A 72,089-nucleotide genomic window follows, 5' to 3' on the forward strand; every position below is an offset into this window, starting at 1 on the left:
CCTTACAGTAATAAAAACAGTTCAATTCAATCAGTATTTCAGTTGTTCAGTACCGTAAACAGTCATATGTGGTACATCCATTAGCATAACAGTAACAGTAGGTCTTAAAAGACCGAACAGTAATGATGGCCATCAGTCAGTAAACAGTAGTGGTTCCACGAGGGAACCGACAGAGAATTCTGTCGCAGTAACAGTAACGGTAAACAGTAAGTACTAAGGATGCCACAGTACAGTTCAGAAATAAAGGACATACATTCATTCAGCAATACTAGTTCAGTAAACAGTTCCGTTCAGTATTCAGAAAATAATCATTTGAACATATCTTTACACAATTGTTACTCACAGAGTTCTGGGCTACAGTATGCTAGAGCGTGTCTCCCCAGTTGCCAACCCTACACAGTTAACAGATTGAACACACACTAAGCTACACAGTTGGGAAATATCATAACTTAATCCCTAATTTGCCTTGGTGTGTTCTACAACGATATCCTCATCTAAATGTCTTAAACTAGGCCTAAGAATGCCTAGGATGGGATGAGGATGCAACAATACACTTAGAAAACATTTTGCAAAGTTTGCTGAAAATAGGAGCTTCGCTCGAGCGAGACTTTATACGCTCGAGCGTAAGTCCAAAATCAAAGGCTTCGCTCGAGCGAGGAATCCTTCGCTCGAGCGGTCTGCAAAACAGTAAAAATACTGGATGCTGTGATTTTACGCGCGATGGTCGCTCGATGGTCGCTCGAGCGGAGCCCTGGACAAAGGTGCTCGCTCGAGCGGGGAATCCTTCGGTCGAGCGAGGAAGCCAAATCTGGAATTTCCAGATCTGCCTCCCAAGCCCAAACCAAGCATTCTACCACTCCAAACTCGACCTCTTGGGCCCAAATTCTGGAAAACATCACTAAATTCAATGTATAACAAGTTTCAAAGCTTAATTTATGAATTCAAGCCCCAAAGGTGAGTCAATTAAAACCACATTCAAACCCATTTTCAAGAATATGAAGAACATGCAAACATGCATGAATTCAAATCAATTCAAAGCTTCAATTTGATGCTCTAAGGAGCCAAATCTTTCAAAACATGATGAGTTCATGGTCTCTTGTAAAAATATGAGCATGCATGTAACATTTTTGCCATGAAAACAACTCAAAACTCAACCAAGAACACATGCAAGCATGGAATGAGCTTCAATTCAACATGTATGCACCAAAACATGGCTTAACTCTACAATTAAAGCATGAATTGTGCAAGAATGGATTCTAAGACAACAACAAGAAGATGAATGTCCTACCTTAGTCTTGTGTTCAAGGTCTAGGAGCTCAAAGTAGCATTCAACACTTCAATTCCAAGCAAGATCAAGCAAATCTCTCAAGAACAACTCAACTCTCTCTCACTCTCTAACTTGGGTCGGTTGAGGCAAGAAGAGGAGAAGAAAATGTTTGTTTGATCAATACGTGGAGTGTATACAAGGTTCAAGAGATAGTGGTCCACTAAGTGGCGGAACGGTAATTAAATCAACTATGCGATTAATCGATATTTAATCTAATTTAATCATACCTAATCAATTTTCAGATAATTATACTATAAAATCGCATTAATTCTAAGGATCATAGAACACTAATCGGTTTCGAATTCGGCCGCCGATAAGGCCTTCAGTTAGCAGTTTAAACATATAAGCATGAACAGATAATCATACAGTCAAACAGATAAAATGCAATTTAACTAACATATACTTAATCAATTCGGTTTCCAATTTCAGTCAGTCAGTTCAGTACTTTTAATCAGTTCAATCATCAGTCAGTTATCAGTCATTATCCGTTTCGTTTAGCAGTAATCGGTGATTATCGGTAATCAATCAGTCATGAATCAGTAAACGGTATGGGGGTTGTTACAGTAGTCGCTTTTAGCCTTCTCCGCATGAGACGCAGTGAGAATTGTATGATTTTCTTACATCCTTTCTGCATGAGATGTGGTTTGGCTCGTGTTTACTTGCTTTGCATAACATTCGCTTAAACTGTTGTATTTATTGTATATATTTGCTTCATTGCAGCGTGCTTTGCATGATCATAAGTTATGTTCGGCTTTGTGCATACCCCTTTGCATTTTGCCCCTGCCTGCGGGCACATCTCTTTGTTTATCTCGCTTGTTTGTCTAAGTCTTCGGCCTTGTCAAAAATGGGTCGTCTCTAGGCTTTGACATTCACTCCCGTCACTTGTGACTTTCGAGTTTTGTCAAAGAGGGGCAACTGTAGACACCCCATTTTTGACCGACCTTAAGACTCAGACGTCATCGATTGAGCGCTCGGTGTTGGTGCTTGTTCTAAGGTTTCGGAGTTTCAGCTGAGAGCATTACCCCCGGACCTCGGGACCCTTTTATGCTTTGCCTCGATTTGCAGACCACGTCTTGCTTTCTCTTCTCGAAGGGAGGGAGAGGTCTTGTAGACCATCTCTCAGTGGCCGTAGGCTACTTTTCGTGGTCGCAGACCACTGTTCCCGTTTGGAGACCAGTTTTTGGTTTTCGGAGTCGTCGACCGCACGGCTCGGTTCGGGACCGCTTAACATTCTCCGTTTGGAATGGTTTTTGGAACACACCTCGTTTCCTCTGTCTAGTGGGACACTGTGGCCCAGGAGACCACCTTTGTGGTCGCACGCCACTTTCAATGCTTAACAGCCTGTTTTCGGGGCACCCGGCTGCACGTTTTGACCCCCGAACCCTCGTTTTGCATCTGTCTTGGTTCATTTTTGGCATGGACCTTGTTTTCATTATTTGGGAGGTGGTACAAGGGTGGGACACCACCTTCTCTCCTTGGAGACCACTTTTCTCCCGCCAGCCAGTTTTCTTGTCAGGAAGCTGGTCTCTTTGGTCTTTGAGCCACATTTACTGGTCTCCCACCATACCACTAGCTTGCATTCAGTTGGGAGACCATCAAATGGGCTGGCCGACCAACTTTTTTTTGGGTTGAACCTTTTGAACTGGTCGGTCGACCAGGGGAAGTGGTCGGCCGACCACCTGAACTGGTCGGTCTGCCTCCCTCAGTCTTGTCTCTGTGAGTGTGTGCCAGCTGGAAGGCACAGACTGCATCCTCCATACACGTGTATGGAGGATCTTGAGCCTTGGTTTTTAGCTTCTTGAAGAAGCTTTGGCCTTGTATCTCTATAAGAGAGGCCCTTCTCTTCCTTGGCACAAGTTCAGAACTTCTTGGAAGGAAAAATATATATCTCCCTCTATATCTCTCTATTTTGACTCCTAAAGGGCATTGTTCTTGCACCTTTGCACACCACCTCATAGCCTAACCCTTCCACCATTGCTTGGAGCTTCTGGGAGGCCATTTTCACAGGTTAAGGAGTTGGGTTTTGGGTCCAGAAGTTGTTGTCTTGCTGAGCTTCAAGGGTAACACACTTTTTCCCTCTTTTAAGCTTTATTTTGATCCATCTCTTAGCCTTATTTTCATGCATATTTGAGCTTGTTGTCAACTGGAAAAAGTCTTTTTTTGAGGTCCTTTTGATGTTTGTTTAAGGTCATTTTGTTGTTGGGGGTCATCTACCCCCTTGCATGCTTCATTTTGCCTTGTTTTGAGCCATGCCCTAAGGCCTTTGTGTTGACCTTTGCTTGGCCTTTTAACCACTGAAATCCAGCGGATTTTCAGTGGTTAACATGTGTTTTTGAGAGCCAAAATCAGAGAAGGGCGACCCTCTCCCTCCTTGTCTTGTTCACTAGCATTTTTGGCCTTACAAAGGAGCCTTCATTTGCATACCTCCAAGCCTTGTTTCAGGCCCTTTTCAGTGACTTTTAGGGCCTCCCTAGGCTCTATCTAGAGTTGGTTTTTTCACCTTGGGTGTGTCTCTTGCATGTGTAGAATAACCCCTCTTATAGCCTATCAAAGGAGCATGACATTCTTGCATGCATTGATCATGTTTCAGTGGGTTTTGGGGCTCTATTTGGCATGTCATGTCTCTAAATTTTTCTGGTTTAGTGGCCTCTTGAATGCTTCATATGCTTGTAGTGTAATCCATGCTCACTAGCTCACATTGCATGTTGTTTTGGCCCTTGATTCTAGCATATTTTGGCCATGTTCTAAACTGATTTTATTCATGATTTGGGCTACCTTAGCTCTGTTTTGAGGTCCCATGGTTGAATGATGCTTGCCATGCATACTTGTAGCGTAATACCCTTGCCTAGCTTCGAGTATTGAAGCCTCTTGCATGCTTAACTTGAGTTGTTTTCATGTTTTGGCATCATTGAACATGTTATTTCAGAGCTTGTACTTGTGCCATATTCTCATGTTCTTCACTCTTTAAATGCGTTTGAGAATTGTGCTTGTATGCCTCATTTTTGGGCTATTGCATGAGCTTCATTTTTGTGCATTACAAGCCAGCATTTTAGTCCATTTTGCCACTATTTTGGGTCTGCATAGGGACTCTTTGGGGTTGGTTTGGTCATTTGGGCATCGCTGTTCATACCTCTAGTGTAATGCACTTCACTAGTTTCGGTAATTGTGCTATCCAATATGCATCGGGTGAGTTGTTTGCATGAGTCGGGACAATCTTATATGTCATTTTAGAGCTGGAACATGTGTCATTGTATGCCATATTTCATCCTTGTCATGCTTTGGTAGAGTTGCACTTTGTTCCTTAGGTTTGGTCTCTTGTATTTGTGCATGTTTGCATGTACCTTGTTGCCTCATTCTCATCATATTGGCCACTAATTTGGGTGCGGCAGAGGTTCATCCATCTTGGTTTAAGCCCATCTTGCATTGTGTATGCCATATAATCCATGTTATCGCATGTTCGATCATTGCATTGCGTATGCCTCGTTCATAACATTGCGTATGTTAGTACATTGTGTATGCATGCCATATAATCCACGTGCATTGAGTATGCCCTTGATTAGTCCATAGCATTGTGTATGCTAGTTGCATGCTTGCATGTCATCCTTTGCATGTTTGCATCACTTAGTCGCATTACATTTAGGATTGCATACTATAGTTGCATTTGTACATGCCATGCCATTCTACTTGTTGCATTGTGTTTGGAATAGGAGTTAGTCCAAACACGGGAAACGAGGGACGTTTCATACTCCAAGTGATGAAACATGCCTCGATTCCCAGTCGCCGACACTCTTGATCACCCATGATGGAGTTGTTGGTTTTAGTTGCTTATATGCGCATTCATGTCCCATTGAGTCATGCAATTCGACTCCTCGGCCATCATGCATCGGGATGCGTTATTGGTGGCCCAGTGATCGAGGACTACACTCCGTAGAGCTTATGCAATGGGAGAATGATCGGGCACACATATGTTGAAAATACCTTGCCTTCTCTCTCTTGCCTTTGTTGCAGAAAAACCAGAAACCAAAGGCAGAAACTGATCGGCCGACCAGCTTTTCTGGCAGGCCGACCACCCCTTTGGTTTCTCCCATCAAGGGTGGTCGGTAGGTGGTCTCCAATGCCATAAGCTGGTCGGCAGCCTTCCCACAGCTTCCCTGGGTGGAGTTTCATCTCTTTGGAGCCTCGTGCAACTTTCTGAAATCAATTGCAAACAAAGGCGAGTTAAGACATCGTGATGATTTCCTGACAAGGCGACTTAAGCATGCATGCATCCTTTATCATTTGGAACAGAGCTGAGGCAGTCCATTTCATGTAGCTTGCATGCTAATTTATTTGCTTCCTTAGTTTAATTTGTTAATTAATTAATGTTGTGTAATATTTAGCTGTAATTCGTTATTCATTTCGGTTGTGTAATAACTAGTTTAATTAGCTTAGATTAGCTAGTTAGTTCTGTACTATTTATTCGGACCCTCCGCGAGAGGGCGAACTTTGTAATAAGTGTGCGTGTGTGTGATGCATGTCTTCCAACCCCACGTCTTTCTCCCTTTTATTTACCAGCTTATGATGGTTAGTTTTAGGGCATGTTTCAATTAGCATCTATATGTTCGCATGTTTGCATTCATTCATCTGTATTGCATGCACCAGACTCGGCACATCATGCTAACTGCATTGTATTTCAATTCCAGTTTGAATACATGTATCGGTTGTTGTATCTCATATGCCATCTCAGAATAGCCGTGCCTATTGTAGTTGCATTTTTGCATGTGTTGCATTAGGCATTCTTAGCATAGTTAGGATTCATGCATGATTTCTAATTAGCTTCTCTCTTTGGCTCGGAGTAGTTAGTAAGTGTTTATGCTTTAGCATCCTTGCATGCGTGTGAGTGACTGCCATGATAGCATGCTTACCATGAGGCTATGTGCTTATGTGATATAACTGCTTGAATGCCTGTGGGTGAAGGTTGGGTTGCTTGAGTTGGAATAATTCGTCGAAACCCGTGTTTTAGCTTACTTGCGAGTAGCAAACTTCAATCCATTTTCAAAACAAACGGATATGCGATGCTTTGTTCCAACTTAGGCAATCCAGTCTATACTTGTATGCTGTGCGCATCACATAGTAATTCTAGGCTAATAAACTGGAATAAAAGCACATGTGTTTTCAAAACTCGATATCATGCTTAGTAGTGGCCGATCTTCGATCGGGCGAGCGGGGATGCTCATGAAATGACCTTCCCCAATCGTACCCAAGTTCCCGAGCCGAGGCAACTTTGGTGATGACGGACACATGGCCTTAGGCACGAGTTAGGGTTTCCTATATTCCCCCAAAACAAAATATTTAGGTGGCGACTCTATATCTGGCAAAGCAGTCCATGTTTGGCACTTCTTTCTAAAAACCTATTTTTCAAAACGATTTTCCAGATTTGGACTCTTTAGTGATTTATCGGACTCGCATTACACTTTGCGGGATTAGATTCAAAACCGTGACATTTGAGTCCGAACTGTAGTGGGCCCAATGAACAAAACGGGATTTTTCCTGGGACGTTCGGGCGCGTCTACAGGCACCCAAAAACATTTTCGACTCTCTGCGCGGGTACCAACTACAACACAACTCAACCCAACTCAACACAATTCAACATAACACAACTCAATTCAACATCATTCAATACAATTCGGCATAATTCAATACAAACTCTTAAACCTTTACTTCATCATTTCATCACAAAGCTCATATCATCCATGCCATTAGTAATTCCTTCCTCCAAGTTTGGTTTCATATTATAACATAATTTAAAATATCAATATTGAGAGTTCAATCGCAACTTTTACATAAATTTTCAAACTCTATAAAATTTCAATTAAACTTATATATGTGTAATTTAACACCTCAATTTCATGATACTACTTTCAATTTAAGCAAAACCATCAACCACCTTCATGAGCCAAACTAGGGTTTTAAGAGAAATTAAAGCTTTTCACAAAAACACTTTTTATTCTAACCCTTGTATTGCTTATACACCTAAATTCATAACCCAAAATCATAACCCAACAATTAAACCCCAACTCTTCAAATGCTAAATCCCCAATCTCATGATTTATCACAATATGCTTAAAAATATAAATTTTGTGTTTGTATAAGGAAAATATCACAAATCTATCTATAAATGAGAGTAAGGAGAACTAGAAATCCCTACCTCAAGGATCAGGCAAGAAAGCAAGGCTCCAAGAGATTCCTTCATAAAACCAAAAATTCAATCAGTAGAAAAATGAGATCTTCATGTATTCTTCACTTTTTGGTAAGATATCTTGGCCAAATCTTTGAGAAATTGAAGGTATTTGGGTAAAAAATTTAGGGTTTTTTGGACTTAGGATGAGAGGAAGGAAGAGATAAAAGAAAAGTGGAGAGCATGATCAAGAAAGGCATTTTTTTAAATGTTGAATTCACGCAGTCCGCTAGTGCGCAACTTCCTAAGCTCGAGCGCACTTACTTCCAGCACAAATACAAAAACTTCAAACAGGCATAACTCTCTCGTCCGAACTCCGTTTTAGGTCGTTCTTGTGTCTAAATCGAAGCCCCGAAAACAAGATTTACAATGGTTTAGCCTCACATCCAAATTCAAAGTGTGGAAAGAGAAAAGGGCAAAAGAGTGATGGCTGTTCATTTGAAAATTATCAGAATCAAAGTTTTTTGTCCAATCTTACTTTGCCATTATGTTACCACTTCGATCAATATCCCAAAATAAAACAAGGAAGCTCCAAACACAATAATAAGAATGTGAAAAGGAATCACACTAGTCCCAAAAGTACAAAGTGTCCTACTACGCTCAAGCGAATAGACATGGACAAGATAGACTGCTCGAGCGGCAACTCTTACGCTCGAGCGTAAATCACCAACTCTCAAAATCTCGGACATACATGCAAAAGTATTTGGTGCCTTACAAGACTGTTTGAACATCAACTCTTACGCTCGAGCGGAGAAAAATAATTTTGGAGTGCTACATATCTACTGTTCATCGTTGGATGGTTTATTTACTTGAGCTGGACCATGTAAATCTGGGGCATGACATCAACCGAAACAGTACTTCTAGTGTTGCTGCGTGACAAGGTGGCAATGTGACAATGTATTGTTTTTATGGCAGGTATGGTAATATAGTGGCTTGTATTATGTTTTGCGTGAATGGTGTGGCAATGTGGAAATGTGTGTGGTATTCTACAAACGTTTGCTCTTATGTAGTGTAATGTGCTGCTATATGACGTGTCAATATGTCTGTGTAGGTGAATGGTGAGGGCTAATCTTAGTTGTTTTTTGTGTGGTCAGGTTGGTCATTGAGTGGAAATGTGTGCATACCCGTCCATTGTGTGGCACAAAAGATTAGCCCCCTCCATTGTCCTTTCCATATTGGAAACGTAGTCACCGGGAGCATACTTGCCAAAAACATTATCCACAGTAACAAGGGTAAAAAAGTCACAGAATCCACCACCAAACACACACAAACGGGATCTTGCGGTGAACATTACCAAAAAAATGGGACTTTCAAGAGTATTAAAAATAAAGAAGGATTCCTCAGTCCAAAACTCTCTTAAATGAGATTTTTTAAATAATTTTCTATTTTTATTTTTTATTTTTTTGGTCTTTTCAACTGAGACCACACAAAAAAAAAAAAAAAATGTCAATCCCAAAACAATTGTTCCAATTTAAACGTTGCCGAAAAATGGTTGCTGGCCCACAAATATATATAATATAATTAAAAAAAATTCTAAGATGTGCACCCTTTTAGGGGTGCATATGATATGTGCCTTATTACAAAAATATATAATTTTATCACAAAATTTCATAATATTAATTACAAAATTCATAATTTTTTCATAAATTGGCGTTACAAAATATCTAAAATTTCATAGTTGATGTTGTAAAAGTTTGTAACTTAATTATAATATTTTTTGTTATGTTAATTTATAGTGAATTTATACATTTTATAATTGATATTATAAAATTTTATAATATAAAGACGCATTTTTATTGTAAAGTGCATATGGATGCACCCCTATATGGGACCCGCCCATGGATCAAGCCTTTAACCTTGTGAATACCCTACATTCTTTCCTGTCGGTTATATTTATTTTTGTTGTTATGATAATAATTGCATATTATAACTTTAATTTATGGCTCACCAAGTATTAGAGTCATAAATATAATTTCAATATCCTTTGAGTTGGTTAAAAACTAGGTTATTGACCAAAAAAAAAAAAAAAAAAGAAAAAATTAGTGAAGCATTCTTTTTAATTTTGTGTAGTAGAAGAGATCAAAGACTCTTTTTTTTTTTTTATTAGCTAAGGTCCTCAACATTTTCACTGAGAAAATTCTAGTCAGAGAAATTTCGCCCGATTTAGAGAAATTTCAATTTTTTCTCTGTGAAAAAAATTGAAATTTCGTTAAGTCGGAATTGAAATTTCTCTGAATCAGGTGAAATTTCTCTTATTCGAATTTTTCTGTGAAAATGTTGAGAGATCTTAACTATTATGAAAATATTATATGATATTTATCTTATAAAGTCTTAATATCAAGAATCTCAAAAAAAAATTCCAAATAATAATAATAATGATAATGCTAAAAAATATTATTTATTTGATGCATTTTTAATTTTCAACTTTTTTAGTGATTCGACCACTTCACTTTTTTGGCTGAAAATATAAGGATTGTTTGGGTTGATGTAAATAAAAGTATTTTCAGACTAAAAAAAAAAAAAAAAAAGTGTATAAAAGTAAAAGGATGATGTTATAATTAAAAAAAAAAAAAAAAGAAAAAAAAAAAAAAAAAAGAGTACTTATATAGTATATCCCAAATAGTGCCAAGTTTAGCAAATGAACTAAAACTTTGGGAGATGTTTGGAGTGACTGTTAAAATAGATTATAAATTATAGTTTAACGGATTATAAATTATAATTTTAATCAGAAGTTGTTAATTTATTTAGTGTAATTGTTGGATTATCGATTTCAGTTACTGAATAGTGTTTGGTAAATAAGTTATGAAATAACTTTTTGATGTGTAAATGTCATTTTTACCCTTGTTAATCGTAAATTGAATTAATTTTTATTTTTTATTATTCACTACTAGTCCACATTTCTCATAAATAAAAAAAATAAAAAATAATCCATGGTCCGTTTGGGTCTTTTTCTATTTTTTTTATAAAAATAAAATAAATCTAAGGGTATAATTGTAAATTAATATGCCCACAACAGAAGTTAATAATTAGAAGTAGGGATGCACAGTTTCTCAGAATCAAATTTTTTGAATTAGAATAAGTTGATAGGATCAGAAACTTTTTAAAATAAATTTAACTAAATAGTTCAAAATAACTTCTGTAAAGCTAGAATCTATAAATTGACAAAAATAAGTCACACCAAATACCCTTTTTAGAGAAAAAAAAATTCTCTACAATTTCAAGATCCAAATACAGTCCAAATACTTATTGCATAAGGTAATGTTAAGCTTATGAAGTATCCATTCAAATCTTAATAATTAAAGCAGGTTCAACTTAGAGTTATGGGATTGATAACATAATTTAGGATTCCCCTCTGCGTGTCCCCTTTAAGGGTGCATACATATGTACTACTATCATAAAATATATAATTTTATTACAAAATTTTATAATATCAATTATAAAATATGTAATATCATCACAAATTTACATAATAAAAAATGTTATAATTAAGTTACAAACTTTTGTAACATTAATCATAAAATTTTAGACATTTTGTTACGTCAATTTGTGACGAAATTATACATTTTGTGATTATTATTATAAAATTTTATGATAAAATTGCATATTTTTTAGTAAGGTGGATACATATACACCCCTAAAAAGATGCACACCATAACATTTTTCCATAATTTAATACAAGACAATTCTAAAAGTCATTCCAGCCAACCACAACAAACACCAAGGATCCTCTAGAGTGAAATTTTCCTAAAATTTCCTAGAGTGCTACATTGTGTGGTTGAGATTTACTGGCAAGTCACATCAGAAAAATTGATGTGACTTGCCAGTAAATCTTAACCACACAATGTAGCACTCTAGGAAACTTGCCAGTAAATCTTAACCACACAGTGTAGCACTCTAGGAAACTTTAGGAAAAAATCACTCTAGAGGATCCTTGCTCCACAACAAAGTATTGCTCACCCCCATTTTTTTAAAAATCATTCACAAAATTATCATGACAAGACATTTTTCAAAAAAAAAAATTATTGGGAAAGTGAAAATATTATTAAAACATGAAATTAAAAACACATGAAAATAAGATACATTAAGAGAGATTCAGAGAGTGCAAACTCCCCTCCCACTGCTACTCACATGACAAACATAAATAAAATCATAAAAGCCAACGCACCAACATTTAATTTTTATTTTATTGTTTCTTTTATTTTAGTTCTATTGACAAGCAAAAATGCCAACACTCTATGGCTCACCATCACATGTTTTTCCAAACAGCAATGCTAGGTATCATGAAAATTTTGTCATGAAAAAAATCATGAAAGTTTTGTGACCCTTGAATTACACTTAGAATAAAGCACCACACACTAATCAAGGTAATCCAAGGATCATAAATTTTCATGATCATTTTCATGACAAAATTTTCATGATCCCTAACTTTTCCCTTTTCCAAAATCTTCCATATAGCTACAATGGATCACATCCCCAAAAATTTCTTCTCTATTAAGCTTTCAACGATTTCCTTGAGGCCCTCCTCGAGGGAAATGAAGTCGGTGCCCAATGTTTTTGCTTTTTCCTTGGATACTTGGTGTAATAGAATATATGGTTTGTCATCCGCAACCCTGTAAAATATATCGACAAAAGGTAAGAAAACAATGATATAACTAATTAGAAATATAATTCATAACAAAAGCCAATTCTAACAGAAAAAAAAATTGGCCAAATTGAAGTTTCATGTGTGAAACTAATCTTTAGAGACACATTCATCAATCGGAAGTATAAATATAAGGGAAAAATGACATTTAGAAGGAATATCAGCAATTATTGTAGAAATACATCAATGAAACATGACAATAATAAAAGAAAAAAAAATCTAATTATAATAATAAATAATAAAAAAAAATAATGGTAAAGAATGACAATAACCTTATGATTTGGAACAATTACCTCCAAAAAAACACTACATGCCACATTTTAAAATTCCTAATTTAAATGAAGTGACAGAAAGCTCTACAAAGTTTTGGCTAGTCTTGCTAAAACAAACCCATTAGACCTGATAAATGAGTTGACTAAGAACCTTAATTTTACCATTATTCAGTAAACTTGATTCAACAAATGAAAAGGACAAGTCTTCTAAAAGCAGAAAGAATTAAGCACTTGTTTGAATGTAGTAGTTATAACCAAAGAAGAGAATAACGGCTAATATTAATCAAGTCTTATCACCGCTCATCATGTCTTAAAAATCATTGAGAGCACCAAAGCATCTTCGGCTTGAATGTCCTCACTGAAAATGATAGAAACCCACAATAACTCTGCTCTCGAGGATTACTTGCTCATTGAAGCTTCACCACATCTACTATATTATTATATTTGTCCCATGAAATGTAAATCACATCATAGTCAAAAAAGAAACAGGAATTATGTGAAAACACATTAAAGACTTTAGTAGATGTAGATGGAACTGCATCTACTAGTATAAAAACAATTGCAACCAGACAAGATGCCAACATAAAATGCTGGCAAAAGACAAAAGAATAGATATGTCGATTGAGGATGTCCTAATACTCCCGTATTTTATGACATGATAAATAGTCTGACTTTAATTGGTAAAAATATAAAGAACATGGATAACATTTCTAGAAGAAGATTTAGCAATGCTTTTTTTCTTTTTCTTTTTTGTGAAATAGAGCTTCAATTCCAAAGGCAATTATTGCTTTACAAAGGTACAATTAAAGTCAACAACAAATCACAGAATGCTTACTTTTTTGGAAGTTGAAAAGAAGGATAAAGCTCATGTAGAATTTTCACAACTTCAGAGAAGTGTGCGACTCTCTCAACCAAACAATATCTTCCGCTGGCTGAAGGAATCTCATATGCTTGAATGTGTGCATTTGCAACATCTTTAACATTAATCCATCCATAGGAAACATTTGGATATGTTTGTGAACCTGCACAACAGAAAAGCAAAGTGAATGGGAAAAAACATTTCAAAGAACGTAGGATGGTAAGCATTTAAAACATTTAAAAAATACTCACCATTTATTAATTCCAAGATAGCAGCAGAACTTGCATTAAGCGTTGGTTGTAACAGAGGACCAATAACCATTGATGGGTTTATTACAACCATGTCAATACATTTCTCTTTTGCGAACTTCCAGGCAGCATCCTCTGCTAGAGTTTTTGAAAGCTGATACCAAAGCTGGTAGCAAATACAGAAAAAGCGCAACGCAAATTATGAACAGCCATAACCGGGATTACTATTATTATTATTTAAAATATGGTGAAAAATTCTGGCTAGGTTTAGTACAAGTTACAACATCTATTAACAAGACTGCAAAAACTGACATGTTTAATGAGTAAAATTATATAGAAACAAAGGTTAGAGGATTTCTTCAATTTCATTGGCGTAGGTCACATGGCCAAGCAAGATATCAAATACAAGGACTATTTAAATTCTTGACAGAAGTGATCTCAATGTTCAAATTTCCAGGTGCAACTACGAGCAATGGACCATACAATCAAAAGATAAGCCGAGGATTTAGCATTCTGTATAGTGTCTTAAGTTTTCAATCCCTCTTCTTTAAGTTTGCCCATCTGTAAGAAGCCAGTTTGGGCTGTACAGACCATTTACAAATCTTATAAATCCAATTGACTATTTAAGAGTTTTTTTACTTTTATTTTTATTTTTTTATTTCCAACTCTAAGTCATATGAGGTGTTATTCCCTAATTAGCCGAACACAGATTAAAATGCTCCAAATTGAGAGATTAAGGCTTTCATAATTGGCCCTACATAATAGAAGATCAGCAATCACCTTATGTACTTCATCCATGACTTTCACTAGGCTATCCTTGCATTTTTTATGGTAAACTGATGAAGTGAACTACATCAATCCCAGGCTAAAATCCACTGTATGTCTATCCTTACAGAACTCTGGTAAGACTAAGACAACTTTGCTTATCAATGTGAGTCTTTTTCTTAAGCTTCCATAACAAGAAGCAAGATTCTTAGATCACAATGACTCCAATTTATATGAATCAATTTCACTTTCCCTCCATATTTCCCTTCAAATCAATATCTTATAAACCAAGGTTGTACGCAATGCATACATTAATGGCTAGAAGTGGTGACAAATAATCGATGAAGTTACTGTAAGGACTGGACAAATTTAAAATTTTAATTACTGTAATAGAGACCCAAAACATCTTAAATAATTATAATAAAGGTCCATATGAAGTTCTTTTACTTCAATTAGAACCTTACTTGGTAAATGCATCTAAGCAATTGATCATTCAAATTTGTGTGCACCAGTACCCAACCCAATCTAAGATTTGAGAGAGAGATTCTCTGGCCCCAATAGATGATATTTCTATGTTTATATTATGGCTCCATTTGGGAACTTGGCTTTTTTTATGAGGTGAAAAAAGTTATTGTGTTCAGGAATAGGTTTTTTAGTTGAAAAGATAATTGTGAGGTGAAAAAAGTGATTAATTGATATGTACAATATGACCCTTTTCTATTGGGATTGAACTTTCGACTTTTTGGTTGATTTTGTGACTTTTTGACTTTTTTACCCCAAACAGAGCTAATTGCAATTTGCACATTACACTAGAAACTGTATTATTCAAAATTGGGAAGGCTTTTGGGGGAAAACATGAATTGCTTTTAGAAGGCTATTTGGGCAACCAAACACTTTTTATTTGGTTCCAGCCAACAGATTTAGAGTAACAAGTAACATTATTATTGAGAGTAACAAGTAACTAATTATGCAAGTAATACTCATTCATTTGTCGATGACAACATTACACTAACATAGTAACTTAAGCATTCATACAAATAAAATAAAACGTAAAGAAAAGGAAAAAGAAAATGGTCATCATCCATTGTTGGTTCTACTGATTGGGGAGCAAGTAGCCTAGGTTTTACTAGTCAAAGATTGAGCCTTCATATGCATGTAAAAGCTAAATAGAAAAAGAACATGATTAACAATTGCACAAATACGTACCTTCTTTTCCTTGCAGAACTCTGGGTCGGAAAACCAAGTCTCATCAGTTATCTCATTAGGAGTTCGAGGCCTACCAATGCATTCAACGGCAGCCATAGACGATGTCAAAACCACTCTTTTGACAGTTGGGCTTTTGGTGCATGATCCAAGAACATTTAGTGTTCCTTTTAATGCTGGATCAATCAATTCTTTCTAAAATGGTGACGAAACAATATGAAAATCAATTGAAATAATAATTACATGATATCAACCATCAGTGTTATGAAGCAAATATAATAAAGCTTTTAATCTGCTATCAGCAAATAGACAAAAGAATACTACCAATGTACATCAATGTTATGAAGATGGCTCTTATAGATCATATACTTGAGATTTGTTTCTGTCACCAAGTGAATGAGTCCACTAGCAAAGAGGACTCTAGATAAATTTGAAATAAAAAGACCACACTCCCTCAAAGATATTTATAAAGCCAAAGTAGATAATGATGTAAACTTCACTTGAAAAATCAAGACCATCACAATTGAGAATGTCTACAAACCAAATAGGAGATGGACAACCTACACGGGTAGCCTACCAGCAAAGGGGTTGGACCCTGGAATGAACTGTAAACCTAGACATCATTGGTTCGACTCTCGCTAGGGTCTCCTTGGCTTAACCAATACTTGGGGTTTGTAGGTGATTGCAGGAATCCAGATTTACTCTGCAAATGTGAGTCCAATGTGGCCCTACCTTGGGGACATTCCTTGTCATAAAAATTAATAAATAAAGAAAAAGTAGGAGATGACTGAAATGACCCATCACTATTTATGACCAAATAAACAAGTATATTAGGGACTATGGTTGCTAAGGCATGCAAATGTGTTGTTGCATCAACCTAAGAAAAATTTATGTGACCGGTGTAATGAATGAATTTTTTTATTTATTTTATTTTTTAATTTTGTATATAACCATGTTTTGAAGAATCTGCCGTCACTTGTGCATGGTCGTATCCCACCTGATGGTAAAGCCACCATACTCTGTGTTAGGACTGATATCTAAATTGAGTCAATTACTTACCAATTTTTTGAACTATTCTTAGTTGGGGCGATAGGTACTCGAGTTGATTTAGCAATGGGAACCAAAAGTTAGTGTCCAAAAATAAATATATTTGACTTATTCTCCCAACTTTATTTACGTCATAGAGCAATGTTTGAGATAAATTTAGCCATTTTTGCTAGTCTGAAGTTTAAAAATAGACTGCATTGCTTTCTAGTAAAGATCCAAATTCATCATGTTTAACATATAAAAAAGCAGAAGTGATTTTATTTTATATTTTTGTTACCCCAATTGGTCAATGGATTAGAGGAGCGTAGGTTTTGATATTCCCTGTTGGCAACAGTAATTTTTTTTTTCTCTTTTTCCGTTTTTCCTTTTTCATCTTTCATTTTTTTGTGGAGAAAACCAATTAGTGTGTTTGGTTTCAGTTTTTTAAATTCAGTTTTTTAAAAATTAAGTTTTTTGTTTTTCGTGTTTTTTTATTTTTAGTGAATATTTTTTAAATTTTAAGTAATTTTTTTTACTTTTTTAGATGCACTTTACTTAGATGTATCTAAATAGTAAAATATTTGTGAAAAAATATTTTAAAAAATTAATAAATACACAAAAATACGAAAATGTACTAAATTTTTGTATTTTTTTATTATATTTTTTTGTATTGAACGTATTTTTTAAAGATTTTTTTCACAAATATTATACTTTTTAAGTGTGTTTATGTTAAGTGTGTCTAAAAATTAAAAAAAAAAATACTTTAAATATTAAAAAATTCATTAAAAACATTAAAATTTGAAAAATACAAAAATAGAATTTCTAAAAACTATTTTCTGAAAACTGGAACCAAACAAGCTGCTAGATTGGTTAGTTGAACAGGTTGAATGAGTTCAGGTTTTGATTTGTCCCACAACATTTTGTAGTCTATCACTGTATCGTGTTGATGTATGGCAGTTTAACAAAAAATAAATAAAATAAAAGAGGAAAAAACACAATATGAAATGAACCTGTGGATCAGAAGTCGTAACAAAACATGGAGATGCTGTATGAAAAACACCGTCGCACCCATTAACCATAGAATCAAAGGAACCTTCTTCCAGTAGATTTCCTTTAAACAAGTGAAGTCTCTCCTTAGCTCCATCAAGTGCAAGTAAGTGTTCCGTCTTCTTTGGATCAGCTGCATTTTATTACCAAGTATTAAATAAATGTGGAAAAACTGGTAATTCAACTAGAATCCATTAAAAGGTGCATTTTCAGGTAGTACAAGACCGAATGGCCAACACATGAGATTAAATTGCAAGTCTCGATTCAATCCTCTAAATTCTACTCGAACAAATTTATATCAATTCATAGATTTTCATGGGAAATTATAGTTTTATAAGCTTCAAAAGGATCACAAATAGTATACTAATTTTGCATATGGTCATAAATAGTTCCAAAAGTATACTATCTATTTCATTATTGGTTCTCAATCTTTAATTTCTTTCAATTACATCCCTAAACTTTACACATTGATTACAATGTAGTCCTTTCCTATAAATGCAGAATGTTGATATCATGCTTAAATCAAGCTTTGAATGCACTATATATGCCAAGTAACATTGATCGAATAATGGATAGAAGATTATGGTTTCATGTAGTATAGAAAAATTGAGGTTTTAGGGAGATTTTCAGGATTAACTCGGCAAATTAAAAGTGCAATAGTCAGAAGATTTTAGGAATTAACTCAACAAATATGAAATTCAATGGACAAAAAATTAACTTATTGTCGCGACATATGAGAGGACTACGTTCCTCATTATGTATGCATTTTAGTTCTTAAAAGTAACTTTGTTATCTTTTTTTATATTCATGTGTCTATTATTCATTTAGACAAAAAAATGAAATAAATTCCTCAGTGTCTTTTAAGTGCTTAATATAAGGCTAATATAAGCATGATCCCAAAATTTTTGGTCCGAAGTTTATGGCATTTACAAGAAGGGACCACATTGAATCAGCGTGTGAAGTGCAGGATGTAATTAAAACAAATTAAAGGTTAGAGACCAAAATGAAATATATAGTATACTTTGGAGATTATTTATGTAATTTACCCTTTGCATATAAGTCCCTATCATTTTTTTTAATTTTTTATTTTCCAAACAGAAGGAAGAACAACTGAAAAGTTCCAACTACAAAACATGGACTTGCGTATGTGTATATAGTGCATGTGTGTGTCTGGGAATTCACATCTCCCTAAGCCCCATACTTATCTAATAGAGTCTGCCTCCTAGTAAAGTCATCCAAGTCGTTGACGTCAAAAGAGTAATAGAGTTTTCAGTTTCAGACGCAATTCAATTAGGGATAATGTTGGTGCAAAACCCTTGTAACGTCCTGGGTTTAGAATGGTCGTTGCTCCTTCCAAATCACGAGATCAAGACAACAGCAACAAAAATCCTTAGGCGATTTAAGTAAGAATTCTGACTTCTAAATTTTAAATTTTAATTTCAGAAAAAGAGTCCGATTTCACTTCATCAGTACTTTATAAAGACGATTTATTTGAAATCAAGTATGAAAGATTTTTACTACAATCAATCTATCAATTAGGATACAATTGTTAAAACAACCAACTCAAAACTAATTAGCATGAGTGGAGTGACCTTTACATTATATTAACCAATCTTCAATGACTTAGATTGGCAATGTGGGATTAAGTAACACTCCCCCTCATGTGCAACACTGGTAGCACATAGACGTGATTGAGAGGTCCGATTGAAAGATGGATCGAATGAGAGAAATAGACTTGGGCAGAGACTTGAAGCACAAAAGATGAGAGACTACTCAAATCCCAACTCTGATACCATATTAAAACATCCAATTCAAAATCAATTAGCAATGAGTGGAGAGGCCCATTAACACAATCTATGGTGGGTTCTGAAGCTTGATTGGTGATGACGCATTTAACATTTAAAATTATTAGAACAATAAAATTATTTAGAACAATAAAATTATTAGATAGTATTGGAGTATCATTTAACATTGCTTATGTGGCAGTCCTAGCCAATGGAAAACCACACCGTACACTAAGTGTGTCATCCTATGTCTCTCAATTACCTAACAAAGGTGAGTCATCGTAAGATTTTTTGCTATGCTGTTGATTTAGATCATAACCAAGGTCTAAAATATTGAAAAAAATCAATGATTCACAACCATTGATGAATGACTATCATGTAAGCAATGTCACACAGTAGTCTTCGCAAATATCCATTATTTACTTGTGTAGGGATTTATCATTACAACTGAAAGTAAAGAATCAATGTGAAATTTTAGTGAAAGTACAAGATAGAGATATTAAGTAGAATTTACAAAAAGTTATATAATGCAGCAGCCAAAAATTCCAGTACCAATAAACTGGTATAATCGAAATGAAAGATTGAGGTGCATAGAAAGTGTTAGAATGATCTATTTTCAACAAAATGGAGATAACTAAAAGTGACCACTACAAGAACTAAAGATGATAACCCAATATTGAAAATAACAGAGAGAGAGAGAGAGAGAGAGAGAGAGAGAGAGAGAACTGACAAGGGTCGCGAACAGAGGCACGGACAGTGTAGCCACGTTGGAGCAACAACTTAACCAGCCATGAAGCTATGAACCCTGACCCTCCTGTCACGCACACTGTCTTCCCTTGCCCGCTCATTCTCTCTCTCTCTAGTTCTCTCTCCGTGTCTCTGTCAGAAAGTGACAATTGAATTTGGTTAATGGCTCCACTGCTTCCTCTCTCAGATATTACTTGTGCGCCATTTATATATACATTTTTATTTATTGATACTATTACTTGTGTTGTATTGTATGTCATTGATTGCGTTGCGTTTTGTGGTGTTATTGACTCTTTTTGTTTTCTATCATTATTACTTGGGTTGTATTGTATGTCATTGATTGCGTTGCGTTTGATTGTGTTATTGACTCTTTTTGTTTTCTATCTTTTTTTTTTTTTTTTTTTATTTGTTTCATTTCAAGTCAAAAACGGCGGGGTGGCGGGGTGGTTTTGTGGTTTGTTCAAAAAAATAAAATTAAATAAGGGTTTATTATACTTTTACCTCTTTAAATAATTGTCAAATTATTTATTTCGTATTTGAACTATCAATTGAATTTATTCTATCCTTAAAATATATAAATTAAAATATTTTTAATTTCTACATATATTAAAATTTTAAAATATTTAATTCAAACTTATTTAGTCATTAAAAAAATTACAAAAAATAAAATATAAACCCATAAGTATCATAAATTAATAAAAGACACTACCTAATAAAATTTTATTACAAAAAAATCTTACTTTTTTATTTATTTGTTTTTTAAAATGTGTTTTATATCGTTGTATATTTAGGGTTCGTTTGGGAAGAACTTTTTCAGGCTTTTTTGGCTATTTTAGCCACAAAAAACAAAATAGGCTATTTTAGCCACAAAAAACAAAACATCACATCCAACCCATAATCATTATATTCTTCTCTCACAAAAAAAGTCAAAAAACCAAAAAGTCAAAAAGCCCTTCCCAAACCAAGCTTTTTAGCCCAGGCTAAAATAACCAAAAAAGCTAAAAAGCTAAAAAGTCAACCCACTTCCCAAACGAAGGCTTAAATTAGTATTAGAGTTTGATTTCTTAATCTTGCCAATAAAATTATAATAATTATTCGATATATTGAATAAGTGGAATTAGATAATTTAAATAATAACACTTTGCTACAAGTAATAATAAAACAAAATAATATATTAATTAAATTACGAAAAGAACTTAAAAATAATAAATTATAAATGAAATCTGACATATTATAAAGGCAAGTAGTAGAAGATAAGTAAAAAACATACTTTGAATTACCATTATGCCTCTAAAGGAAATTCACTATAATAACTGACGTTCACTTTTTAAAGACAATAAAAATTTAAAAATTTTTTAAAATAAAATTTTAAATAGGTAGGATCTTTCATTAATCTATAATACTTATGAGTTTGTAATTTATTTTTGTAATCCTTATTAGGACTAAATAGATTTGAATCAATTACTTTGGAAATTTAATAGATTCAATTGATAGTTTAGAAACTAAATTGATTTTGATTCATATACTACAGAAGCTTAATAAATTCAATCAATAGTTTATAAACTAAATAGATAATTTAACAATAATTTAAGGATATTACTATAATAATAGTAATTATTGAGACCCCCACCTTCACAAAATTTTCACAAATCTAAACCATTTAAAAGTGTGGACATTATCCCCAACGGGGTCCAAACATTTTTGCTATAATAAACCCATAGAGCAATTCTAAGGACACAAGGAAATGACTTAAGGAATGACATAAAATAATTCTACGGACACAAGGAAATGACACAAGGAATGACAAGGGAAAGCACTCACTTTTTATTATTATAATATTCTTATGAAAGAAATTATAATTATATTATTTTAAATTAAGATTTTAAATACTAATTATTTATAAAATTATTATTCTCTCTGTTCTAAAATATTAATCCTTAATTTTATTTTTTATTGTTCCAAAATATTAATTTTTTTAAAAAATTAAAGAATAAAACAATATAAATTTATTATTTCGTTTATCATGGTATTAATTTTAAAGCTTTTCTTTTACATGTTCACCTTATTTTTTGTTCGCTGTACATATTTTTCAAATATTTTAATGAGTAGATAGAAAGCGTAGTCTCTCACTCTTAGGCTGCATTTGGTTCATGAATTTGGAAAAAGATTTAGAAAGGAGAAGCAAAAAGTATGTAAAATATGAATTAGACATAAATGCATTTCACTTACGTTTCATACAACTTTTCCATTTTTCTTTTCAAATTCATCGTCAAATCTATGAACCAAATACAATCTTAATAAATATTACTTTGTTTATATCACTATTCTCAAACATTTAAAAAATTAAAATCAAGAGATAAAGTATTTATGAAAATGCGAAACAAATTTTTATTAAGTACTTTGAGATTATATTCAAGTAAAGGGTTGTTTTCACAGCATAATATTGTGACAACATTGTCCCCAATTCCAGTAAGTAAAAGCCTTTTTAGTACAATTTTTAACAAGTTAGAAGTTAACAATTAGAAAACAGCCGTTGGACATATTTCTTGTTTTTAACAAGTAGTTTTTTTTTCCCCTTCAATTTATTCAAATTATTTTTTCCTTATAAATTAAAATATAGGTATTTTTTTTTTTTGGAAGATGGAAATCAAATCATAGGCTGTGATGATGGATCTGATCAAGGATAAAAATATAAGTTATACCAAATACTTTTACGCATTTTCAAAATAAAAAGAAAAACAAAAAAAAAATTATAAATAATTTTATATGCTGTACTAAATGAACCTATAAATTTTGTTTTCAAGAAAGAAAAATCTTTAGAAAAAATAAAAATAAAAATAAAAATCAGAGTTTGACTCTTATAACAAAATAAATCTTGAGCTTTTAATTTGATCAACTTAAACTCTAATTGTTTGATTTATTTTTAATCTAAACCATCATCTCATTTCTATTAAGTAAAACCAATGCGAAAATGACATCTCAGTCATAAAATTCAATATAAGTTCATATAAAATGTCTAAAATATCATTTTTTATTGAGTTTAATGGCTAAAATATTCATTTTTTTTGTTAATTTTACTTAACAGAAATGAATTGATGGTTTAAATTAAAAACAAACAAAAAATTTAGAATTTAAATTAACAAAATTAAAAGCTCATAATTTATTTTGTTAAGAAAGTCTATGAGATTTTTTTTTTTTTTTTTTTTTTTTTACAATTTTCCAAAAAATCTAACCACATCTCTTCCTCTACCCAATTCTAAAAAATACTTTTCTTGACCATGCTCAAGAAAAAAAGAATGAAAAATCTAACTACTAACTCTTCCTCTATCCAATACAAAACAACACTTTTCTTGATCATGCTAGTTCCTCTACGCGTCTATTTCATTAGTTTTCTTTTTTTTTTTTGGTCAGCAAAACAAATCTTTATTGATGAAAAAACATAGTGCATGCAAAATTACATCACCAAAGAAGGGAAGTGCAAAAAGTATCATAACAAACCTTAACAATTCCAACTAGGTTGACACTGCAAAGAAAGCATCATTAGTTTTGTTAAGGTTGTTTGGTTGGAAAATTTGATAAAAAAAATAATAATAAAAAGAGAAAAAGAAATGCAATCTCATTTTTTGTTTGATTATAATAGAAAACACAAGGGAAAAGGAAGTGAGGGAAAAATGGAATCTTGCTTTTTGTTTTTCGAGTTCACTTAGGCCATCTCTTTCTCTATTTTCGAACTCAATCAAACAGAACTTGAAATTCCAATCCTATCAAATTTTGCTCATTTTCTTTTGTATTCATTCTCTTTTTTATCATGTTCATTGAGACTGTTAGGTTTTTTTCTTGGCAATCCCGTTTGACAAAACTCCTTTAAGTTGTATTTGTTTTCACACTTTTTATTTCAGTGAGGCTATGAGTGTTTAGATGCGAATCCAACCCGAATTGTGCCTTGCAGAGAAGTTTGTGATGTTAATGCTTTCAAGATTGCCACATTGCTGATTATGACAGGGGTCGAGTTGTCCGGTCAACTCGCGCCCGAAGCAAAATGCAAAATTGCATTCAAAGTTGGCTGTTCGCCCTTGCTCACTCGAGCGAAGAAGTCCTCGCTCGACCAAAGGATTGCGTCTATACAAAAACCTGAAAGAGCTCATTGTTCGCTTGAGCGAAGGGTTCGTGGCTCGAGCGAAGGCACTAGTGGAAATCACGCGAGTTAAGATTCTCGCTCGAGTGAGAGAAGCTTCGCTCGAGCGAGCTTCAAAATCTGGATTTCTATAAGGAATTGGTTTTCTTGCAAAACTAGGATTACTTTGGATTTCTGTAAGTAGTTGGTTTTCTCCCAAAACTTTACTTACTTCTCCAGATCTTCTTTTTGGGTTCTAGGGTTTATATTTGGAGATATTTTGCTAGTTTTCTTTGATGTTTTGATTGAGTATTCAACTCATGGTTTAAAGAGTATACATCAAAGGATTGTTTGTTTGTTCTACACAAAAGAGAGAGTTGTTCTTTGGTGGATTCTGAAGAATTCGAGCCTGAAGCTTTGGTGGATTCCGGAGTGGTTCATTGTCAAGACAATTCTAAGGTGAAGATGGGGTTGGAAGAGGCACATAAAGGTTGGTTTTCAGGCGTGGATTCGCTAGGTAATTGAGAGTATACCTGTGTAATTCCTTTATATCTTCTTAGTGGATTGTTTTGTGGTTGTTGCCCGTGGTTTTTTATCATAACTGGAGGTGCTCCAATTGTGGTTTTTCCATGTTAAAATCGTTGTGTCAATTTGTCTTGATTGTTTGATTGAGATTGTTATATACTGCTTAAAATTGTTACATAATCATAAATCAACATCTAGGGGATTTCTAGATTTTTCAATTGGTATCAGAGCAGGTCGTTCTATTTTTTTAAAAAAATATATCTTTTAGAACGAGATCTTGTTTGATTTATGATAATGGATTCAATTCGTGAGGAAAATTCTATGGTTCGACCACCCCTACTTGACGGATCCAATTATTCTTTTTGAAAAGCTCGGATGAGATCGTTTTTGAAATCTATAGATGAAAAAGTTTGGCAATCTGTCATGAATGGGTGGACCGAATCAACAATTACCATTGATGGAGTAACTTTCCCAAAACCAATTGAAAGGTGGGACACAATTGATTACCAAAATAGTAGCTGAAATAGTAAAGCTATCAATTCTCTCTTTTGCGCTGTCACACCTGAAGAGTTTAGTCGAATTTGCAATTGTGAGGTTGTAAAAGAGGCTTGGGATATCTTACAAACTATTCATGAGGGCACTCATTCTGTTAAACGCTCAAAACTTCAAAGGCTCACGTCTAGTTTCGAAAACCTTTCAATGAAAGATAATGAGACATTTGATGAATTTTATGCGAAGTTGAGTGACATTGTAAATTTTAGCTTCAATTTAGGTGAAAAAATACCAGAATCCAAAGTTGTGGGAAAAATTTTGAGATCCTTGCCCGATTGGTTCCAACCAAAAGTTATGGTTATTGAAGAGGCTCAAGATGTTGACAACCTTAAGTTGGATCAATTGGTTGGAAATCTCCAAACTTATGAGGCACATAGGAATTTCAAAAGAAACAAAAAGATATTGCTTTTAGTAGTGCTCATAGAGTTGGAGAGGATTCTGATGAGGATTGTGAGATAGATTCCAAGATTACTGCTGCTTTTGTTAAACGATTTAAAAAATCTTTTTTAAAAAAGAATCCTAATCTTTTGGAATCTACTCATACCCATAAATCTAAAGGCAAAGATAAACTTAAAATTAATTCTATAGCCAAGAAGGAGAAAGAAAGATCCAAGGGAACTTTGAAAGAGTCCAATGCTATGAATGCCAAGGATTTGGCCACTTTGCTCAAGAATGCCCTACTTGGTTGAGGAAGAAGAAAGCCCTTGCTACCATTTGGGATGATGAATCAAAATCTGATAAAGATGAAAGTGACAATGAAGATCAAGGTGAAAAGGGACATAAACAATTCCTTGCTTTCATGGCGGCTTCTGAAACTGAAGGACGAACAGAGTATCCGAAGAGGCCGGTTGAGAATGTCACTGATGATGAATCCTCAGGAAGTGATGATGAAAAGCTTGAGCAAGCTTATGAAAAATTGTTTAAGGAATCTCTTAACTTATCCAAATTGAATGACAAACTCACTATGAAACTCAAAGCATGTGAAAGTGAGAATGTCAAATTAAAGAAAAAGATTTCTGAGGCTAGGAATGATGCCCTTAAGATTTCTAATGATTGACAAGCTCTTTGAGCAAAACTCTTGACTTGTGAGACAGAGAGGAATGAGCCATAGCAAATCTATGCAACATATGAAGAAAAGATTGAAACTCTCGAGATGTCTCAACTTGCCTTGGAAGAACTAATCATCAAGAAAGAGGAAGAACTCAAGTGTGCTATGGCTACCATTGGTCTTTGGAACAAAGGATCAAAGACTTTGGACAATATCATTGGGTCTCAACAAATTTATTCTGACAAGAGTGGCATTGGGTTTGGTGGTAAGAAAGAGCAAAAACAGAGTGCTTCCTCATCTCATGATACAAGAACTCAAGGAAAGGGGGAACAAAAAATTCAACATAAGGATGAACTTTTCAAACTTCCTAGAGTGGGTAAGGTAAAAGAAAAGAAGGTACACCCTGTACACCCTGTTTTTATTTGTCATCATTGTGGTATGCATGGTCATATTCACCCTTATTATTATAAGTTGCATGGGAGAGTGTATTTGCCTAGACCTAAAAATAGGATGTTGGAAACCAAGTCGAGACGGGTTCCCATTGAAAGAAAAGGGAACCATAATGTCAAGACACCACCCAAGAACCGCAATTCTCACAACTTTGTTCGTACTAAAGCAGTTTGGGTGAGAAAACTTGACTTGTGTTAATTTGTTTTGTCGTTTTAGTTTTTGGATTTTTGTGTGTGTGTGTGTGTGTGTGTGTGTTTTTTCATTACATGTGTGCTTGTTCATTTTTTTGTCTTGCTTTATTTTTGAAAATAAAAAAATTCCAAAAAGATTTTCTTAGTATGGTTTTGCAAGCTTGAAATTTTTGAGTAGTCCTTGGTGCATATTGGAATTGATGAGAATATCCATTACATGTTAATATATGTGTGCTTTCTGTGGTCATTACTCGTTTTGGAGTGTGTGTTTTTTGATTAGTATGTCTCATTCTATACACACTCTTGGATTAGCAAATTTTGGAGTCTTCCGCCTTAGTGATTATTTTTTCTCTATGGACTTCTATCATTGATCTTTTGCATTTCTAGAGGAACTGACCTATACTAGCATATCATGGGTGATGTTGGGTCTCTTAACCATCTTCCATCTTTTTGCATCTCCACGGCTTTTCTCTCTATTCTTTGTAGTCCAGCCATGAGGAAAAGGCTACCTCAGAGTCACCAACCAGGTCATCCTTATTATATCCATGCTTCTCTAGTTCGGTTTCCATACTCTTGAGCATGTCAGCCGCCAATGAGTGTGCAAAAGATAGGAAAAAATGTGCAAAAGAAAGAAACAAACAAAAAAAAGGATATGCAAAAGAAAGAAAAGAAAAAGATGTAAAAAAAAAAAAAAGAGAGGAAAAAATAAAGGATTTATTGATTGAGAGGGAGCCTCCGCCTTTACTCACCAAATACCCCTTGATTCCTAGTGGCTTGACTTTCTTTTGTTGTGCTTAGATTCTCTTATCGGAGGTCCAACTTTCAGATCACTACTGGGATTGAATCTAGTGTTGGTCGAACTCCAAGAGTCACACACACACTTTTCTCATGGGATCTATGTTTTTCACATAATGCATCACTTTCTTTTATGAGGAATCTTCTATAGACTGTGCATATTGTGTTTTCAAGTAATTGTGTTTCTTGGATAATCTTGTGTGTTCTAAGGTACAAATCTGAGACTTCTTGCTTGCGCCATATTTTTTTTGTCATTTTCTTCTTGATTCGTTGTTTTCAGTGTTTGTGGTTGTTTTTAGTGAGGAGGAGTTTGGTTTTTCATTGCAAGAGTTTGTTAGCATAAACACTTTGATTTGTTTAGTAAGGGAGATTGGCTATAGTTGTTTTGCATGTTGCTATGCACTGTTTGCTAATTATTTCCTTCTTGCATGTTCCTGGTATTTACATCGTCATATCATTGTTTGTGTGGTTTATGATCTTGCTTTTGTTGTTTGAGAGTTGTTTTTCATGAGTCTTAGTTTTCATCTATTCATGTTTTTCATCTCATGCTTCAAAATAATCTTGTCATATGTTTATTGCTTTTTCATATACTCTTGTGGGACTAATAGTTGTTTTGGAGATTGTGGCACTAATAGTTGTTTTGCAGATCATGACCTTGAGAAAGAAGTTTGTTTTTATTGACTTTAAGGGTTGGGGTGTTTAGGATTTTATTTGTTAGGTGTGTTTTGTCACGGCATTGCCAAAGGGAGAGATTGTTAGGTTTTTATTCTTGGTAACCCTGTTTGACAAAATTCCTTTAAGTTACATTTGTTTTCACACTTTTTATTTCAGTGAGGCTATGAGTGTTTAGATGCGAATCCAACCCGAATTGTGCCTTGCAGAGAAGTTTGTGATGTTAATGCTTTCAAGATTACCACTTCGCTGATTATGACGGGGGTCGAGCTGCCCGGTCAGCTCGCGCCCGAAGCAAAATGTAAAATTGCATTCAAAGTTGGCTGTCTGCCCTTGCTCGCTTGAGCGAAGAAGTCCTCGCTCGAGCAAAGGATTGCGTCTATACAAAAACCTGAAAGAGCTCATTGTTCGCTCGAGCGAAGGCACTAGTGGAAATCACACGAGTTAAGGTTCTCGCTCGAGTGAGAGAAGCTTCGCTCGAGCGAGCTTCAAAATCCGGATTTCTATAAGGAATTAGTTTTCTTGCAAAACTAGGATTACTTTGGATTTCTATAAGTAGTTGGTTTTCTCCCAAAACTTTACTTACTTCTCCAGATCTTCTTTTTGGGTTCTAGGGTTTATATCTGGAGATATTTTGCTAGTTTTCTTTGATGTTTTGATTGAGTATTCAACTCATGGTTTAAAGAGTATACATCAAAGGATTGTTTGTTTGTTCTACACAAACGAGAGAGTTGTTCTTCGGTGGATTCTGAAGAATTCGAGCCTGAAGCTTTGGTGGATTCCGGAGTGGCTCATCATCACGACAATTTCGAGGTGAAGACGGGGTTGGAAGAGGCACATAGAGGTTGGTTCAATTCGGGCGTGGATTCGCTAGGTAATTGAGAGTATTCTTGTGTAATTCCTTTATATCTTCTTAGTGGATTGTTTTGTGGCTGTTGCTCGTGATTTTTTTATCATAACTGGAGGTGCTCCAATTGTGATTTTTTCACGTTAAAATCGTTGTGTCGATTTGTCTTGATTGTTTGATTGGGATTGTTATATACTGCTTAAAATTGAGACATAATCACAAATCAACATCTAGGGGATTTCTAGATTTTTCAGAGACATTGTTGGCCCTTCTGTGTGCAAGTTTATTGTGATTTGTTTTTCTAATAAAAGTGTTCCTGATAATGTCAAGTACATCCTGATTACCCTTATTCCTAAATTGGACAACCCTGAATCCATTCAACAAATTAGGCCCATTAGCTTTTGTAATGTTCTTTTTAAACCAATTTAGGCCCATTCACCAAGCTTAACCGCAATTTTCTTTGGGATGACACTAAAAATAGAAAGAAAGTCCACCTTGTGAACTGGGAGATTGTATGCAAAAGTAAGAAAATGGGAGGGCTTGGCCTAAGAAAAGCCAAAGCCCTATGCACTCGTTTGGGAAGAAGGGTTGGGTTGGGTTGGGTTGGGTTGGGTTGGATTTAAGGTTATTTTAGCCACAAAAAGACAAAATAAGCTTTTTAGCCCAATAAGACAAAACATTACATCCAACCCATAATCATTTCATTTTTTATTTCACAAAAGTCAAAAAAGCCAAAAAGCCTATCACAAATGAGGTTAGCCCCAGGCTAAAATAACAAAAAATTCAAAAAGCCAATCCACTTCCCAAACAAACTCTAAGATATGGCTCTTTTGTCGAAGTTTGGTTAGAAAATCATGAACAATGAGGATTGCCTTTGGGTTAAAGTCCTGAAGGAAAAGTACCTTTCTAAAAGTGATTTACTTAATTATTCCTCTAAAAGAAAGCCCTCACATTTGGAGGGGCATTCTCAAAATTGGAGATATTCCGAGAAAGGTATTAAATGGTGTGTTGGTGTTGGTGATGGTTCTAGCATTTCTATTTGGCATGATTGGTGGTGTGGTGAAGAGGCCTTAGCTTCATCATACCCTAATCACCACCTTATGAATTCTGATATAGTGGATAAACTTACGGATGATGAGGTCAATTGGGATATGAACTATTTAAGTTCTCAAATCCCCAGTGCTGCCCTTGGTTGTGTGCTTAAAGTCATGTTACCTTGCTTTGTTACCTTCCCTGACACCCCTCATTGGAAGGCGTCCATAGGGGGATGTTTTTCTATTGTGGCTGCTAATAGGTCATTTCCATACCAAAAATAAATCCTTACTAAGACCTTAATTCAACAGAATAGTGGTTTAGTTTGGGTATCGATCCACATAGACTAAAAGACTAAGTTGTTTAAATATTATAAAAATCAATTCTTAATTAATTCAAATCAGATGAATATTTTGATTTTATTATAAAATTAATTGAAAATAATTATTAAACAATAAGAAGATTTAGGTGGAATTGAAGTAGAAAATAGTTTGGGGTTTCGTTCCACCTCTAATCTCATAGCAACTAATTAGTATATTGAATTCTAGTAAATCAATGATTCGGATAATAGTGATGTATCATGGGTACAAGCCCTTATATCATCGTCAAGAGAATGAGCATAATCAAATCACAAGCACAAACTCGTCTTCCTTAAGTATGACTCGTCTCACGCTTTGTATATACAAACGAATAAAACACTTGTATAACAATATATTCTTAATTACAGAAATTGAATACATTCATTAGATGAAAACTTTACTTGAATAAAAAATCTTTGAAAGTTATACAATGATTATCCAAAGCAAATCAAAACCAAAGTCACAATACAATTATACAAATTACTTGAATAGTGCTTCATCTCAATCCCGAATAAAAAGATTAGCTGCTCATGATTGAGATGGAAAACCTCTTCTCTTTACGTCTCTCCACTTTTCTCTAGAATCCTCAATTACCCTAATGATCAATAGGCTTTTGTATTTATAGACATAGGACGCATTTAAATAATACCAAAGAGGCTAGAATTCTCCAAAATAAAGGAAAATTAGGATAGAATTATTCCCAGATTTTTTTACTCATCTTGCAGACCCATTTTGACCTAGTAAATGTCAGAATTGGGGAATTCCTATTTCACAAAAAATTGTAACCCTTTAAGTTAGCTTTCCAATGCCTCTTGATTCACTATTAAATGAGAGAGATATGCCCAAAATATTGAATATTGTACATAGTGACTATTCTAGCGAGATTGCATCAAATCTACCTTTTATTTCTTCAAACTTCATGGGTTGGGCTTTTCTTGCTTGATTAAAATTATTTAGATTCTTCTAGGTCTTCAGAGTTGAGTTGGAGGTTGGTCTTGGGTTTCAAATATGAAATTAAGTCCAATTTCTACTCATAAGCTTGAGTGACCTGCACAAGCACTAACATATTAAAATTATCAAGTAACGATGATTAAATGTGTACATTTCGACAACTATTAGTTGCTTGTAAAATTGCCTCCAATCAGGTGGTTGGTAGTATGGGCTTGGAGTGGGTTTAGAAACTAAAACTCCCACAAAAAACTCAAAAATTTCCTTCAGCTGATCTTTCTAAGAAAGCTTTTAACCAATGATCTGAGAGTGAAAAGGGGGTTGATGGCCAATGTTTCTTGTCCTAGGTGTGGTATTCACACCAAAGACATGAAGCACTTCGTGGATGTGATATCACCAAAGCTGTTTGGGTCAATGTGGGCTATCATTGGTATTCGAAGGACAATCAGTTGCACCTCAATACTCGGCTTAAAAAGAATTTGAAACCTCATTCACAAAATGATCCACTCTGTAATATTGTTTTTGTTGTCTCTCTCTAGCAAATTTGAAAGGATAAGAATAAAAAAGTTTTTGAAAATTCTGATCCTATTTTGCAAAAAAAAAAAAAACCTTATCCTTCATACATAATTATGCTAGTGAGATCCAACAGGCTTTTCTCATGTCTGTTACCTCGACCAATCACTCATCTAAACTAATTAAATGGCTTCCTTCTTCTGCAGGGGAAATCAAACTCAACACGGACGGATGTGCATGAGGAGACCCAGGGGAAGGAGGCTTTAAAGGGGTCTTTAGAGATGAAAAATATGGTTTCTTTGGAAAGCTAGAGAAGTGCTATAGCCTTGAAGCTAAAATGTGGGGCATTTACCGAGGCCTCACAATTTGAGATAGATTCTACAATGGCTGAAGAATTGCTCACTGAGGGTCCAACAATTGTTGGCAACATTTGTCTACCATTGATAGGACTCAACATGTTCTCATAAATTGTCAAGTAAGTTTCCTCTTTATAGTACTGATGCACATACTTTTCTGGTTTTTCACCCATATAGTTTGCAGCAGCAACAACATGAGCACAAGGAATGCCTGACAGATCCCATTTCCTACATCCACAATTCTATTTTTTACATCCACCTTATATTGCTCACCATATGGGCTAACAACTTCAAATAGGAAACCCCTATTCCATCTAGGAATCCAGCTAGTTGCGTTCAGCTTTACCTTCTCCAAAATATGTTGAATCTTAGGACATATGGGGCCTTTGTTGTACCTTTTCATTGTTTCCTTTCTTTTTCAAACTATTTCCATCAACAAAACTCTTAACTTCTCCAACATGCTGACCATAGGTTTATCCTTAGCTTGCAATATGCTTGAATTGAAACATTAACATAGATTATTCAACAAAATGTCACACTTTAGGAAACTGTTGAAGTGACTCATACTTCAATGGATTGGTGGTCTTTCAGCCAACCAATTGTATGTTACACAATCAACACCTTTGATTTCTTCCATAACTTTGGTGAATACAACAACAGTGCTTGCCCTAGTAGCCTTCATAACAAATCTTTCAAGACCTTGCCCTTATGTTTACCCTTGAAATTTTTACACAAATCACTACAACAAATTATACTTTTGCCGATTAAATTTTTAGTCCCTAAAAGTCATATTTTTGTCGCCAAAACGTTTTGCCAACTGAACTTTTTGGTCCCCAGCTTTGTCATTGGACGATTGTCGGGAAACGTATTGACGACTAAAAAATATTTGGTCGCTGAAAGTCTTCAATGGGCGACTAATTTTTTAGTTGCCAAAAGTTTTCAACTATTGACTAAAAATTGTTTAGTCACTGAAAGTCTTCAATTGGCGACTAATATTTTATTCGCCAAAAGTTCATAATAAATTTAACATTATGTTTTCAGTAAGGGCGACCAAACTTTTAGTCGCTATTTTTTTTTAATTTTTTTTTCATCTTATTTCTTTTAACTACTAAATGGTTTAGTCGCCTAAAGTCTAGTTTTTTTGTTTAGCTACTAAAATTTTAGTCGCCTATCATATAACTTTTTTGTTTTGGCCAATAAATATTTTGTCACCAAAAGTGTTTTTTCTTTCTTTTGTTTGTTTGTTTGTTTGTCTTCTTTTTTTTTTTTTTTTTTTTGCTACTAAATCATTAGTCGCCTAAAGTTTTTTTTTTTTTTTTTTTTTTTTTTTTTTTTTTTTTATGTCTACTAAATATTTAGTCGTCAAAAGATTTGTTTCCATTTAATTCATTTTTTAGCTACTAGCTATTTAGTTGCAAAAAATATTTACTCCATTTTTGGCGACCAATTGTTTAGTCACCAAAAACATCATTTTATGTTTTATTTATTTATTTATAATTAATTTGTCCACTACTGGTATGTATACCATGCATCCTGTAATAGGTATATAAACAAAACAATACATATATATTATCACCCTTTCCACAATCTATATCTATTTCACTTACAACCATCCAAACAAAAGAATAACTTTTAATGCCAACACTGCATATAAACTAAGTATATTTCAACTTGAAATAATAATTTTATACAAAATAAATAATCATACGAGCTACCGGTGACATCTATACACCAGCTATATATAAAATCAGAAGACTTCAAAAATTCACTAGAATAAATCAACCTCAACAAGAGCAATCATAGTTGTAGCCATCATTATAAAATCATCCGTAGCGTTTATAGTGGGAGTCCCCCATTGCCATAGATATGGAAACCTTATCCTGCATGTTGAGAAGTAACAGAAGCCCTTATAACAAGTGAAGCATAAAACCAAAGTTGGTAGAGGAAAATCATTTGCAGTACTTAAATCATGTTCATGTACCTCAAGCGCATGATATGAAATAGATAATTCATCTTTTGACGTTAGAATTATGCAAATAAAACCTTGACCAAATGCAAAATGAAGAAAAATAGTGGAATTTAAATAAACGGGCACTTACCTTCTAAATAATTCGGAGTTTTACTCGAAAGATAAACCAAATTGAATTATCACTAACCTCAAGTCCATTGGCATTTTGTTAATATGTTTCACTTTCCTTCTAACAATTGATTAATCAAACTTCCTTTGTAAAGTGAAAAGGTCAAAATAAAAACTTCCATGGTGTGCTTGGTCCAAGGCCCCTGTTCATGCAGCGTTGCTTTCTGGACACAAATTTCAATCGAGTAGGAAAGCAAATATATTCGGCCAGTGAAGCTTCTATGACATACATAACACCACGTCCAGTTGCAGCCTCCCTCCCCCGGGGACCCACCATGATCCTAAAATGCGAAGTTAAAATTTGTAAGGTTCTTGTGAAAGTTTGATAGAAATTACTTTCTATTTAAAGAATAAATATTATTTCGAAGCATTCTTCCACCAGAATCAGACGAAAACAGTAGCTGATTTTGCATACTTTTAACCTCCTGTGGTCCAAAACTTAGCAACCATAAACAGTTAATAAAATTGACATTCCAAAAGCAAGTAGATGTATGATCTATACCTTTGAAAACTCCATCCCCACGATGTTACCAACAAAACTAATGGAATGAAAATAAGTAATTGCCTGTTTGAAGTGGTTTAAAAAAATAGAGTCAGGTAACAACATTTAGATAATTCCAAAATAACCTGAGTTAAAACTGGTTCTTTTTTAACTCAAGTTTGTTGAAAAGTTTCCAGTAACAACAAACCTAACCTGAGTTAAAACTGGTTCTTTTTTTAAAACAACTCCAACAAACATACCCAGAATTTTGATTCACATGGCCATTTGGTTTCAAAAAAAGAACTCAAAGGTCAAATAATCGAACGATTACAATTATGTAGATGTTCTTGTTTTTCCTAAATGCAAATTTTTTTAACGGATACATTGTCTTCTCATTACCAGGCAGAGTATCATTTTCCACACGAAAAGCACAAAATTGCTTCCTTCTCACTTTGTCACAAAGAATAATGGACAACCACATATATATATAAAGAGAACCTCAATTCAACTAAAGATAAATATTTGCAGTAGAATTAATTTAAGTGGAAACCCAAATTCAAAATCCTAACTTTTTCTTTCATACAGTTTTTCAGCCACCAAAAATAGCCTTTAAATCAAAGTTCACATCCAACAACTAAATGGTTTTCACTTTGCCAGCCAAAAAAAACACCACTGATTGATGCACAAATTTCCATAACACAGAAAGTTGAATTGTGAATGTTAATTTCCAACCCACTATGTTCCAAAGTCAACTTTGTTCTGTGCCCCAACTTAGTTAAATCACAGCAATGACTACAACAAAAATTTCAAACAAGATATCAAGCAATTTAACATATGTGAAATTACCTGAAACAGAGGAATTTTGTTTAGATTGTCGATTGGATCGACGCTTCTTCTTCTTATCCTTGTCAACATCCTCAGGTCTTCTCAACTTGAGATTGATCAACAATTGCCCCTCTCATAATTTAGCTGATAATCCAAAATTGTTAATAATCAAATTGCCCCAACAAAAACAAAGAGAACTGCAAGATTCAGAAAAGTTGAGTCTGTGCCCCAACTCTATTTACTATTACTAAATGCATGTGTTACACACAAACCCATAAAGAAATCGGAAATGCATGAGACCCCCAGTGGGGGTGCTGGGGGTCATGCCTGATTGGTTAAAAAAAAACAGTTTTTCTTTTTTTTTTTTTTTTTTTTTGTTTTCATCCATTGTCAGCCCCCCACGTGGAGGTGGGGGTGCTAGGGGTGCATTCCTGCTGGGGGTCTCCAGCAGGACTCTAAAGAAATATATCTTCTTCCTTTCAACTATCCCTCCATTAATGTAATCAGCAAAGCTTTAGGCAGGACTTAATCATCATGCGTAGAAGAAACAACCAAGATAACCTCATTTAGAAATTTTCCCCAAACAGGCTTAACTGGTTTATTAGATTGTACAACTTAACCCTGATGAAGTACGGGTACGGGTACAAGTACTGGTACTAGTACGATATGGGTACATCGATATGGTAAAATTCAAAAAAAGTATCCAAAAAAAGTAGAGTACGGGTACAGCTTGGTACGCTTGTAAAAAAATATTTATTTTTAATTTAGAGTGATGTAAAAATTAATTAAATGGTTTAATTTGCTAAGATCCAACCTATAATTAATATTTAATGCCAATAGTAAAGGTATAAATCAAAATTAAATGTCAATAAATTAAATAACTTACAAACCATAGTTTAATTTTAAAATCATGCTAAGCATAAAACTAAAAATAAAAAAGAAATCTAGTGAAATGAGTTTTATCTCTGTAGTAGAAAAAAAAATTATTTCAATTAAGGTACAGTACAACTTGGGTATATACTAGGTACGCCTGGGTACGCCAAAAAAGAAGAAGAAAAAATTTAGGTACGTGTTTCGTGTACCCGGTACATATGCATAAGTACCATACGCCGGTAAGTACCCGGTACGAGTACGACATGTTTTTCGAAGTACTCATGTTTCATAGTTTAACCCCCAAAAAATATATATATAAAAAAACGGCAAAAGAATCAATACCAACCTTTTTAGTTAAAATACTTGAAAATAGATTTGAAGCAAAGAGACCCATTTACTCGATAATCAGTTCAAAAAACCCTAAATCTAGAATAAAAATCAAAACCCATTTACCCGAAACACAGAAATCAAAATTCTACAGCATAAAAAAAAAAATTAAAGCTAAAATGAAATGGGGAAATAGAGGAAGGAAGAGAGAGAAACAGAGAAGGACAGAGAATAACTTGAATATCGATGGGAGGCGAGACAATGGTGAGCTACGGTGACGATGTTCGACTTTGGAAAATTGACGAACACTGTGGTTGTGTGCAACGGTGAGATAAGGGTGGTGGTGATTGATTCTTTGTGTGTGTGTGTGTGTGTGTGAGAGAGAGAGAGAGAGAGGGGAGAGAGAGCAAGAGAGAGGAAGAACCGTGTGACGACTAAGAGATTTGGGCAAAAAATTGGGCGAAAATATGAAATGTTTCCCACTAAAATTTTATACAAATTCAGCAACTAAATTTTAGTCGGAAAATATTAACATATGACGACTAAAATTATTTTAGTAGCGAAAACATGAACTATCACAGACAAAAAAAATTTGGTCGCTAGTAGTGTAATACCATTGCAGACTAAATATTTTTGGTCACTAAAAATACATATTTAGTGACCAATTTTTTGGTTGCCGAAGACTAAATTAAACTTGCACGAAATTATATTAAATATTTGGTGACTAAATTATTATTTGGTCGGAAAAAATTAATATATCTCGACTAAAAAAATATTTAGTAGCCTAAACCCTAAACTAATGCTGACCAATAGTTTTTTTTGTGGCCTATTATTATACTTTTGGCGACTAAATTTTTTCAGTCAGCAAAAATTAATATACTAGGACTAAAAAAATTTAGTAACCTAAAACCTAAGTTAAGGCTGGCCAATCATTTTTTTTAGTTGCCTATTGTTACACTTTTGGCAACTAAATTTGTTTTAGTCACCAAATTTGGTCTCCAAAAGTATAAATTGTTGTGGTGTATTAATGCCTTACACAAAATCTATGTGAGGCATTTGGAAATAGCTCAGCCATTGCATCAATTAGGCCTTTTTCCTTGTCACTTATAAAAGTATAACAATGGGAAGTCACAATGTTGAGATCTTGTTCTAACAAATTCAGAAACCACAACTATTTTTTTTTTCTTCTTCTTCTAAAAAAATGGCATAGGCAAATGGAAATATACAATTATTTGCATCTATCTCCACTACAGTCAACAACACTCGACCATGTGGCCCCTTCAAATGGCAACCATCCACTCCAATGACTGGCCTACATGCATTCTAAAAACTCTTATTCAATGGACCCCAACACAAATACAATCCCTTAAACTTTGACACTTGCTCATCTCCTTCATCAACTTCTGGAACTTCTTTTACGTTCATGCATACTGTTGTTCCAGGATTAGTATTTCTAATCTCTTCTACATAACCCCAAAGCATTGCAAATTGTTCAATAAGAGTACCCTCGATCATTGTCCAAGCCTTTCTTTTTTCCCTTCTCACTTTCTTCATGTCAACCTGCACATTGTACTCTATTGCAATGGTGCCTGTCAATGACTTAATTGGCTAGGTAAGGTTTAACCTTATCCTTTCCCAATACCTCTTAACAATCCATTTACTACTCACATGCGGTACATCAAATGTTCTATTGCATGTGTGTTCATCTACAAAAATTTTGATCCTATACACCCCTTCACTTTTCACAAAAGGAGCGTAGCAAACCCAAGGACAACCACTTTTGCATTTTCCCCTAACCTTCGGTTTGTCACTCTTAGTAAATGTGATTTGTTTGCCCCACTTAATAGCATATTCCTTTATAGAATCCCTAAATAAAGCACATGTCTTGAACTCTATACCAAATTGGAATGTAGGATTCTACATGTCAGTCTCACTAAAAATAAGGTATTTAATCCTCTTGGAATTACTATCTTCATCAGAGGAGCTGTCAATGTTTCTTAGCTCATCAAATGAGTTGTCCATGTTTTGTAAGTCATCATTGTCATCTACATCACCCATATCATCCTTACTACTTCCTAAACCACCAAATTCTACATCTTTATCAACATTTTGATCATATAAAGTATTATCATCACCTTGCTCATACTAACTGTCATTATATTTTTGAAACTCATCAGAAGAAGAGTTTGACTGATTAGGATCATAGGCATCACTATCTTTCTCTTCTTCCACCTAAACATCAACAACTACCCCCTTACCCTTACTTCTTTCTACACTTGACCCTACTTGACTCATTTGTGTATTTACTGTGGGAAAATAATAGTTTTTTGACAACTTTAATGTGAAATTAAAGTGGGACCTAACTGCCAGTTGAGGTGGGTCTAATTGGTTTTGTATTCTCTTAAGTGAGAAGGTTGCAATATAAAAATAATGAATTGTGAATGAGAATTGTCTCATAAAGTAGACATCAATAAAAGTTGGGTTTAGATTTGGATTTAAATTTGGGTTGGACTCAGCTAGGCTTGTGCTTGTGCATGTGTTGGGTTCGGTCTTGGACTTGGACATAGTCTTAAGCTTGGGCTGAGTTGTGCTGTGTTCGGTTTAACTTGTGCATGTGTTTGAGATTGGGCTTGGATCGAGCTGTGACCCAACATCTGTATCCATTTTGTGGCCCATCTAGTTGGATTATTCAAATAACATTTGTTAGGTCCCTTAGTTTTGTCAATCCCACGAACAAACATTATTTAGCGAGCTGTAAGTTTGCTGCTTGTTTTGCCTTACTCGCTCGAGTGAAGAAGTTGTGCCCCCAGAAGTTTTCTATGTCTACAAATATTCTGGGAAGAAAGATTGAACGCTCGAGCGAAGGAAGCTTGGCTCGAGCGACGCCACTTAAGGAATGCATGCGTAATTGGTTCCTCGCTCAAGCGAGAGAGTCTTCGCTCGAGCGACCTTCACTACCCCTGTATTCTATAAGTATTTGTTTCAATCAGCTTTAGGGTTAAGTTTTCCAGATCTGTTTTAAGGGCTCTAGGGTTTTCCTGTGGGGCTATTTTACTAGTTTTCTTTTGATGTTTGCTTGAGTATTAAACTCACATAGTTTGAAAATTCACATCAAAGGATTGTTTGAGTGATCATCTTCAAGAGTGTTATTCTTTGATGGAATCCAGAGATTCAAGCATGGAGTGTTCGAAGGTGTTCGAAGTTGTGCGCAGTCGTTGAGTCGACGTAGATGTTGTGGAATCAACATCAATCTAATTAATTCTGAGATGAAGGTTGCGATGGAAGAGACACAAATCGTTGAAGACAAATTAACAGAGTTTGGGTAATTTGTTTGGTTGTTTTGTATTCTTTCTTTCCTTCATAGTGGATTAATTTGTGGTGTTTTGCCCGTGATTTTTTAATCATAATTGGAGGTGTTCCAATTGTGGTTTTTCCACATAAAAATCGTTTCTGTCAATTTATTATTTTTTGAAACAAAAATCTAAATCACTTCCGTACGTGCTTGATGATTTAGATTGTTAGTTTAATTGTTTGGGAACTGGTACAATTAATCTTGAGCCGAATCACGAATCACTTAGGTTTTCAATTAGTATCAGAGCAAGTCACTCTTTGTTTTTATCAAAACTATAGGAGTGTGATTTTGTGTGATTGGTGATATGGATTCAATTCGTGAAGGTAACTTGACCCACAGACCTTCGTTACTTGATGGTACAAACTATTCTTATTAGAAAGCTCGTATGAGAGCGTTTTTAAAATCTATTGATGAAAAAGTTTGGCACTGTGTGATCTATGGGTGGAGTGAACCTGTTGTCACCATTGATGGTGTTGATATTCCCAAACCTCTTGATAAATGGGATGCATTCGATTATCAAAATTCGAGTTGGAACAGTAAGGCTCTCAATTCCCTCTTTTGCTCCGTCACACCTGAAGAGTTTCGTCGCATTTGCACTTGTGAGGTAGCAAAAAAGGCTTGGGATATTCTTGAAACTATTCACGAGGGTACTACTTCTGTTAAAAGGTCAAAACTTCAACGTCTCACCTCTTCTTTTAAAACTCTTTTTATGCTAAACTTAGTGACATCATGAATTCCTGTTTCACACTTGGTGAAAAAATCCCTGAAGCTAAGGTTGTTGGAAAAATTTTGAGGTCTTTACCTAAGAGGTTCCAACCAAAATTTACAGCTATTGAGGAGGCTTAGGATGTTGATACCCTCAAGCTTGATCAATAGGTTGGAAACTTGCAGACTTATGAAGCCCACCAGATTTCTAAGAAAAAACAAAAAAGATAGTGTGGCTTTTACTAGTGCTCGTGAGACTGCTAGGACCCCTGAGATTGAGTTTGATCTAGAGTCCAAAATGACGGCTATGTTTACCAAACAGTTCAAAAAAAATTTAAAGAAAAAGAAGCCAAATTTCAAGGATCTTAGTTCAAAAGATAAGGGTAATGAAAAACTCAAAACTTTTCGGCCAAAAGTTGCTCCAAAAACTGGGAAAAAAAAAAAAAGGGCAAGGTGTCAAGTGTTACGAATGTCAAGAGTTTGGTCATATTGCTCTGAATGTCCATTCAAAAAGAACCGGAAGAAAGTCTATACAGTGACTTGAGATGATGAAAGCGGGTCAGAGCAAGAACCTAAAGAAACCGAATTTGGTGAAGACGGAGATAGTACCTATATGGCATTCTGGTCTACTATCACTAAATCATCTTTAAAGCCAGTTGAGTTTTCTCGTGATCAGAATTTGCACCGTGCTCTTACATTTGATAGGATTAATTACTTGTTCTGGAAGATCAGAATGAGGATGTTTCTGAGAGCTCACGACCCTGAGGACTGGCAAGCCATTAAAGCGGATGTTGAAAGCATTGACAATCCGAGCAATCATAGAGTTCTAACTACCATCCGTGACGCAATTTCTAATGAGGAACAACAACGGATTGCTCACTGTACAAAGGCTAAAGATGCATGGGACAGTCTGAGTCAATTCCATGAAAGAGGAGAGTCATCGTCACCACCATCCACCAACTTTCATGCCTTGGTTGCTCGACTGGATGAGGTCAAGGAGAAAGAGAAGCAAATTGAAGATGAAGATGGTGAAACCTCGGAAGATAATGATGAATCGATGGTGATGATCTACAACAAACCCATGAAAAGCTTTACAATGAATCTCTGAACTTGTCCAAAATCAATGACAAATTGACTTACAAGCTCAAAGCATGTGAAAGTGAGAATGTCAAGCTTAAAGGAGAGATTGCAACAGCAAAGCAGAATGTCATCAAGATCTGTAATGATAGGCAAGACCTATGTGGAAAAATTTTATCTTGTGAGACCAAAAGGAATGAACTTATGAAAATATATGCCACATATGAAGAGAATATTGAAAACCTTGAGATGTCACAAGCTGTATTGGAAGAGATGGTTGGTCAGAAAGATGAAGAACTCAGAGATGCTAGAGCCACAATTGTTATGTGGGATAAAGGGTCAAAGACATTAGAAGACATCCTCGAGTCTCAACAAATAGGTTGTAACAAAAGTGAGCTAGGCTATGGTAATGCAACAGTTTACAAGGGACAGGCCTCTACATCACATAACATCAAGACTCAAACAAAGGGAAAGTTGAAGGTGCAACATTGTGATCCCTCTCTTCATCCGCCTAACGGGGGGTAAGGTCAACAAAAGCAAGGTAAAACCTGTTTTTATTTGTCATCATTGTGGTAGGTATGGCCACATTCGTCCTTATTGTTTTGAGTTTGGTAAGATGTCTCAAAAGGGTAGAAATTTTAATACTTTTTGAGTTAGGAGACAACCTTACATGTCTAGGCAGAACACCAAAATTCATGAGGGTGTTCACAACGCTAAAACATTTACCAAGAATGCCAGTCCGAATTTTGCTAAGACTAAAAAGCTATGGGTGAGAAAGGGTGACTTGACTTGTTTTGTTGTTCACACTGCTTTGAAAGCACGTGATTCACACATGTGGTATCTTGATAATGGGTGCTCTCGTCACATGTCTGGTGACAAATCCTACTTCACTTCTCTTGAAAAATATAAAGGAGGAATTGTTACTTTTGGAGATATTGGCACTTCTAGAGTCTTTGGTAAGGGCTCTATAAGTGTGGCTGGTCTTCCCAAGCTCGAAAATGCATTACTTGTAGATGGCCTTAAAGAAAATCTTTTGAACATTAGTCAAATGTGTGATTCCCACCATGAAGTATTATTTTCAAAAAATAAATGTGAAATTTTAGATAAGAAGGGAAATACTGTCATGCATGAGGTTCGCACATCTGATAATTGTTATGGGGATGTTACCACTAATGATCTCACTTGCCACTCAGCCATCATAAGTAATATTGATCTGTGGCATCAAAGATTAGGTCACATGAATTTCAAAGACCTAACTAAGATAGCCAACAAAGAGCAGGTGAGAGGAGTACCTAAAATGGGTAAGAATTTGAACCATGTGTGTGGAACATGTCAACTTGGGAAGCAAACTTGTGCCCCTCATGAAAAGGTGAACAGTTTCACAACCAAATGTCCTCTTGAATTGGTTTATATGGATCTTATGGGGCCCACTTGCACTGAAAGCACTGGAAGTAAAAAATACATTTTTCTAACCGTTGATGATTATACTCGTTTTTCATGGGTAAACTTTTTAAGAGAAAAATCTGATACGTTTGATGCTTTCCAGGCCTTAGTCTTTAAAATCCAAAATGAACAGGGTGTTTCTCTTCGGCGTATCTTAAGAATCCGAACCGATCATGGTCGTGAGTTTGAAAATAGTTCGTTTTTGGATTTTTGTGATATGCATGGAATTAAGCATGAATTTTCTGCACCGATTACTCTACTACAAAATGGAGTTGTTGAGAGGAAGAATAGGGTTGTTCAAGAGATGCCTAGGGTCATGCTCCTTAGTAAGAAAGTTCCTTCAAAGTTTTGGACTGAAGCCTTAAATACCGATGTTTATGTTGTGAATCGTGTGTATTTAAGGCCCGACACTTTACAAACTCCATATGAATTGTAGAAGAGATTGAAACCTAATGTAAAATACTTTAAAACTTTTGAGAGTAAATGTTACATTTTCAAAGATATAGAGCCTTTTGGAAAATTTGACTCTCGAAGTGATGAATGTATTTTTCTAAGGTATTCAACCATTAGTAGAGCTTTTCGTGTCTATAACTTGAGAACTTTATCTTTAATGGAATCAATCAATGTGGTTATAGATGACACGGGTTCTCCTACTTCAGCGATAAATGAGGAAGAAAATGGTAAGTCTCCAATCCTGGATACTGAACCACAAAGTCAAAGAGAAGCTGAGGTCCAAGCTCAAGAAGGTGAGCCAGCACCAACTTCTAAGGTAAGTCCGAGTCCAAAGAGTGCACAAAGAGACAGCACTTCTGATGCTCTTGTCACTACAAGTCCAAAGTTCAAACCATCAGTAAGGGTAAAACTGAATCATTCCTCTCAACAGGTGATTGGAAGTGTCTCAGATCGAATGAAAACCCAAAGACAAATTCGGGAAAAGGTATCTCATATGTGTTATGTTTCATTAATTAAACCTAAGAATATAAAAGAGGCCTTACTAGATGATAGTTAGGTCAATGCTATACATGAAAAGTTAGTTCAATTTTGAACGTAACAAAGTTTGGACTCTTGTTCCCAGACCTAGAGACATGAATGTGATAGGTACCAAGTGGATATTTAAAATAAATCTGATGAGAATGGTACTGTGGTTAGAAATAAAGCTAGGTTGTTTGCTCAAGGCTATACACAAGTAGAGGGTGTTGATTATGATGAGACGTTTTCCCCTATTGCACGTCTCGAATCTATTCATATTTTACTTGGTGTTGCATGTTTTCTTGGGTTCAAATTGTTCCAAATGGATGTGAAAAGTGCCTTTCTGAACGGGTACTTGAAAAAAGAGGCGTATGTTGAGCAACCAAAAGGGTTTGAGGACCCAAAATGTCCACAACATGTCTACAAGTTAGACAAGGCATTATATGGGTTGAAACAAGCCCCTCGAGCTTGGTATGATAGACTTACTACATTTCTGCTTGATAATGATTTTCAAAGGGGTAATGTGGACAAGACCTTATTTGTGAAACATACTAAGTCTCATATACTTGTTGCTCAGATTTATGTTGATGATATTGTGTTTGGATCCACTGTTGATTTTCTTGTGAAATATTTCTCAGATTGCATGACACATGAGTTTGAAATGAGCTTGATGGGGGAGTTGTCTTACTTCTTGGGTCTTCAAATTAAACAGTCTCTTTTGGGTATGTTTGTTTCTCAAACTAAGTATGCCAAAAACCTTTTGTCAAGGTTCTGTCTGGAGTTGGCCAAACATGCTAGTACTCCCATGAGCACCAGTCTTCGCCTTTCCACAGATTCATCTGGTACTGATGTTGATCCTACCCTTTATAGGAGTATGATAGGGAGACTTCTTTACCTCACAGCCAGTCGACCTGATATTGCATTTAGTGTAGGTGTCTGTGCTATCTCATATTCTTGTGGTTAAATGCATCATTAAGTATGTTAATAGGACACTGGGGTATGGGGTTTGGTTTTTTACTGACACTACAGCCAAAATTACTAGTTTTTCTGATACCATTAGGCAGGGTGTACTGATGATGGGAAGAGTACATCCGGGGGGTGTTTTTACCTTGGGAATAATCTGGTTGCATGGCATAGCAAAAAGCAAAATGCTATTTCTCTCTTGACCGCTGAGGCTGAGTACATTACTACAAGGAGTTGTTGTGCACAAGTGTTATGGATAAAGCAAATGCTTCCTGATTATGGTATAGACCAAGATACTCTCACCCTTTTCTGTGATAACACAAGTGCCATTAACATTTCTAAAAATCCTATCCAACACTCTCGCACTAAACACATTGACATTCGTCATCATTTCATTTGAGAGTTAGTGGAGGAGGACCTTGTTGTTCTTGAACATGTACCTACTGAGCATCAAAAGGATGATATTTTTACAAAACCCCTTGACCTTCTTAGGTTTGAGTTCCTTAGAAAGACTTTGGGTGTTGTGCTTAGTCATTAGGGTGCGACCTGTTACTTGAGTGGTGAGAGTGATTGGCTTTATGTGTGCTTGGATGCTATAATCTCACTGTCATTGATTCTTGTCATCTCTGCATTTAGATTCATATGAACACCTCTCATGCTGCTTGCAAGATTTCATTCTTCTTTGATCATAGCTCATTCTGAATGCTCATGCTCATTGACTTCATGATCTCATTCTGTACACATCCTTGAGATAAATTGTTGCAGTGGTTTCCGCACAAGTGATTAAAGTTCTCTATGGACCACTAACAGTGTCTCTTTTACATTTTTTGAGGACATGACCTATACTGGCATATCATGGGTGATGTTGAGTCTCTTAACCATCTACCATCATTTTTTCACTTCCATGGTTCCTTCCTTAGTTCATTGATGTCCAGGCATTAGGAAAAGGCTACCTTAGAGGCACTAACCAGGCCATCCTCATTAATTCCATGCTTCTCTGGTTTGGTCTCCATGCTCTTGAGTATGCATGCCACCACTGAGTGCCCACAGGAAAGAAAAGTTAAAAAAAATTGGAGGGGGAGGGGACTCATTGATTAAGGGGGAGCCTCCGCGTTTACTCAACAAATACCCATTAATTCTTAGTGGTTTGACTTTTCTCAGTGATGTTTAGTTACTTGTGCCGGAGGTCCAGCCATCGGATCACTATGAGGATTAACGCTAGCTTTGTGGCCTCTCAAGGATTGCACACACACATTCATTATGTGAGCTCTCATGGTTGTTTTTGAATTGTGCATTCTCATGTTCCTTATGCTCATTGATTGATGTTTACCTAATTTGCTCATAAATATTGTGCTTCAGATTGTCAAAATTGCGAGTTTGTGGGCTTCATGGTTTGTGGATTATCTTATCTTAGTATTACATTCTTGCTGTTTTGCTAACCTCCTTTTGTTTCAGGTTCCACTTGACAGTGTGAGTGTCTTTATTCTGCTTGGAATGGTGCTTTTTTTGGGAGCCGTGTTTTTTATTATTCGCTTGAGCGAGGGAGTTTCGCTTGAGCAACAAATTCTTCAATCCAGTACTTTTGCAGGTTTCATAGATTCTGAGAGTTTACTTGCCTGGCTCGAGCGACAATGTTCTATCATGAGCATGTTCGTGTGCATAAATGTCTTAGGTAGAGCAAATCACTTCTCGCTCGAGCTACCTGTCGTGGTTTAAATACTACCACTCCGTCCCTCCAATCCATTTTCCTCCATTTTGCCCGTTTTATTTCTCTCTCCTAGGGTTTTTTCCTCCCCATTGTTGTTCGTCCCTCAGTGATCCTTGAAGTTGACGGTTCCTTTCCTCCATCAAGCTTCTCCTTTTCCATTTTCAGGTGAGATTCTTCTTTTATTTTTTGTTTTGTTTTGTTCTTCTTTTTCTTTTTCTTTTTCTTTTTTTTGTGGTTTCCCCTATTCTCTCTCTCTTTCTTGAATACTTTTTTTTTTGGGTTCATTTATGACCTTATGATTTGCTATGTCTCTCTATTTAATTTTGTTTAGAAGTTTGGTACATCATTGCTAGGGTTCATTGTTAGGGTTTTGTTTTTAGAGCTCTAATTTTTTACTTACCCTTGTTTTTCCATGAGTTTTAATTGCTGATTTATGATGTTTTCAGTGAATTGTGTTGCTGTTCGTTTCCTTATCCTACTGTCTTCATATCTCTCATACTGCTGCATTTATTTGGTTTTGGGACTTGACTTAGCACTGTATCTATGCTTTCCCTGATCTTACAGCCTTTGATATGATGCTTTGGTTTTGTGAATTTTGGTTTTTCTAACCTTGTTGGACTAATGATTTGTGTTGTGCTCTTATGTTTGTTTTTGGGGGTTGCTAATGGGCTTTGGGTGTTGTAGACACCCCATTTTTGACCATCCTCAAGACCTGGACATCATCGTTTGTGCACCCGATGATTGTGCATGTTTGTGCTCGTTTTGAGTGCCCGAAGCTTTCGGCGGAGCGCCTTGTTTTTGAGCCTCTAAACTCTCTATGTTTTGGCCTTGTTTTTGGGCCAGACCTTGGTGCCCCTTGCCTGGAGGGAGGAAAGGCCTTGTCGGCCACTTTTTCCTCTTGTCGGCCACCTAGTGTGGTCGATCGGCTAGAGGAGGTGGTCGGTCGGCTAGGGGAGGTGCCCGGGTGGCCGACGGCCCTTTTTCTCCTTTTTCAGATATTTTGTGTGCCAGCTATGCTAGCTATTGATCACTGAAGTCATCCTCCATACACATGTATAGAGGGATGGAAACAAGCCTTAGGCTTGTATTTCTATATAAGGGGAGGTCCCTCCCTCATTTTGGGGGTTCATAAATTTTAGGAGCAAAATTTCGCTCTCTCTCTCTCTCTCTAGAATCCTCTCTCTCTTCCTATTTAGTGTTTGAAAGTGAGTTTCCTTTGCATATTTGCACTAGCATCCTTAGTCAAATTAGACTACCTTGTAACTGAGGTTCTTGGAGGTCTTATTTGAGCTCTCAAAGTTGGTTTTGGTTCAGAAAGTTGACTGCTTTGCTGTTGTGCTTCAAAGGTAAACACTTACCCCTTTTAAGCTTCTTTTTGCACACTAGTTTGGTCACATTTGCATGATGTTTTAGGCCTACTTTTCAACTAAAAAAACCTCTATTTTTAAGGTTTAAAAATTATGGTTTAAGGTCCTTTTGGAGTTGGGGGTGGTCAACCCGCTTTTGTTGCCTATTTGCTAAGAGTTGTGCTATCTTTTAAAGCTTTTCAAACAATTCTTTTTTGGCCCTTTAACCATTGAATTCTAGAGGAATATCAGTGGTAAAAACTTGGTTTTGAGGTCCAAAATTGGAGGGGGTGTGGCCTCCCCTCCTTGTATCTTATTTGCATGTGTAGATGGCCTAGGATGTGAGCAAGCTTTTCTATCATTTTGTAGCTTAGTTCAGTCATGTTTTTGGCTTCGTTTTGACCTTCTTTAACTCTGTTCTTGGCTGGTTGGGTCACTTGTTGCTTGCTTTTTGTACTTGTAGTGCAATGATGCTTACAAGCCTAGCATATTTGATGATTTAGCCTATCATTCTAGTTTGCCTTAGCTTGACTCCAGCACATTTTTGCTACTGATTTAGCATGCTTTAGCTCTATTTTGGGTGGTCTTGGTCATATATGCTTTGCTTTGTATAGCTATAGTGTAGTTGCCTTCACTAGCATTGTGTTCTAAGGCCTCTAGCATGCTTTGTTTATGTTGTTTGCATGGTATAACATCATTTAGCATGTGATTTCAATGCATATACCTCTGTCACACTCTCACCTTTTTCATTCTTTCATTGCATTTGAGAGTTATGCCTTATGCCTTGCTTGCGAGCCAACATGTGCGCATGACTTTCTTGTCTTTTGTGCCTAAATTTCAGCATGATTTAGCTACTATTTTGGCATGTCTTAGCTCTATTTTGAGTTGGTTTGGCCATTTAAGCTTGGTACTGCATGCCTTTAGTGTAGTTCTCTTCACTAACTTTAATGCTTTTGGCTCTTAACATGTTGTGCATGTATTACTTGCATGTTGTTGTATTATTTTTCATGCCATTTCAGTACTGAAATTCTACAACCTCCCCCATTTCTTCACTTTTGATTTGTTTTGAGGGTTAATTAACCTTAGGGTTGTGTTTAAGCATGAGATAGAGCTTGTGCTCAATAGCTTTAACCTTCTTTTGAGGGTTCCTCCTAGCCAATGGCATGAGCTCTCTCATGTCTTAAACCATCCCTTGGTTGACCCCTCTCTAATTAGAGGACTTTCATATTGGACTTAATCGGTTAAAGAATTGATCGGTAAGCTAAAATGTGTAAACAAAATGAGCAAAGTAAAATATGAACAAGATAAGCATTTGTGTTGCATTGCATGTGTTTGGATTAGACGTTAATCCAAACACAAGAAATGTGGGACGTTTCATACTCAAAGTTATGAAACGTGTCACATTTCTTGGTCGCCGTCACCCTTGATGATGCATGATAGGGTGGTGGTCCTTCAAGTCTTATGTGCACATTCATTAGCTTGTACAAGCTTGATTCCTTGGCCATCATGCATTGAGATGCTTGATTGGTGGCTTGAGAGCCAAGCGCCGCACTCCTTTGAGCTTGAGAAATGATGAGGAGAGTGGCAGTACATACATTTCTTGCAAAATGCCTTGCTTTGCCTCTGTTGTTCTCTGTTGTAGCAAAAACAACATTTTGGAAAAGTAAGTGGCCGGCCGGCCACTTGAGATAGCCGACCGGCCACCTACACTAGCCGATCGGCCAGTTATGGTGGTTGACAGCCACCTTTTGTGGCCGACGCCACCAATTCATTTCTATGCAAATGGGTTCCTGTTTTGAAGCAGATGCAGTCTGGAGATTGGCACAATTTTCAGAAATCAAGGCGAGTGCAAATAGAGACAACCAACGACAAGGCGATGGATTTTCAGGATGACGCCAATTGAGCATACATGTCTCCCTCGCCCGCGAGGCCACTTTACTTGCTTTAATTAGTTAGTTATAGCTAATTATTTGATTCGAGTATTGTACTTAATTAGTTTGGTGCAGCTAGTTAGTTATTCAATTCTAATTCTATTTGTAATTAATTAGCTTAGCTTAGTGTAGCTTAGCTTATTTATTCGGACCCTCCTTCGCGAGGGCGCAATGTTGTAATAAGCGTGCGTGTGTGTGTGCATGTTTTCCAACCCTACGTCTTTCTCCCTTTTACTTAACCACTTTTGATGGTTAGTTTAGGACATTTTCGATTGGCATACCTTATGCTTGCATGTTTGCATCATTCATTTGTATTGCATGCACCGGGCTCGGCGCATCATTCAAACTGCATGGTATTTTAGGACATTTTCGATTGGCATACCTTATGCTTGCATGTTTGCATCATTCATTTGTATTGCATGCACCGGGCTCGGCGCATCATTCAAACTGCATGGTATTTCAATACACTTATTTGAATACATGTTTCAAAGCATGTTGTCAAATTGTTGCATTCATATGCCATCTTAGATAGCCGAGCCTATTAATTGCATTATTGCATGTGTTGCACTAGGCATTTTTGCATAGTTAGGATCATGTATAATTTCTAACTAGTTTTTTTTTAAGCTTGGAGTACACTATAAGTTTTATGCTTTAGCATACTTGCATGAGTGTAAGTGTTTCCATGTTTCGCATGCTTGTCATGAGGCTATGTGCTTATTTGCTAAACTGCATGAATGCCTGTGGATGAAGGCTTCGTTGCTTGAATTGGAACAATTCGATAAATGTGTGTTTTAAGCCCACTTTGCAAAGTGGCAAATCATCGTGTTTTAAGCCCACTTGAGGGTGGCAAATCCGCGCTTTAGCCCACTTGAGGATGGCACTTTCAAACCATTTTCGAAAAACAAACATGAGTTGAATTCGTTCAAATTGTTGTGATTTAGTCTATACTTGTATGCTGTGCGCATCACATAGTAATGTTAGCAAATAACCGGATAAGAACACACATGGTTTATAAAACAACGTATCATACTTAGTAGAGGCCGATCTTTTGATCGGCGAGCAGGGGTGCTCATTTCAGGACCTTCCCCTCTCGTACCCAAGTTCCTGAGCCGAGGCAACTTTGGTGATGACGGACACGTGGCCTTTGGCACGAGTTAGGGTTTTCTAAATTTCTCAAAATAAAACATTTAGGTGGCGACTCTGTAATCTGGCAAAGCAGTCCAGTTTGGCATTATTTGATTTAAAAATCTGATTTTCCAAAATGATTTGCCAAATTGGACTCTTTGGTGTTTATCAGTCTTAGATTGCACTTTGTGAGATTAGATTCAGAACCGTGACAGGAGTCCGAACTGTAGGACCAATTTGCACCTCTCCAGAAGGGGGGGCGCGCGAAGAAATTCGAGTCCACAGTTTCTGGCGACTCTGCTGGGGATTTAGAGAACTTGACTCGAGCTCATGATATGTTGCTTTATTTACACTTATGTGTTTATTTGCATTTGCATTTGTATTGGTGTGCCTAAGTCACAGTGTTTGCCATCTACTATTCCTGAACAGTTTGCCGGAGGCTTGCTTGGAAAAGCATGCCATAAGGCTGATCGGTTACGGGCTCTGCCACGATGGGAACACAAACCTTGGATCTGGATCACCACTGTATCGTTTGATCCATGTTTCACTTCTCGGTGTTAGGTGTGAGAGGTATATTAGGTGGTCTTGCTGAGGCACCCTTTTCGACCAATTGACCTAGTCGCATATCGAAAGCCATAGAGACTGTTCCAAACTAGGACAAGTTACTCACCCGAATGCAGGATTGTTTGAAACCTCATGCCTGCGTAGTGAAACCCTAGCTCCTGACGAAACTAGGACAGGGAAACCCTACCCCATCGTAGGGGTGTTTTGGCTCTCACTTGCTTGCTATGTGCTGTTAGAATGTGTCTCTGTAGGAATGTATGTATCAGTTGCAAGTCTGGGTATCAGTTTGGGGGTATCAATTTTCAGGCAGAAAATTTGGGGGCAGATATCAGTGTTTGAGTAACAGATTGTCCAGCTTATGATCATCAACTAGGTGTTGTCTTTATCTAAGCCGAGGTGCTGTCCGTTTTCTGATTGTTGTTTCCTTTTTTTTTTTTTTTTGCATTATTTTTCTTTTTGCAAGGTAGTGTTTCACAATTGCTTCCGACGAGGCAGAAACCCCCTAAGCACTCTGGACCAGAGGTAGAAGGCTTTACAGATCTGAGGATCTTATTGGAGGATAGCCAGTGTTTGCTTTATTACCCCCGGTTACAAGACGGAGACCAGTCAGGCATAGAGTATCAGTATAGCAGTCACCAGTTCAGCGGTCCCTATCTACCTCACATGTGCGCAGTTGGGATCAGTTTTCTGTTTCTACCTCAGAAAGAGTATACACCTGTTCAGACAGATCAGTACCCCTCAGACAATATGGAGGAAATGATGCGTTAACTCCAACAGACCATGGAGGCCATGCAGCGGGATGCTGCTTGCCAAGCAGAAGTTACCGCTCGTCAAACAAAGGTTGTAGCCCAGCAGGCGGAACTCATTGCTAAGCTTCAACAGAAGTAACAACCACAACAAGCCAGAGCTTCTGCTTTGCACCGACCCCCACCTAGGGTTCCAACACCCGCGGATACAGCTAATGTCCAGGAGAATACGGACATCCCAGCGGGGCCAGTTCTACCACAGACTTCTAAAGCACTGGCCTATCCAACTGATACACCATTCAAGTTTGAGGTCGATCCTACTATTTTGAAAGTAAGCAAGCTTGAAAAGTTGTTTAAACGAGCTCAAGGAGTCAACTCGATCCCAGATATAGAGTACAGCTACACAGATTCGGTGGTGACATTGCCAGATAGGTTCAAAATGCCTCACATAGACCGCTTTGATGGTTCGGGCGATCCTATGGTTCACTTGAGGTTATTTTCAGATATTCTGGGGCCGATGGGCCTGACTAGGTTGCAAAAATTATCCCTCTTTGTTCGGACCCTGTCGGGTATTGCGGCCATCTGGTATGCCAAACTGGAGGATTCTGTGAAAATGAGTTGGGAGGAGATGGCCGAGGCCTTCATTGCCCAATATTCTTACAATACTCAAATCGAGGTTACACCTCGTGATCTCGAGGTAACTAGGCAAGAGCCAAAGGAGGGCTTCTCTGACTTCGTTACTCGGTGGAGGGCAAAGGCCTCCATGATGACTACCAGGCCAGTTGAGAAAGACCAAATAAGAATGGTCATGTGGAATCTGCAACCGAAGTTGATGTAGTAGATGATTGTCTTACCCTTTCCCACCTTTGCTGACTTGCATAAGATAGGGGTACAAATAGAAGACGCTATGAAACAGGGTCTGATTGACCATGAGAAGGAGCAGCCCAAGAGGGCGTTTACACGCAGTTCGAATGCAGCTATGAGTAGCAATGCAGCTGCGAGAACTTCTGACGTTGGCATGGTCATCACCATGCCAAAAACAGCCACACCCTTCACCGGCACATCTAGAGCCACCATACAACCAGCAAAGTACCCACCCCGGGGCCAGAGGGTTTTCACTCCACTTTATATGTCTCTGTCCAAGGCATTAGGGGTCTTGATTAGAAAAGGGCATCTGAAGCCCTTGGAACCGCGCCTATTGCCAAATCCTCTCCCTCCTACACACAACCCAGCCAAATATTGCGCCTTTCACTAATAGCACGGTCATGACACCGACCTCTGCTTCAGACTCCGTCATGAGATTCAAGATCTCATTGACAACAAAGTGATTACGCCTCCCGAGAAGCCAAACATCACCACAAACCCTCTCTCACCACATAATCAACCCCCTTCTCCACCCAGGAAAATAAACCTAATCCAAACCATGGTCGTTCCATACGACCCCAACATATACATCACTCCCGCCCATCTACCTAAGCCGATGTTCTTCATCCCAGAAAGCACAGACTTGTGCATGATGAGCACGTCCTTACCCCAACCTGAACCCATGGTGGTGGCTGTGGTAGAAGGCATATCTAAGGGCTCCAAGAGCTTAACTGAGGAAGCATATTACCCTTGTCGCTACATCATGCCAATGAGGGTGGAGGTAAATGTTGTCCAGGAGGACAGGCCAAGTCAGGGGTTGGATGATCTAGCCAAGCTTGAGAAGGATATTAGCAACCTGCAGTTCTTTGATGAACGGGATCCAGGGGATGTACAGCTTGGTTGGTTTGATGGGAACAAAGCAACAGATAATACAAAGTGGCTCAGTGACGAGCCGGATATTGATGAGGGGTCCCAGCCAAAGCAGGGACAGTCAGAAACACGAACATCTGTAATGGCCGGAATAGTCGAGAACAAGGGGGAGCTGCCAGAAAGCACCGATACGGAGAATTTTGCTAGGGAATTAGGCAGTTTGTGCACAGCTGACACGGAACAGGAGGCGGCGCTGAAGCGGTTCGAACATGAGAGAGTTGAGACCGATCAAAGGGCTTGAAACACCAAGGGTCCTGCGGGGACAGAATGTGTTGTGAACACGGGAACAGTTACGGCAGAACCAGACAGTTGTTTATCAGTTACCGAAGGGATGTGGTGGGAAGACGATGATTTGCGTCTTGCCCATACAGATGAGGACTGGGGTCAGAATCAACCAGATGATACTTGGTACACCGAGGAGGTAGACTACATAACCCGGAGTGGGCGGTACTTTAAGCCCCCACACTTGGACCAGCCAGAGGCCTCAGGGAAAGACAAGGACGCAGAGAAACAGAAAGATAAACTGCTAGAGGAGGAAGCTGTACTAAAGTAGCTGAAGAAAATTCAAGCAAACATCTCCATCTAGGGACTGCTCATGGCCTCACGGGTTCATAGACAAGCCGTCCTGTCAGCAATGGACAAGGCTAAGCTTTCTATCGATACAACCCTGGAGCAGTTAGTGGGATTGGTGTTCCCGGGTGGCGCTTCACCAACCTTGACCTTCACAGACAAAGAATTACAGCCTAAGGGCTCCGAACATAACAAGCCGCTGTATATCTTTGTGGAGTGTAAGGAGAAGTGGATACCAGTTGTCTTAGTTCACACGGGATCTGTAATTAATGTGTGTCCATCGCGTACGGCCTATGCTATCAGTTTGAAGCCGGCATATTTCGCACCAACAGCCCAGGTGATTCGGGCTTATGACAACACAAGTCGGGAGGTGATGGGGACAGTACGGATCAAAACTCAGGTTGGCCTGGCGCAACAGGACACCGAGTTCCATGTCTTGGATGTTCCGGCCACCTTTAGTCTACTCCTTGGACGACCGTGGCTGCACCAAGTGAGAGCTGTCTCTTCCACTTTACATCAGATGTTGAAGTACCCCCATGGAGAATGAGGTAGCAATTGTTTTTGGGAACTCTTCCATACATCCGCCGCCGGAGGTTTCTACACCGGTCTTGGAAATTGAATACGGCGTGGAGGATGTCTTTTTGTCGGGATTCACCTTGGCTGAGGCTTAGGTAGTACAGGATATGCTGGCTGTTGGTGAGGGACTGTATGTCAGTGCGTAATCTATCTACCTCATGAACAAGCTTCAACACATGCCCAGAATGGGATTGGGAAGGAGTGGCCGGAAGGGCGTCGCTGCATTGGCCAAAGTGCCACACAACCCTTATGCCGTTGGTTTAGGTTACTCGCCTACCAAAAAGGATTAGGCAAGGAAGGGAAGGGAAATGGCCCAAAAAACCAAGGCTAAGCAAGCCGAGAAGCACTACGAGCTGGTGCACAGACCTATCCAAGGAACCCTGAACGACAGCTTTGTTTGGGAGGGGAAAGATTTCCCATTTTGCGACTTTTCGGAGCCATGGCTGAATTCGGAGAGGTGGCGTTTGCCCGACTTCGAGATCTTTTTGGACCTACAGTTTCCAGGGGATGAAGTTGCGGAAGAGCAGACTGACCCACCAGCTGTGGCTGAGCAGTGCAAAGAAGATGAGTCCGATGGCACAGAACTCGAGATAGGAGCAGTGCTGCCTTGTCTCCTCTTAAATCCTCAGATCACACCGGAGTGCTTGAGGGATGACTTCTCTGTTTCCATGATTGGAGATCAAACGGCTGTGGGCCCTTTTTCTGGCATTCTGGATGCATCTATTACACCTTCCCTCGTTTGGCAGTTCTAGGTCAGGTAGCGAACTAGAATTTGATTCCACAGAGTTTGTAGAGTCGGAATCAGATTCTAGTTCTTCTGAGTCAGAGTCCGATATTCTTGGGGTTGATAACCCGGATGTCATTGTTTTGTCCAGATCATTTTTTTCATTTTCTTTTGAGTCGGTTGTAACCGAAGAATCAAACAAACTGGAAATTGTTAATGAGAAAGATACCATGGTTTCTGAGTACTTTTCTGTGCCGCTCGTTTATTGCATTAATCAGGACTTTCAAAACTTTGATGAAAACGACGAGGAAGAAATTCCTTCAGTTTTAAAACATTTTATTGATCGAGAGCAGAAGAGGTTTGTAAAACCTTTGGTTGATAAAATCACCTCAATTAATGTTGGTACTGAGAAGGATCCGCGTCTAGTCCAGATCGGGTTCACGTTGTCTTCGGAGGAACGCCAGCGCTTAGTCGCTTTATTAAAAGATTTCAAAGATGTTTTCGCATGGTCCTACGAAGACATGCCTGGAATCGATCCTGAGATTGTACAGCACCGGATCCTTTTTTACCCTGAGGCCCGACCCGTTAAGCAGAAGCTTCGAAGAATCATCCTGGATTGGGCTCTCAAAATCAAGGAAGAGGTCACCAAACAGATTGACGCAGGGCTCCTGTTAGTATCTGAGTATCCTACTTGGTTGCCAACATAGTTCCAGTGCCAAACAAAGATGGCAGAATTCGAGTATGCGTGGACTTCAGAGATTTGAACAAAGCCAGTCCGAAGGACGACTTTCCTCTGTCGCATATCGACGAATTGGTGGACTTCACCGCCGAGCATGCGCTACTTTCCTTCATGGATGGGTTTTTCGGGTACAACCAGATTCTGATGGCACTCACGGATAGGGAGAAGACTGCTTTCACCACCCCGTGGGGAACCTACTGCTACAGGGTAATGCCATTCGGTTTGAAGAATGATGGGGCTACTTATTAACGGGCTGCAACCATTATCTTGCATGATATGATCCACAAAGAGGTTGAGGTGTATATAGATGACATGATTGTCAAGTCCAAGGAAAGAGAAGGCCACTACACCACCTTGAAGAAATTTTTCCAACGGATTAGAGTATATCGGTTACGACTGAATCCTTAGAAATGTACTTTTAGTGTTACAATAGGGAAAATGCTGGGGTTCTTGATCACACAAAGGGGCATCAAAGTCGATCCTTTCAAAATCAAGGCCATCTTAGAAATGCCACCGCCAAGAACTAAAAAGGAGGTGTGAGGCTTTCTAGGTAAAGTGCAATTCATAAGACAGTTTATTACAAAATTAACCTTGACATGTGAACCACTATTTGGTCACCTGAAGAAAGGAAAAAAGTTCCAATGGGATGACCGATACCAAGTTGCTTTCGAGCAGATCAAGCACTATCTACAGAACCTGGCCGTGTTGTCATTGCCAGAATTGGGGAAACCATTGGTTTTGTATCTGTCAGTAACTGACACGACAATGGGCTGCATGCTTGCGCAGGAATCTGAGGATAAAGTAGAGAAGGCTATGTACTACCTGAGCAAGAAATTGCTAGAATATGAGACCCGTTACACTCCGCTAGAGAAGGCTTATTTGGCCTTGGTATAGGCTACTAGGAAGTTGAGGCACTACCTGTTAGCTCACTCCGTAATACTGGTTTTGAAATTAGATCCCATCAAATATCTCTTTGAGAAACCAGCACTTACGGGTAGGCTACCCGTTGGTTGCTTCTTCTCTCTGAATTTGATTTGAAGTACATGACGCGCAAGTCTGTGAAAGGGAGAGTAGTAACAGAGTTCCTGGCCAATCACCTAGTGGAGGGGGATGAAGCAGTAGAGTATCTGTTCCTGATTGAGGCCATTCTGCAGCTCAAAGAAGAGATTTAGACGATGTACTTTGACGGAACGTCTAACCAGTACAGGTATGGAATAGGGGTGTTCGCCCGACAATTCCCATATACCCTTAGCTTTCAAACTCCGATTTAAAGTATCGAACAATGAAGCAGAGTACGAGGCATGTATCGTTGGCTTAGAAGCCGCTCTAGAACTAGGGGCAAAAAGGTTAGATGTCATTGGCGACTCGAACCTGGTTGTGTCTCAAGTGAAAGGAGACTGGAAGGTTAAGGAGAAAAGGATAAAAATCTATCACCAAACCCTGGACATTCTAATTCCCAGGTTTGAGAAATTAACCTTCACCCATCTGTTAAGGCAGAGCAACAGGTTCGCTGACGCTTTATCGACTCTATCTTCTATGATAGACATCCCTTTGGGAGTCCGGATGCATCTAATCATTATTGAACAGAGGTATGTACCGGCCTACGAGCTGATTACAGCCATAGATGAAGTGCAAGATTAAAACCCCTGGTATCATGACATTTGGAACTTCTTGGAAAAGGAGGCTAATCCACCAGGGGCAAATGCAAAAGATAAGAGGGCAATACGACGAATGGCTACTCAATTTATCGTCTGCAGGGGTAAATTGTACAAACTGGGTCATCTTGGGATGCATAAACTGTGTGTTGATGCTGAAGAATCTAAGCACCTAATGGAGGCCATCCATGGAGGAGAGTGCGGAGCACACATGAGCAGAGTGATGCTAGCTCGAAAAATTCTCAGACAGGGTTACTACTGGTCAACCATGGAGGAGGATTGTATTGGTTTTGTTCGGCGATGCCACAAATGCCAGATCCATGCAAACCGCATGAATATCCCACTGTCGAAGCTGTACAACATGACTTCACCATGGCCATTTTCAGTCAAGGAGGAGGTAGTTACTCCAAAGGGGTCGAATGGGTATGAGTATATCCTGGTGGCGATGGACTACTTTACAAAGTGGGTTGAGGCCCAATCCTACGCAGTATTGAAAGCGTCACACGTAGCTAAGTTCATTAGGAACAATATTATTTGTCGATATGGGGTCCCGAATGAGATCATTTCGGACAATGGTTCCCACTTCAAGAAGGAAGTGATCGACTTGTTGGAGAAATACAACATGGCTTTTCATAAGTCATCCACATATCAGTCGCAAACCAACGGAGCTGTTGAGGCCGCCAACAAGAACATCAAGCACATTCTACAGAAAATGGTGGAAACCTACAGGGATTGGCCAGATAAGCTGCCATTTGCTCTCTGGGGCTACAGAACATCAATTCGAACTTCTACTGGGGCAACTCCATATTCCTTGGTTTATGGGATAGAGGTTGTTCTGCCTATAGAAGTTGAGATTCCGTCGCTGTGGGTTATGGCTGAGTACTAGATAATGGAAGCAGATTGGCAGCAAAGCAGGTTTGAGGAACTTATGCTTTTCGACGAGAGGAGGCTGAAAGCATTGTATCACGTCCAAGGTTATCAACGCAGAATTGCCAGGGCCTTCAACAAGAAGGTTAAGTCCAGGAATCTGAAAGAAGGGGATTTGGTGCTCAAAGACAAGCGAGTTCTCATCCACGACCCTAGGGGCAAGTTCAGACCTAATTGGACTAGTTCTTACATCATCAAATCTACCTGGTCAGGTGGAGCTGTCGTTCTTATGGACCTAGATGGCTTTGAATTCTCCCAACCAGTCAACATGGACAAGTTAAAGAAATACTACCCCTGAGTGGCTCGGTAGGCTGAAAACCCGAAAGGGCGATCTAGGCAAAAGTTAGAGCACAAAAAATTTGAATTAAGAAAAACTGAGCTCGCAAGGTTGAAAACCCGAAAGGGCGGCCTCGGCAAAAGTTAAAGCTCAAAAGGAGAGTGTTAAAACCCGAGTGAACCTGAACCGAACTATGTAAGGCTTGATTCTCATCTTTGGGATACGTAGGCAACTTCATTCTGAAGTCCAGCCATAAACACTTCCAAAGCAACTGTGTCCATGTGATTATTTTGGCCATCTTTGTCTCCTCTGCATCCAAGAGTTCGGTTGTGATCTCCAGTGCAGTGCTATTCAGATAAGAGATAGCTTTTCCAGTTATTGGATTTGGGGTTGTACATCTCAAGGATAGATCCCGGGCGTGTTCAACTGTGATCCATATCGAAAATGGTTTTGAAAAGTTTTAATAAAAGTTAATTTTGTTCAAATTAATCTTTTTACAAGTTAGACCATTTTTGGACCAAAACGGAAAATTTTCAGTACCCACAGCCTTCAATTTCATTTATTTCAATACAGAGTTCTCCAACTCTTGATAGAAATTGAAGTTGCTTTTTTATTACATTCAAAAGGAAAACTTAAAAGTACAGATTAAAGCAATAAACTTGGGGCATAGTCAGGTGTTCCTGCGCTCTTTCCTAGAGCTTGTGGAAACTTCAGATGCCAAAATAGGCCCGGTTTGTGCCTCATCTTCAAGCCAAGCTATGCATTGGCCAGAAAGGGCACAACTGAAAGTGGGAGCGGGGGCCAGAAGTTCTCTAGTCCTCCATGCAGTGGTATACTGAGCTAGCTGTGCGCCTCGGATTGGAAATGAAGCTGGGTACTCTATCTCCTCTTCCAGGCAAATCTGATCATGTCCGAACTGACGTCGGAATCGCAATGGAAAGTAGAAGACACAATGTGTGAAGCCAATCAACTAAATGTCGGGTTGTTGGGACATGCTGTAGCTCATCTCAGGCAAATCAAACTAGGGGCAACGCCAAGCGATGTCAACAGCAGACTTGCTGCACATCCAGTGGCACCACCATCCCTCGTTTGGGAAGTCAACTAGTTGAGGGCAAAATAAGTAATTGCGCACTGAATACGTAGGACAAGAGTCCACCACTTTCAACCTATCTATCAACCATACCTGGGGAGGGACGAAAAATAAGAGAGATTAAAGAATAGAGAGGTGTACGCGGAGAGAAAAAGCAAGAAAAGGGTTTTTGAGAGAAAAACATAGCCTGAGGGCCGAGTGATGTGAGAAACACATGTGAGAAGGGTGGGAAACATTACCTGCAACAGTAGCGGACTCCCTGCAAACTTGGTTGTCTCCCGGTGGTGAAAAACATCGAAGCCCATCAAAGTTTTGGCTAGTGTCAACCCGATGCAGCTCTTGCCCTCTTTCAAGCCTTGGGCAACTTCAATCAAACGAATGCTAGACCCTTCAAAGCCAATGGCAAGCAGAAAATGGGCCAACATACACAGGCAGAGGGCATGTTGCCGAAAACTTTGCCAGAGACGGTCATCGCGGTCGCCAACATCAAAAAACCAATGAATCAAGCTTGGGATGTCTAGCTCTCTGTTGTGAACCAAAGATCGGGCATCCTGTAAAGTAAGCCAACACATCCTTTCCAAAGCCTGGATGTAGCCAAAATGAGACTGGGACAAGATTTTCTCGTCACGCTGGGACTCCATCAAAGCCTGAATTCTTCGATTGTGGGGCATATCTCTTGTCCCCCGAAGCTAAACACGTGCGTAACCGGATTCTAACATCTAGCCGCGACATGGAGGAATGGAAAACACAGCGGAGTACGGCTCAGCGGGAATAGTGCATTTATCCCGAAACCCCATAAATTTAGCTTTTCCGAGCCATCCAAGTTCGCAATCCAAGTCGAGAGTTTTTCAGCAAAGAATGGCTCTATTTGAAGCAAAAACAGAGCTGGAATGAAAAAACCATCAAACTGGAACTTATGTAGAAGATAAGGCATTTAGTGGAGGACAGGTGGCAGTAATTTGGAGATTTTCAAAATTACTGGCCGACTGACCAGTTCAAGTAGCCGACTAGCCACATTTACTGGCCTACCGGCCACTTTAGTGGTCGACAAGGATCATAAGTGGCCGACAGCCACCCCTGGTCTCCAGCAGAGAGCCTTTGGCCTTCCTATGTAGTGAGAATGCTGAGAACCTGAGTTTGGTTCTACTTCGGATACGTCCTGCTGTTTTAGTTAATAGTTGTATTTGTTTTCTTTATCGAGTTTGTTGTAATTTGTTTATCGAGTTATTGCAATTTGCTTATTGAGTTGTATTTGTTCCGTTTATCGAGTTGTTGTTCTGCTCATCGAGTTGTTCTTTAAGTTGTCTTATTTTGTTTGTTTGTTATGTTGGTTCACTACCTGACTGTACAATGTTCAAATTTCATCAATCTCATTTTTGTAAAATGGTGCGATGCGATGCTCAGAATATAAAATACAACACATTTTTAATCAAAAAGTTACTTTCATTCTAATCATGGATTTCTTTTTACAAAGCATACAAGTTTTAAAGAAAATAAAACTGCCTAAGGCTGTACAATGTGCTAACACTACTAGCAAAAAAGAGAAACAAAAGCAAAAATATCTGAGTCGATGCCACCCATCTCAAGATCGAGAGGCTCTCTTTGTCCTCTTCCTCGGCTGTGCGGACTCAGAACTATCACCGTCGACGTCGCTGTCTAAATCTGAGCCGGAGCCGGAATCAGAGCTGCCTCCGCTTCTATCTGCGAAGCCCTCCTTAGCGTTGTCGCCACCCTCAGAATTAGAGCTGGTGTCGTCACCTCCACCCTCGGATAACTCTGATTGGGGACTCACTGGCTCCTCGTCCTCACTGGTCTCGTCATCGTCATTGCCCACAACAAGCTCCCGACCTCTCCCTCGGCTGCGTGCCGAAACCTCTCTCCTTATTGCTGGAGAAGGCTCTGGTGGTCCCGTCTGTAAGGGTGTGACTTGAAAAGGCAGTTTGAATACATCAGCTACAGTATATGTATCAGATGCAAGTATGTTGTGCAGAGTGAGTACATGCAGAAATCAGATATAGCATGTTAATGCAATGTGTCAGATGCGATCTACACATGCAGTGCATCAGTGCAATATGGGAAAATGTTCGGTTATAATGTCAGTTTTAGTGTATTAGTAGAAATATGATAACCGAAATGCAAGAAAATTGAAAAATTACCTGAATGCCGTGGGAGATCAGTATCATCTCTCTCCTCAAGATCATGCTCTCAAATGAGGCCATCACCTTGAGTAACCCCTCGACATACTCTACGGAGGGCTATAAATGCAAGTTGAAATCATGAGTACATGAGTGAATAGGAATCTGAGCAAAAATGAAATGAATGAAAGCTGTAAAGTATACCGGTGGTGAGTCAGGTGTCCTAACATATCGATGATCAGGCAACGGGGGCTCAAGCGGAATTGGATAAGGCACTCTAGAGTATCGCCAACCTATCAGCTCAGTTGGAAGATCCGGCCATCCAACACTCTGCCTGGTGGGTGGCATCTCTCTAGCCCCACCCCTCGGTGCTTGGGCCCGGCTCGTCGAGAAAGCATCTGCTGCCCGAGCCCTACTCGTCGAAGGAGCATCTGCTGCCCGAGCTCTGCTCGACAAAGCAATATCACATGTCCTCCTCGCGTGAGCATGAACACCTGTCAGAGAAGGCATCAGGTATGTCTGGAGGTAAGTCATGTAGTCCCCCTCCCCAATGAACCGGTCTGCATCTGCGCCTCGCATGATATCAGTAATCTCCTGAGGGGAGAAACTCTCGGGGGCTCGCATAGAAGGCGGAGGCGGTAAGGAGACTAACTGTAGTGTCAGGCCCAGTGTCTGTCGCATGAAGTGCTCACCAAGGAACCAGGCTCGGCCTACCGGCCCCTCGAGAAGGATCCGATACCGGGAAGCACTCCAAGCACCAGCAAAGTGAAAGCAGGCAAGGCCTGGCATCGACACCCAAGGCTGCCATGCAACCTGCAGACAGTAAAGTGCATAGATTGATCAGTTGCCATTAGATATGCAAAATGAATTGAAGTTGAAAGCAGAAAAACTGTGAGTTTTGAATTACCTCTACTATCCTCACTGTGCCGAAGTACTGGCGCAGGTATGGGAGGGTCTCCCGGGCTCTCGGCTAACACCGACTGTCATATTGGTGCGAGTACAATACCTCGAGTGGTGTCTCAACCTCTAGCTCAGGGGCAAACGCTGGGAAATAGGAGTACACGCATAGCTATAGAAAGCAAAGGGGCGATAGTGAGAATACAGAATACACAGATAATGCAGAAAGCAGATTATGCGTGCAGAAAATGCAAAGAATACAAAATACAGAAAATGCAGAAAGCAAAGTGTGGCACAGTATATAAAGAGTACAAGTGCAGAGCAGAGATTAGACTATGTATGTGTAGTGTGCGGTGTGTGCAATGTACAGAAAGTGCAAAGCACAAAGCACAGTAAAAAGTGCAAAGAAAAAAGCATGGTGAAAACTGTAAAGCTGAAAAATAAAGTATACCTCCCAGGCTCTCCAATAGCCGCCCACCCTGTTCCCGCTCCTGTGGGAGGTCGAGCTCATGTAACAGTAAAGAATGGCAAGGCCGGCTCCGCCCCAGTCATAGTGACGGACCTGGGATACATCTACTAAAGCGCTCAGAAGATACAACCCGACTGTGTTCGCCCTGTCGGTGAACAATGTAGTGCCGAAGAGGAACATCAAGAAACCTCGGGTGTAATGCTCTGTAGCCTCCATCGTCGCGGGCTCAGTCCCTCTGAAGTGGTCTGAGAACTAGGTATATCTGACCGTGCCTGATCGGAAGATAGGCAGGTGTGCTCCCAGTAGATAGGTCCAAACAGCCTCCCACTCACCCATGTCGAAGTCGTATGAGATCGACCGACCTCCCATCTCTAGGCCTATCAGCATCGCAAAGTCAAACGGGGTCATCGTCATGTCCCCGGTGGAAGAAAAATGGAAAAAGTTAGTGGTGTCCCACCATCTCTTTACCAATGCACCTAAGAGGGTCCTGCTCGCCATGAGAAGCGAGAGCCCCATACATAATAGGCCAAATCCCGCCTCGTCAATAATCTACCGAACGCCGTCGGGGAGGTCCACATACCACTCCCTCGCTGCAGTCGATCCATATCCACGAGTGAAGCGAGAGTCTACCTAAGTGGGTGAACAGAAATGCAGTGTGTGGGATGTGTTCAAAATGAGCAGAAATGCAATGTGTGAGATGTGTTCAGAATGAGCAGAAACGCAGTGTGTGAATGTGTTCAGAATGAGCAGATAAAATACAGTACGAAAGTGCGAGCTATACAAGAAATGTAAAGTGCATTGCAAAAAATGTAAGAGTGCAGTGTATACCTCAGGCTCGTCTTGAGATAAGTGAGACTCCGGCTCTCGTAGTAGAAGATCTATAGGTGCATGCTGTGCAAATCCGGTAAAGTGGCGGACTGTACTAGGCGGTAGTACATATACCTCGGGATGGTACATCATTGGGTCAAATGGCCGGACTCTGGGTGGAAACGGTATGACGTCAGGCTCCCCCTCCATCCTCAGAGAACCCTGTCTTGTGGAGCGTCGTCTGCCATCTGAAAAGAAAGTGAAAAAAGGCAAAAATGAGCAAAATGGGCAAAAAGTGCCAAAAGTAAACAAAAGTCAACTCTCAAGAAGGGAAAAAGTCAAAAAAGTCAAAGCCCGGGAAAAGGCGCCAAACTCAAGGTAAACTTGTGGAAAACAAACCTCAAATGGTGAAAATGGAGAAAAAAGCTCCGAAAACAAGTTTTGATTGGCTCAAAGTAAAGGAAACTGAAAGGTTTTCGCGAATCAACTTCGCGAGGGGCGTTGGAAAACACGTGAGGGGTACAGATCTAGGGAGGAAAAGTGTCTAGGAGTACAAAGGAAGGAATTTCGGCATTGTGTGTGTGACGAAAAATGTTTCGGAGTTGAATTTTTAAAGATCCATATGTAAAAGGACTGAACCACCCCGAATTTGTCATAACTGGCTGACCGGCTAGTTTTTGTGGCCGACTGGCCACTTAGGTGGCCGATAGAAATAGAAGGTGGCCGACATGGCCCTGGGGCGGCCGACAGGTGTTTAGTCTCCTCCCTGTGTGTTTTTGTGCTATTTTGTGTCCTTGAATCTCGAGAAAGTGCAAGGAAAGTCCATTTTTCGACTCAAAATGTCTCCATGGGAGTTTCAATTCATGTCTTTGATGTGAGACTCATCGTCAGCCGGCATGAACAAGGTGTATCCTTCTGAAACACATCGTGGTCCCTCCGAGAGGTAAATCGGAGGTTGCAACTAAGTTGGCCTTGTTAAGGTGCGTATTTCTTTATGCGACATTTTGCATTGAACATGCTATGGATGTGCATTAAATAATATATTGTTATCATTGTGCACAGAACATGTACGTCGCATTTCATTGCACTATTCATGTTCGTATGTTTGCATAGAATATGCATGTCACGTTATATTGCATTGTGCATGCTCTTACATTCTATCTGTTGCATTAAACATGTATTCGGTGTTGCATAAAACATGCTCCATGTTTCGTTGCATAGGGCATGCTCTATTTCTTGCATGATGTGCATGAAGCATGCCTCTCTAAGCATTGTGTTATAGTCATTTGCCTTGCATAGAATATGTATTTGTATTGTACTTGTCAAAGTTTTGTCCTTGTGCAGGTACGATATTGTATGTACGGTTCATTCAAAGCTGATGCAACCATACTATATTTTATGTACGATTCATTCAAAGCTGATGCAACCAGACGATATTGTATGTATGGTTCATTCAAAGGAACTCCAGGAAAGATCATTCCAATTCTTTGAACTCCTTGTTTTGGTTAGAAAATTCGGGTATGCCCGGTGCTTACACCACTCCTTGTTTTGGTTAGAAACATTCGGGTACGTCCGGTGTTTACACCACTCTTTGTTCTGGTTAAAAACATTCAGGTACACCCGGTGTTTACACCAACACCTCCTTTGCTTAAAAGCGTTTGGGTTGTGTGCCCAACGTTTATACCTTGTGTTGGTTAGAAACATTCGAGTATACCCGGTGTTTACACTGACACTCTGTTGGTTAAAGACATTAGGTTGTGCGCCCGATGTCTATACCACTCTTTGGTTAGAAGCATTTTGGACGTATGTCTGACGCTTATACCACCCTGTTGGTTAGAGACATTGGGTTGTGCGCCCGATGTCTATACCACTCCTTGGTTAGAAGCATTTGGACCATGTGTCCGACACTTATATCACTCTCTAGTTAGAAGCATTGGGTTGTGTGCCCGATGTTTATACCACTCCTTGGTTAGAAGCATTTGGACCATGTGTCCGACGCTTATACCTTGCTTTGGTTAAAGACATTGGGATGTACGCCCGATGTTTATACCTCTCCTTGGTTAGAAGCATTTGGACCGTGTACCCGATGCTTATACTTCCCCTTTTGGTTAGAAACATTGAAATGTTTTTCGATGTTTATACCACCCTTCGGTGTTTACACCGCTTCCTTTTCCCTCTCGCGTGTGGCCTGTTAGGATGCTTCGGTTAAAAGCATCTGGACGAATCCCAATGCTTATGCCGCTCTTTGTCTTGATTGCATAATAGTTGGATGTATTTCACTTATTATCATTGCTTCTTTCCTCGCGTGTGCCATGATTTGAAATCTTATTTGTCGCCCCAGGTGCGCCCGACGGTTGTTGTTGTTCTTTACCTTTTTTGTGTGAGGCTCAATCAAGATTGGATAATTTTCTTACATCCTTTCTGCATGAAATGTAGTTCGGTCTGTAATTCTCACGCGTGGCGTGTTTGCTTACTTGCTTATGTACGAGTTTGCTGTAGCATTTCTTGGCATAGCATTTGCATCTAGATATTTCATTACAGCCCTCATTGCATGATCATAAGTTATGTTCTGCATCGTGCATATCATTTGCATTTTGCCCCAGCCTGCGGGCACATCCATATCGTTATCTTGCTTGTTTGTCTGAGTCTTCGACCTTGTCAAAAATGGGTCGTCTCTAGGCTTTGACATTCACCCCCTCATTTCATGACTTTCGAGTTCTGTCAAAGAGGGGTAACTGTAGACACCCCATTTTTGACCGTCCTCAAGACCTGGATGTCATCGTTTGTGCACCCGATGATTGTGCATGTTTGTGCTCATTTTGAGTGCCTGAAGCTCTCAGCGGAGCGCCTTGTCTTTGAGCCTCTAAACTCTCTGTGTTTTGGCATTGTTTTTGGGCCAGACCTTGGTGCTCCTTGCCTGGAGGGAGAAAAGGCCTTGTCAGCCACTTTTGGCCCTTGTCGGCCACTTTTTCCTGTTGTCGGCCACCTAGTGTGGCCGGTCGACTAGAGGAGGTGGCCGGTCGGCTGGAAGAGGTGGCCGATCGGCCACCTAGAGTGGCCGACGGCCATTTTTCTCCTTTTTCAGATATTTTGTGTGCCAGCTGTTGATCATTGAAGTCATCCTCCATACACGTATGGAGGGATAGAAACAAGCCTTAGGCTTGTATTTCTATATAAGGGGAGGTCCCTCCCCCATTTTGCGGGTTTAGAAATTTTAGGAGCAAAATTTCACTCTCTCTCTCTAGAATCCTCTCTCTCTTCCTATTTAGTGTTTGAAAGTGAGTTTCCTTTGCATATTTGCACTAGCATCCTTAGTCAAATTAGACTACCTTGTAGCTGAGGTACTTGGAGGTCTTATTTGAGCTCTCAAAGTTGGCTTTGGTTCAGAAAGTTGACTGTTTTGCTGTTGTGCTTCAAAGGTAAACACTTACCCCTTTTAAGCTTATTTTTGAACACTAGTTTGGTCACCTTTTCATGCTATTTTTGGCCTACTTTTCAACTACAAAAACCTCTGTTTTTAAGATTTAAAAATGATGGTTTAAGGCCCTTTTGGCGTTGGGGGTGGTCAACCCGCTTTTGTTGCCTATTTGCTAAGAGTTGTGCTATCTTTTAAAGTTTTTCAAACAATTCTTTTTTGGCCTTTTAATCACTGAATTCTAGAGGAATATCAGTGGTAAAAACTTAGTTTTGAGGTACAAAATTGGAAGGGGTGGCCTCCTCTCCTTGTATCTTGTTTGCATGTGTAGATGGCCAAGGATGTGAGCAAGCTTTTCTATCATTTTGTAGCTTAGTTCAAGAATGTTTTTGGCTTTGTTTTGACCTTATTTAACTCTTTTCTTGGCTGGTTAGGTCACTTGTTGCTTGCTTTTTGTACTTGTAGTGCAATGATGCTTACAAGCCTAGCATATTTGATGATTTAGTCTATCATTCTAGCTTGCGTTAGCTTGACTCCAGCACATTTTTACTACTAATTTAGTATGCTTTAGCTCTGTTTTGTGTGGTCTTGGTCATATATGCTTTGCTTTGTATAGCTATAATGTAGTTGCCTTCACTAGCATTGTGTTCTAAGGCCTCTAGTATGCTTTGCATATGTTGTTTGCATGGTATAGCATCATTTAGCATGTGATTTCAGTGCATATACCTCTGTCACACTCTCATCTTTTCACTCTTTCATTGCTTTTGAGAGTTATGCCTTATGCCTTGCTTGCGAACCAACATGTGCGCATGACTTTCTTGCCTTTCGTGCCTAAATTTCAGCATGATTTAGCTACTGTTTTGGCATGTCTTAACTTTATTTTGAGTTGGTTTGGCCATTTAAGGTTGGTATTGCATGCCTCTAGTGTAGTGCTCTTCACTAGCTTTAATATTTTTGGCTCTTAACATGTTGTGCATGTATTGCTTGCATGTTGTTGTATTATTTTTCATGCCATTTCAGCACTGAAATTCTACAACCTCCCTCATTTCTTCACTTTTGATTTGTTTTTAGGGTTAGTTAACCTTAGGGTTGTGTTTAAGCATGAAATAGAGCTTGTGCTCAATGGCTTTAACCTTCTTTTGAGGATTCCTCCTAGCCAAAGGCATGAGCTCTCTCATATCTTAAACCATCCCTTGGTTGACCCCTCTCTAATTAGAGGACTTTCACATTGGACTTAATCGGTTAAAGAATTAATCGGTAAGCTAAAATGTGTAAACAAAATGAGCAAAGTAAAACATGAACAAGATAAGCATTTGTGTTGCATTGCATGTGTTTGGATCAGACGTTAATCCAAACACAAGAAATGTGGGACGTTTCATACTCAAAGTGATGGAACGTGTCACATTTCTTGGTCGCCATCACCCTTGATCATGCATGATAGGGTGGTGGTCCATTAAGTCTTATGTGCACATTCATTAGCTTGTACGAGCTTGATCCCTTGGCCATCATGCATTGAGATGCTTGATTGGTGGCTTGAGAGCCAAGTGCCACACTCCTTTGAGCTTGAGAAATGATGAGGAGAGTGGCAGTACATACATTTCCTGCAAAATGCCTTGCTTTGCCTCTATTGTTCTCTGTTGTAGCAAAAACAACATTTTGGAAAAGCAGGTGGCCGACCGGCCACTTGAGGTAGCCGACCGGCCACCTACACTAGCCGACCGGCCAGTTATGGTGGCTGACATCCACCTTTTGTGGCCAACAGGCCACCAGTTCATTTCTATGCAAAAGGGTTCCTGTTTTGAAGCAGAGGCAGTCTGGAGATTGGCACAATTTTCAGAAATCAAGGTGAGTGCAAATAGAGACAACCGACGGCAAGGCGATGGATTTTCGGGATGACGCCAATCGAGCATGCATGTCTCCCTAGCCCGCGAGGCCACTTTACTTGCTTTAATTAGTTAGTTATAGCTAATTATTTGATTCGAGTATTGTACTTAATTGGTTTGGTGCAGCTAGTTAGTTATTCAATTCTAATTCGGTTTGTAATTAATTAGCTTAGAATAGTTAATTAATTGGTTTGTAATAATTAGCTTAGCTTAGTGTAGCTTAGCTTATTTATTCGGACCCTCCTTCGCGAGGGCGCAATGTTGTAATAAGCGTGCGCGTGTGTGTGCATGTTTTCCAATCCCACGTCTTTCTCCCCTTTACTTAACCGCTTTTGATGGTTAGTTTAGGACATTTTCGATTAGCATATCTTATGCTTGCATGCTTGCATCATTCATTTGTATTACGTGCACTAGGCTCGGTGCATCATTCAAACTGCATCATATTTCAATACACTTATTTGAATACGTGTTTCAAATCATGTTATGAAATTGTTGCATTCATATGCCATCTTAGATAGCCGAGCCTATTAATTGCATTATTACATGTGTTGCATTAGGCATTTTTGCATAGTTAGGATCATGTATGATTTCTAACTAGTTTTTTTTTTTTTTTTTTTTTTTTTTGCTTGGGGTACACTGTAAGTTTTATGCTTTAGCATACTTGCATGAGTGTGAGTGTTGCCATGTTTCACATGCTTGCCATGAGGCTATGTGCTTATTTGCTAAACTGCATGAATGCCTGTGGATGAAGGCTTCGTTGCTTGGATTGGAACAATTCGATAAATTTGTGTTTTAAGCCCACTTTGCGAAGTGGCAAATCATCATCTTTTAAGCCCACTTGAGGGTGGCACTTTCAAACCATTTTCGAAAAACAAACATGAGTTGAATTCGTTCCAATTCTTGTGATTTAGTCTATACTTGTATGCTGTGCACATCACATAGTAATGTTAGCAAATAACCGGATAAAAACACACATAGTTTATAAAACAACGTATCATACTTAGTAGAGGCCGATCTTTT

At 38.2% G+C, this 72,089-nt stretch overlaps 1 protein-coding gene across 1 annotated transcript; it reads right to left on the minus strand.

Moving 5' to 3' along the window:
- Nucleotides 1-11,694: 11,694 nt before the first annotated feature.
- Nucleotides 11,695-20,336, minus strand: LOC114300838 (phenylacetaldehyde reductase). The gene is made up of 7 exons (XM_082905946.1): nt 20,121-20,336; nt 17,570-17,739; nt 15,537-15,728; nt 13,569-13,731; nt 13,294-13,480; nt 11,978-12,154; nt 11,695-11,798 (listed from the first exon to the last, which is right to left on the minus strand). Exons 1-6 carry the CDS (start codon nt 20,236-20,238, stop codon nt 12,010-12,012), a joined length of 975 nt encoding a protein of 324 aa, XP_082762072.1. The 5' UTR covers nt 20,239-20,336; the 3' UTR covers nt 11,695-11,798; nt 11,978-12,009.
- Nucleotides 20,337-72,089: the final 51,753 nt, after the last annotated feature.

The sequence above is a fragment of the Camellia sinensis genome, chromosome 14 (genome assembly GCF_055761805.1).
Source record: "Camellia sinensis isolate YWXY chromosome 14, ASM5576180v1, whole genome shotgun sequence".
Lineage (NCBI taxonomy): Eukaryota > Viridiplantae > Streptophyta > Magnoliopsida > Ericales > Theaceae > Camellia > Camellia sinensis.

What these genes read in the sequence shown, in the direction of transcription:
- LOC114300838 (XM_082905946.1), bottom strand. Translation starts at nt 20,238, where the DNA reads ATGAGCGGGCAAGGGAAGACAGTGTGCGTGACAGGAGGGTCAGGGTTC. An exon ending in AGTTCTGCAAGGAAAAGAAG is followed by an intron (nt 13,732 to 15,536) that starts GTACGTATTTGT and finishes ATTTGCTACCAG; the next exon opens with CTTTGGTATCAGCTTTCAAA. An exon ending in TATCTTGGAATTAATAAATG is followed by an intron (nt 13,481 to 13,568) that starts GTGAGTATTTTT and finishes TCTGTTGTGCAG; the next exon opens with GTTCACAAACATATCCAAAT.